Source organism: Equus quagga, chromosome 10 (genome assembly GCF_021613505.1).
Source record: "Equus quagga isolate Etosha38 chromosome 10, UCLA_HA_Equagga_1.0, whole genome shotgun sequence".
In the NCBI taxonomy this organism is placed as follows: Eukaryota; Metazoa; Chordata; class Mammalia; order Perissodactyla; family Equidae; genus Equus; species Equus quagga.
The window spans coordinates 3,307,912-3,379,663 of record NC_060276.1 but is presented as its reverse complement, the minus strand read 5'-3'; the positions used below and the strand labels follow the sequence as shown (position 1 = coordinate 3,379,663).

Here is a 71,752-nt window from a genome sequence, read left to right as displayed (position 1 = left end):
CTGGCTCTTGGTGTAAGAATAGACCCTCCAGGCAGGGGGCTAAGGGTAAAAAGCGAGCAGAATGTTTGAAACTCTGATGAGTGAAGCTTTTCATTTAAAGGGGCTAAGCAGCAACTGTTAGCTATATGTGTCATTCCTCGCATCAATTATGAAAGCATTCACAGAAGTCTAGGCAAGAGATAATGGTGGCCTGGAATGGGGTGGTGTCAGTGGGCAGGGTGAGAAGTGGGTAGATCAGAAAGATGTTTAAGAGGTACAATGTTTCAGAGGACTTGGAGATCTATTAGATGCTGTAAGCGAGTGAGAGAATGCAGTCTAGAATAACTGCCAGGTTTCTGGCTTGGGAGACTGGGTGGAAGGTGGTGCACCTTACTGAGATGGAGAAAACTTGGGAAGGGGGGTTGCTGAATTGTTTGGGATATTGGGAACTTATTTACAACTAATCCAAATCCTTCATGCTTGCCATATCATCAACGATGAAGATGTGTTCAGTGCTCATGTAAAATAACTTTCTAAAGTCACTTTGAAACATTTCCTTTGAGTCTGTTCTTACCAAAAACAGCAAAGCTATTTTCTTCAAGTGGAGCCCACCTTATCTAAAGATTGTTCCTAAGTTCTTCTTTTTTTTTTTTTAAAGATTGGCACCTGCGCTAACATCTGGTGCCAATCTTCTTTTTTTCTTTCTCCCCAAACCCCCCAGTACATAGTTGTATATTCTAGTTGTGAGAGCCTCTGGTTGTGCTATGTGAGACGCCGCTGCAGCATGGCCTGTTGAGCGGTGCCATGTCCGTGCCCAGGATCCGAACTGGTGAAACCCTGGGCCACGGAAGCAGAGTGCACGAACTTAACCATTTGGCCACGGGGCTGGCCCCCTCTTCCTAAGTTCTTGTTCTGTATTCCTTTATGAGAGATGTGGATGTTCTCTCTAACCTAAAGTTTATAATTCCTTCATCACTAAATCCAGAGGATCCATGATTGCTCATTCTGGAGACAAACTGACTTATTTATCATATCATTCATTCATCCATTCAGTCAATATTTATTGAGGATCTGCTTTGTGTCAAGGATCTCTGCTGGGCATTGGGGACATAGAAGGATGACATGGGCCATCACAAATATCCATCCAACCCCTCCTTCCTTCAGACACCCCTATTCCTCCATTCTATCATGTTCTACTGCCCAGAACTTCCAATAAAGAATTCTGGCTCACTTTCAGGACTGGGTAATGAACAGGGTGAGAGGAAATTGGATAGTGAAGCAGAAGGATGGAAGAGAAGCTACATAAAATCAATTGTTTAACAGAGGCATGACCCAAGGGGTTCATTTAATTCCAGTGACCAATAACATCTTGTGTTTGGATCACTGTGGCAGCCGCTCCGCATCCATTCCTGGCCCTTCCAGTCCGTTCTCCCCAGAGCAACCAGAGGGATCTTTTAAATAGCTAAATTGGCTCATCTTTTTTCAATACTTAAAAGCCTCCGGTGGTTTCCCATCACACTTCAAATAAAAGCCGTATAAAATACACATACCTTTCCATGGTCTTGCAGAGCCCTGCCTGCCTCTACAGTCTCACGCATCACCAGTATTCACTTAGATCACTCTGCTGAAGCCCTCATGTCCTTTTTTTTTCTTCTCAGAAGCCAGGCTTTTCCCAGTGTTTGTCCATGCTGTCTTCTCTGCTTGGAATCCGTTCCCCCTGATCTTTGCAGGGCTGGCTCTATCTCATCATGTAGATCTCAACTCGAATGCTACCTCCCTATGGAGGCCTTCTTTGATCACACCATTTGTTTATTGGCTTATTACATGGATCCTCTAACAGAAAGTCCAGGAAGGCAGGATAATGTCTACTCTTTTCACTAACGTATCCCGAGTTCCTCCACGTGACGTGACCCAGAGTGGGTACTCAATACATATTTGTTAAATGAAGAAGTGAATGAATGGACCCTCATATTTCCATTTGGGAGGTAGCTGTTAGCACCTCCACTGATGGAGGAATAAAGAGGTGAAATGACTTGCGCAGGATTGGAAGCCAAGTACAACAACTACCCAGGTCCATAGTTCTAATGGCAATCAGGAGATCTGCCTCTCTAGTCTCTCAGGCTTGACAGAAAATTTTTTAGTCAGGCTCCACCAAGTTCCTTTCTTTCCCCTTTCTCCTGCCACCTCTGCCATTCCCCAAGAGGCACAGTGGTTAGTAACCAAATTTCCTGGGCCACTATGCATGAATCATCCAGGCCCAGTAATGAATCCAGGGGATGCTACTTAGCATCCTCACAGTTGTTTAGGATGAGAGATTGGAAGCAGCAGCTCATTACATACCTGCTCGCTTCTTCTGTACATGTGGGATGGCTTCATTATGCCCAAAGAAATTGATCAACAATGGGAGACTTAATCAAGTCAGTTATTTAGCTCCATGCAGCCAGGGGAAAAATAAAAGGTGTGTGACCAATGCAACTAAATCCAATAAAATTAGTTTGTAAGTAAAGGCAGAGTCTTTTATCCTGGTGGGTAATTTTATTGTGGGAGTGAAACTGAATGCCAGTGTATAAATACTCAGAGCTGATGGCTGTGGCCATTTGGGCCAGTTCACCATCACACCTGCACTCATACATTTATGCTCCAGGTGGTAGAATTCACTAGAACAGGGCCTGATTATGAGCTTAAAAGGCCTTAAACTAGGAAAAGATTATGTCATCCTTCTATATACAATTAAAAATACGGATTAGCTATTGTATAAACCGTAAAATGAGTGTAACAATGTTCTACATAGTTCCGGTTTTGTCTGTGGTGGCAGCTACCTAGCTACTTTTTTAAAAAAATACCATTTCTTTTCTTTTTGTTTTTTCCTTCTTTCCTTCTTTCCTTTCCTTTCCTTCCTCTTTCTTTCTTCCTCCCTTCCTTCCTTCCTTCCATCCTTTCTTCTTTTCTTCCTCCCTTTCTTTCTTTCTTCTTTCCTCCCTTCTTCCTTCCCTCCCTCCCTTTCTCTCTTTCTCTCTCTCTCTCTCTTTCTTTCTTTCTCCATTTTGTCCTTACCCTGCTAAATCAAAGAAACTTAGCAGGTCCTGGCCCCTTCATTGTACAGATGGAATCTGGCTGTGACGTGGACGTGCATAGTGGGAAATGGAGGCTGGCTGTATAAATTGGTTAAAGACCTGATTATATACGGTCTTTAAAGAAAAACCGTCCATTTATTTCAATTACATAAAGCTCATGGATTCTCACAGCAAAGTAGTAGACTTGAAGTAGTAGCCTGGAGCTTTCGGGCTGGCTTTGATATGCAAATAAAACTCATTTGTAATTAGCACATTAATTTGGTACAAATGGTAGCTCTTGAAATGCTTTGCCCCTTTGCAGTATCCTCCTCTCTGTCATCCCTTTTCTCCCAGTGTAGGCCTAGTCAAGTCCAGGAGGAATGAGCATTTGTGGAAGGTAGAAGCAACAGGAAGTTACTATTATTCTGAGATATCTGCTTGTCCAACCTACCTGTCTGAGCTTTTGTCCAGATGGTAAGTGTAAACATGCAAAGATATTTGCTGACAAATTTCTTAGCAGGGTACACAAAGCCTTTGTGAGCTTGTATTTTACTCACAACCCATCTGTTCCCCAGGACTCTGGTGCCACAGGACTTCTCACCATTGCCCAACATGCTGTACATTTCTAGGTCTTTGCACGACTTTTCCCTTTGCTGGGACCATCTCTCCACCTCTCCATCTGGTTCCCTCCAACTCAGATTTCAAGATCCATCTTAATGTCACCTCCCCTGTGAATCCTTCCTGAAACCCCTGGCAGATTTAGTCTCTTCTCTGTATTCCCCCAATTCTCTATTCATCTCTCTGTATCACTGCCTGTTCTCTTATCGTGTTCCTTTATGTATCCCCTTTCTTTTCTTCTCACCTCACATCCCCTACCCCATTGATTGGTCCTTGGGAGATTTTCAGTAAATGCTCATGGAAAAGGGGGGAGGTGGTGAATGAGAGAATGTTCTTTTGGGGAAACCCCAGCTGAGAGCCTCACTATTCAAAGTGTGGCTCACAGACCAGCAGCATCAGGATACCTGGGAGCATCTCAGGCCTCACCCCAGACCTACTGAACCAGAATCTATGCTGAACAATTTACCCAGGTGTTTCCTATGGTGATTAAAGTTTGAGAAGCAGTATGAGAGTTCATAGGAGGAGAGTGAAAAAAAAAAAAACCCAGTACATTAATAATCTTCTGTCTGTCACAGGAACAAACTAAAGGTGAGAACAGGTTCAAATGCTCACAAACAAACAGGATGCTGGGACTGTTCAGAGCAGTCAGAGCCGGCTGACTATGATTCCCCATGGTCTGCCGACTCCTCCAGATCATGTTGGCCCCAGCAGGACCAAGGAAAGGTGTCAAAGCTGTGAGGTTCCGCAGCCAGTGCACAGCCAGATAGCTTCAGAGCTGGCTCCTGGCTGAAGATGGTCAGCCAGTGACCCAGGCCAGCTTGTTACATCACTAAGCTAGCATATTTCAGCACCCTGCATTTGAACCTCTGGTGATTTCTTTGGTCCAGCCTTGCTCCAAGTTGTTAAGTGTACAAATCATTTCCGCTGAACACTCAGGTTTCTGTTAATTTGGCTAATTTCCCTTTTTTATTATTATTTTTAGATAACAAAGCCAATTTTAGCCCAATTAATGCCATTGCACATAAGAAAAGCCCCATAGTGGTCCCATATCTTTCTAAGGAAATGAAAAAGTCACTATGCTCCAAATCATACACATCTCTCAACTGATCCAGGAGACAAAAAGTCTTCTTCTAATTAGTCATTTGTGACGTCATTTTCATTTGAAAATGTTCTTTCCAGGGGCCGACCCAGTGGTGCAGCAGTTAAGTTCACACGTTCCGCTTCTCGGTGGCCTGGGGTTCACAGGTTTGGATCCCAGGTGCAGACATGGCACTGCTTGGCAAAAAGCCATACTGTGGTAGGCGTCCCACGTATAAAGCAGAGGAAGATGGGCACGGATGTTAGCTCAGGGCCAGTCTTCCTCAGCAAAAAGAGGGGGATTGGTGGCAGATGTTAGCTCAGGGCTAATCTTCCTCAGAAAAAAAAAAAAAAAGAAAATGTTCTTTCCATATAATTCTCCCAGCTCCCAAGTTTATCATCCTTCCCCATCTCAAAAGGAGTTCGAATTTTCCAAGTCCACTCACACACTTTCTGCTGCCAAATTTTACCTGAGGCAGGATTCCAGGGAGCTGTCAGCCAATGGGCAAAGAGATGTGGAGCATCATCCAAAAGCTCAGATACTAAAAACCCAGCTAAGTTGCCAACAACAGCTCTCAGATCACATCCCCTGACCACGTGCCCTAGTCCTTTGAACTCTTTCATACCATCACTCTCAATGTACCTTCTCCTTGACTTCAGATAGGCATCCAGCCCCTGGATACATCCTTTTACTCTCAGCCCAGCAGCCTCCTCCAAGCCTCTCTTCCTTCCTCCCAAGCCAGGCCCCCATACATAGTGGATCAGTGGAACAATTCTGTTTCCATTACTCTTGATATCTTTGCATTCATTTCTTTCCCTTGCACCCACTCAACAAAACCCCAACCCTGGACAGACTAATAATCTACAATCCAACTTTGCTTTTAGACCCAGCCCTGAGTCCAGCTGGAAAACATCACACAACTATGATTAGCCTCATAAATCAGAGTCTATCCTTAGTTGAGCAATCATCATTGCAGGCAATCCTTTCCTTGGCTATAGTGAGCTTCACCCCCATTTTTAATCCAGCAGATAAGGCTGGATCACTAGGCTATGAGTGAGAGGCAAGCTCAAAAAGCCCTTGTATGTCTGCTAATAACCTGGCCAGCAAAACTCTTTGAATGTTTACATTTACCAGTCACTACTCTCAACCTTTTTTGCTATCTTAAAGATTCCTAGTCAATTGTCATCCTTCTTGCCTACAGAAAGCAACCTTGCTCTTCCCTGACAAAACTGAGGCCATCAGAAATTACATCTCTCAAATTCCTGACTCTTCCTCTTTATCACTTTATGATACTCTTCTATGACCACTTTACCTCCAGTCTCAGAGATGGCTCTTCCTTCTGTTCAAAGCACTTCTCTCATGCTCGCACTCCTAAGTCTTTAATCTTTCCCCTTCTGTCACCTCATCACTGTTTCCCTCTCTTTTCTGCTCCTTCATACTCTTTTTCTCTAATATCTTCTTCTCCAAACCTGAAAACATATTCAAGTTGCTGCAGTCTAAAGAAAAATTCCTCTCTTGATTCTTTATCCTCCAGCTACCACCATATCATTCCTCCACCCCCTCCACTGCCAAACTCTTGGAAAGAGATGTGTGTGCTCAACCTTTCCACCACTTGCCCACTTCCCACTTACAATCTACTGTACTCTGACCTCTGTCTACCACTCCACAGAAACTGCTCTTGTCAAGGTCATCAGTGACTTCCAGGTTGCTAAGTCCATTGTCAAGTCTCAATTCTCTTTTTACTTGACCCCTTGGAAGGATTGAATACTGTTGACCACTCCCTCCTTGAAACACTGTACTCCTTAGTCACACTATTTCTCTTCCCATTCTCTTTGGGGTCACCATTTACTTGATCATCCATCAAATATTAGACACCCCAAGTTTCCTTCCTCAAGTCCATGACTTTTTACCTGGACATTCTCCTCTACTATGGTTACAACTGCCACCTTTAAGCTCATGACGTCCTCCACCCACACTAAAACATATCTGCAACTTATAACTCTCCTGAGCTCCCAATTCATATAACAAACTATCTGCCTGACATCACCAACTGGACACCGCTCAGGCAATAAGTCCAAATGCAATAAGTCCAAAATGATCTTGTCATCTCCCCATCACCCTACCTCATGCAAATTAACTCCTTCCCTGTATTCCTGTTTCAGAGAATAATTACCTCATCCTCACAGTCACCAACGACATGAATCTGGGAGGTATCCAACTAGTCACTACATCCTGATAATTTCCCTTTGATCAACATTTCTCAAGTCTGTCCCTCACTTCTCCTCCTCACTGCCACTATCTCAGTCTGGGTCCTCATTATTTCTCCCCTTGACTATTACAAAAACCTACACAAGAGGTATGGGTTACTGATCCTAGTATACTCATTTTAGCATCAATGGCACTTTGGAGTCTTTAGGTAACTTAAAACTAAACAAACACAACTCTGACTCACAGATTTGTTGGCTGTGTTATTGATTTCACACTGTCTGGCTGGATGTCATGGGAGCTCGGGCAAAGGATATCACCAGCTTATCTCCAAAAGAGATATTCCATAAATACCTCATATAAGAAAGGGAAAGCTTCCTCTCTCTATCAAATCATTTCATAGTCCCCTTTCAGGTTTAGGCTCATCCTGGAGCCGTCAGAACTGGCATCATGTTTCTGGGAGAGATGGAGAAATCAGCTGCGTGAATGACTACCTTTACACTGAATATGTGATTCCTGGGTGGTCCCCTCTATCTTCTTATGAGTTCTTGACACCTTGCAACACTCTTCCCAGAAGCACTGAAGGGATAGAACTTTACTGGATACCTTTGCACCCAAGATGTCTCTTGGGTCCCCTTCTCTTCTCCAGCATCAGTATTAACTCATTCAACAAATATTAATTGAATCCCTACTCCATATCAGGCAGAGTTCTAAGTGCTGGAGACTCAGCAGTGAAAAAAGAATACAGGCAACTACTCTGCCCTCACAGAGCTTATCTTCTACAAGGTTCAGGCCCCAAAGTTCATGCTCCCGTTCACAGCAAAGCTACTTCAAAGAATTATTTCCTTGGCTGTGTCTACTTTCTCACCTCATATTCTTTCCTCAACCCTCTCTAATCAAATTTCTATCTCCAAAACTCCTCTAAAATGTGTCTTGTAAAGATCAAGAATGACCCATATGTTGCCTAGTCCAAGTCACATTTCTGTCCTTATCTTTCTTGATCTCTCTGCAGTATTCAACTCCCATATATACTTCCTTCTTCCTGAAACACTTTCTTCTCTTAACTTCCATGATGCTACAATCTGTTGATTGTCCTTTTTACTCTAAATAATGGAATATTCCAGGCCATAGTCCTTGAAGCTCCTTACTTTTCTCTCTGTTCTTGCAACCCTCTAAGTGTCCATCCTTCCCAATGTCCAAACCATTCTAATGACCTTAACGGACTCCAATATTCAGCCAACGGACATCCATTAGACAATAGATTCCAATGTCCATCCATTCCAATGGCCTTAAATGTCATCTATAAACCTACAACTCCCAAATGTCAATTTCCAGCTCAGACCTCTCTAGACTCATAAATCCAACTGCTTCCCCAATATTTCCTCTTAAATGTCCTACTAGAATTTCAAATTAAACACATCTGTATTGGACACCAGTTGATTGCCTCTCTAGCATCCAGTCCCTCCCTCCTGCTTCGCAATAGCTTCCTCAGCTCCCATGATTTTCTGAGGGTATCCATATGCTTCTAGAAAACCTAATTCCACCCACTCAGATCTAGATGACGAATGCATGACCTAACTTAAGTCAGTTAGCCAACACATTCCATTCTCTAGGTCATAGTGATTGCTTCCAGGGCAGGTGTGTGACCCAAGCTAACCCAAGTGGACTTACAAAACTTTTTCCTGCCAGGGAATTTTACATATGTTCTTTCTTGCTCTACAGATGTGATGTATGGATGTGAGGCCTGCAAGTACTGCGGCAAATTTGCCACCACGAAGTAAGTCAGACTGATGCCCAGAGAAAGACAGTGCTGAATGATTAAAAACAACTAAGCCAGAGCTCTCATCATATCATGCCTGAAACCTTGCTGCTGTGGACTTTTTTGCGTTCCATGAGCCATCACAGTTCCTAAACTGTTGAAGCAATTTTGATTTGGATTTTGTTATTTTGTCCAGGGAAGAACACTTGATTCTCCTCTTCCCAAACTTATTGTTCCTGAAGTCTTCCCCATCTCAGTGAACTAGCTGTTGATGCCAAATGTTTAAGCATCATCCTTGATTCCTCTCTTTCCCTCATCCCACATATCTAACTTTCATCACTACTTCTCTTCATCTCCCAGCCACCATGTTCCCTCTCCTGTACCACTGTAACAGCATCCTATTTCATTGTCTTCCTGTTTCCACTATTCCCCACTTTCAATCCATTCTCCACATAGCAGAGTAAACTTTTAAAAACATAATCAGGTCATGCCACTCTCCCGTTGAAATCTTTCAGTGGCTTCCCATTACACATGGAATAAAACCCCATATTCTTTTCTATGACATGCAAGGTCCTACATGACCTGGCCCCTGCCTACCTCTCCACGTGCATCTTTTACCACTCTCCTCCTGGCTTACTCCTTTCCAGATACATTGACCTTCTTCCTGTTCCTTGAATAAGCTGCTTTCAACTTCAAAGCATTTGTACTTATCATTCCCTTTGTTTAATCACTTTCCCCCAAGAACTTTGTATGCCTGCTTCCTTTTCTTCATTCAAATCTGAACTCCAATATTACCTCCTGTAAGGCCTTCCCTGACCATCTTATACAAATTAGCTAGCATCTCTCAGACCATCCTAAACATTATCCCATTCTTCTGTTTTATTTTTGACAAGACATCATAATTATCTGAAATTATTTTATTTTTATCAACTTATTTATCTCGTGTCTCTCCACACTAAATTTTCAATTTCATATTGGCAGAAACTAAGTCAATCTTCTTCACCACGGAATTATGAGAACCCAGTAGGTTATCCATAAGTCATTGCTGGATGAACACACAAATGCCCAAATGACATAAACCTGACACGTCAACCAAGGGAGAGGCGAATGCAAAAGGGTTTCAGATAATCACAAGTGTAGTAAGTATGATAACGCAGGAGTCTCAGAGAACAATGGCAAAAAATACTAACCAGAGAAACTATAACTCCAGGACATACACATACATACACACATACACACACACTCTGCTAACATACACATTTAAGTCATGAATCCAGGAAAACCTTCTCTAATTCTGATAGAACCCTTTCTTAAAACACTTACTGCTATATGTTTTGGAGGATATTGCTCACTATGGTCCATCTTGTCCCCTCCATGAAGACACCTAGAAGCAATTCTTTTCTCACATCATTGAAAATAGTTTGGCTTCTGTGAGCAACTGGTCGGTTTTTATCTTTTGAATACTGAGGATCACGTAATAGAGCTCTTTTCTTCTAGCACGAGCTGCTGAAAGGTATCAAGCTTAACTGAAAGTTCAGGATCCCACAGCATGCATTGTATGTACAAACTTACTCCTGGCTCCATCTTTTTTTTAATTAATTTCTATTTTCCTTTAGCCCTGATATCCCAATCCTTTAAAAATACAATTGTATTTCAAGTACTTTTGAACATTTTCCTAATTCCATTTTCAAGCAAGGGGAAGTATAAAATTAAAAGAAAAGAAATTTCTAACCTTATTTTATAGGTACACCATGGTCCTCTGTTGTTGGGACAGGAATCTCTTGAGAATGTAGCAAGTGGATAAATCAGGAGCTTCCAATCAATTGGTCTATATTTATCAGGGGATCTTGAAACCTTTATTACTCACCAAGGCTGTTTCTGAGAGCTGTCTTTCTTTTCTGTGGGGAGCAAATCTGAAACTGAGCCAGCAGCTAAGGGATATTTCTAGCTTGCTGCCCTGGTCCCCATCTTGTAACCTAACACCGGCAATGTGGACAGGGAAGAGAGGATGGAGTCAGAAGAAATTTAGGAGTAAAATTGACAGGAGTGTTGAGCTTTGGTTTCCGTGCTGACTGTGGGATTAATCATGGTGCTCTTATATAGGAGATGAGGCTGTTTGTGGACTTGTTGAAATTAAGACGCTTGTTAGACCTCCAGGGGGAGGGGCCTGGGGGATAACTATATACTCAGCTCTGAGGCTCAGGAGAGAGGTCAGGCCAGAGACAAAAAATGGATGATATTAGACAAGGAGTGTGTGGTGACAGAGATGAGAGTTCCGGAAGGCTGGGGGCACAGTCTTGAAGAGCACATACGCTTAATGGTTAGACGGAGAAACCTGAGAGGGATCATCCAGTGATGAGGAGAAAGGCGGGAGAAAGTATTGTGTAAGAGCAAAGAAGGAAGAAAGCTCTAGGTCTTCTATCCCAGTGGCTTTGGACAAACCCAGCCCTCTGCTCCTGCATTCCCTTCCTCCGTCCCACGAGCCTCTGCTTGGCTCTACTCTAGCAATGCAGGGCATTGCAGAGCCATCAGTTTGAGAGCTAGCAAGCCCTGCTGCCACTGTTGACAGTGCCATGCAGCATAACCTGAGTGCCTCCTCTCCCCTATGACAAGTAGTGTGCTGGGTAATATTGGGTCCATCAAAGGGCTCAGAAGCAGTCACGGCCCTCTGAGATCTTATCTGGTAGGCTAAGTGAAATACCCACATGCAGAGAGCTACTCTTACAGAAGCACACCCTATGGAGCTAGAGCATGAGAAGACAGATGTGTGAGTCCTGAGACGGGGCTACAGAGGGGCAGGTTTCTTCTAGAAGCTTAATCTCAGCCGGAGCTAAAGAAAGATGAATCTCAGACAGGAGGACAAGATTGTTAAGAATAAGGTCCCAAAGGCATGAAGGGTGGGGAGCAATAGGGCCCGGAGCCAGAGCAATGATTCAAGCTGGGGATAGTGGGAGACCAGGAGGGTGAGATATGAGATTCTGATGGTAAAAAGCAAATTGACCTGACCCCTCACATCATAGTCTTCACTGCTCACCCCCGCTGGCCTGGTTTGCTGAGCACTTCTACATGTGGATTCCACTAGAGCTACATGCCAACCCTAACACCCTACCACCCTAGCTAAAGCCGCCTCCAACCACTTTTCACTATATTTCTCTATTAAATTTTCTTTGTAGAAACTAGCAGGCCTGACATAATCTAATATGGTTATTTATTTATGTATTCTAACTGCCCTCCTTCAATAGACTGTAAGCTCCCTAAGACTTTGTTTGGCTGTAACTGTAATGCTTAGCACAATATGGCACAACATCGGTGTCCAGTAAGCATTTGTGGACTGACCAAAGGTTAGAAAGGGTTGGCAATGTGGTCCACACTATACTGCTGGGGAAATTGAGGCTCACAAAGATGAAGTGGCTGTGTAACAGCTGCATAGCCAGGAGGGGGCCAAGCTGGAACTGGAATTCAGGCATCTTGTTTTCATTATACCACAGCTGCCTCCTAGCTCCTAGTGAGAGATTCCAGGTCAGCCAGTGAAGGAGGATCATGTGCAGTTAGTTCCAATCCTGGCTTTGCCCCTGAGTGGCTATGTGATTTCTAGCAAGTGACTTCACTTTTCTGAGCCTCCATTTCTTTTCTTCTCTTTCTTTCTTTATTTCTTTCTTTTTTTTTTTGGTGAGGAAGATTGGCCCAGAGCTAACATCTGTTGCCAATCCTTCTCTTTTTCTTGAGGAAGATTGTTGCTGAGATAACATCTGTGCCAATCTTCTTCTATTTTGTATGTGGGAAGCTGCCACAGCATGGCTTGATGAGCAATGTGTAGGCCCGCACGTGGGACCTGAACCCACAAACCCTGGCTTATCAAAATGGAGCATGCGAACTTAACCACTATGCCACCAGGCTGGCCCCAGAGCCTCCATTTCTGAGGGTGACAAGCAGGACCTCTCAAGGTTGTTGGGAAGACGTGCTGAGTCCACAGACGCATCCTGAGGAAGGGACCCAGCCTCCCAGACTGCGGCCTTTGGTGGGTGAGGCTCCCTGCTAGGAGGACAAAGTCTTGTCTTGGATCTCTCTGGACATTCTACTCTCAGTCATCTGGGGGTCTGTGAATGGCTGTGAACCTCTGCCTGGCTACTGAATTGTGGGGACCATTGGGATTGACCCTGGAGGGGTGGAGAGAGGCTGGCAGGACAAATCACATGGCCTATTCAGATGGAGGGTAGGTAGTACCCTCTCTGGGACTCACATGGGCAGGTAAAACTGCAGGGAATGATGGCACTTTAGGAAGATCTCAGGTCTGGTAGGCATTAGCAGCTGAGCTCTGCCACTGATGGACTTGCTGGTGACCTTGGGCAAGTCCCTGCTGTCTCTGGTCCCCAGATTCTTCTTTCATACAATGAGGACCTCAAAGGTCACTGATGGATCTGCCAGCCTACCTCCTTGGCAATCACAGCTCCCCCTTGATCTGTAGAGTACTCTCTTTAAAGGAGGCAAAGGGACCTGCAGCTGCTCAGGAGCAGAGCTCTGGCTGTCTTAGCTGGGCCACTATGCCAATTATGGAAAAGGTCCCACAGGGAAGCCCCTAATTAACATTTATAGAACCCTGAACCCGACAATAGTAGAATACACATTTTTCTCAAGTATGCATGCAATATTTATCAAGAGAGATGATATTCTTGGCTGTTACACAAACCTTAACAAATTGGAAAGAAGAGAAGAAACAAAAAAGTGTGTTCTCAGACCATAATGTAATTAAACTGAAAATCAAAAAAGGAAAGCTATCTAGAAGATGTACAAAAATTGTAAATTTAAAGACATACTTCTAAATAATCCATAGGTCAAAGAGGGAGTCTCAAGAGAAATTTAAAAATATGTTAAATTGAATGAAAATAAATATACACATCCAAAATTTGTGGGATCCAGCTAAAGTCATCCTTGAGGGAAATTTATAACATATTTTAAATGTTTATGTTGTAAAATACAAAAGATCTAAAAATCAATAACCTAAACTTCTGACCTAGGAGACTAAAGAAAGAAAAAGAAATTAAAGTCAAAGTAAGTTGAAGAGATGAAATAATAAAAATTAGAGGATAAATCAATGAATTTAAAACAGGAAAATAATAAAGAAAATAAATAAAACAAAAAACAAGTTCTTTGAAAATATCAATAAAGTTGATCAAACTCTAACCAGGCTAACCAAGAAAAAAGAAAGAAGGCGCAAATTACCAATATCAGGAATGAAAGAGGGAATATCACTACAGATGTTAGAGATATTAAATCGATAAAAACAGAATGCTACAAACAGCTCTAGGGCCATAAATTCAATAATTTAGATGAAGTAGATCAATTCATGGAAAGGTACAAACTATCAAAACTCACCCAAGGAGAAATAGATGACCTCTCTGGTCTTGTATCTATTAAACTGATACACAGCTATAATGCACTTCCTGTCAAAATATCAGCAAGACCTTTGTGGATATAGATGAGTTTATTCTAAAATTTATATGGAAAGACAAAGGAACTAGAACAGCTAAGACATTTTTGAAAAAGAAGAATTAATTGGGATGGATCAGTCTAACCTATTTCAAGACTTACTCTATAGCTACAGCAATCAAAATTATGTTAGATTGGTGGAGAAATAGACACATAGATCAATGGAATAAAAGAATACAGAAATAGAACCATACAAATATGCCCAATTGACTTTTGATAAAGACACAAAAGCAATTCAATGGAGGAAATGGATATTTGTAGGCGAAAGCAAACAAACAAAAACAATAATTGATTCCAACCTCACACCTTACACAAAAATTAACATAAAAAGAATAACTGACTTAATTGTAAAACACCAAACTATAAAACTTTTAGAAAAAAACAAAGGAAATCTTTAGGATAGGGGGCCAGGCAAAGAGTTCTTACAACTTGACACCAAAAGCAAGATCCACAAAAGTAAAAAATTAATAAATTAGACTTTATAATTATTAAAAGCTTTTTCTCTATCTGTTAAGAGGTTGATAACACAAGATACAGACTGAGAGAAAATATTTGCAAACCACATATTCAATAAAGCACCAGGCACTAGGATAATGAACTCTCAAAACTTAACAGTGAAAAACTTCCAAACAATACAATTAGAAAACAGGCAAAAGACAAGAGAGACATTTCACCAAAGAAGATGTACACATGGCAAATAAGCACATGAAAAGATGTTCAACATTGTTAGCCATTAGGGAAATGCAAATCAAAACCAGAATGAAATACCATTATACACCTACCAGAATGGCTAAAATAAAAAATAGTGCCAACAAATGCTGGTGAGGATGCAGAGAAACTGCACCACTCATACATTGCTGGTGGGGATATAAATGGTACAGCCACTCTGAAAATCAGTTTGGCTGTTTCTTATAAAACTAAATATGCAACTACTGTATGATCTATACATTCCTGGACATTTGCCCAGAGAAGTGAAAACTTTTTTTCACCCAGAGCCCATACACGAACATTCAGAACAGTTTTAATCATAATAGACACACACCAGAAACAATCCAGATGTTCTTCAATGCGGTAATAGTCAAACAAACTGTAGTACATACACACCATGGAATACTACTCAGCAATAAAAAAAGACAAGAACTGTTGATATATACAACAATGACTTGGATGAATCTTCAGAAAATAATGCTGAATGAAAGAAAGCTAATCTCCAAAACGTACACACTATATGATTCAATTTATATAATACTCTTCAAATAACAATATAGAAATTGAGAACAAATGAATAGTTACCGGGTTTAAGGAGAGGGTGGAGGTAGGAGGGAAGTGGATGTGCCCATAATTGGGCAACATGAGGGATTATTGAAATGAGGGAATTGTTCTGTATCTTGACTGTGTCCATGCCAATATCCCAGTTGTGATGTTGTACCACTACAGTTTTACAACATGGTACCATTAGGGGGAGTTGGCTAAAGGCTGCAAAGGTGCTCTTTTTACTATTTCTTATAACTGCATCTGAGCCTACAATTATCTCAAAATTAAAATTTTAATTTAAAAAGTTGTCTGCAATTTATTGCCTGCACTGGGGGTGAACCACTCCCACTGCCCCACCTTTGGGAAGCCACTACTCCACCTCAAGTTTCTTAAGAAGAAAGTGGCCTAACCGGTATGGTATTTGGGTGTCCAAACACCGTTATTTCAATGTTGGGGAGTGCTGATATTGACTTTTAGTAGCATGAGATTTTTGGTCATTTTGAGGACCTTCAGTTGCTTATAGCATAGGATGGGACACAACAAACATGACTATGAGGTAAGTGGCCTAGAAGTGATGTATTTGTCTGCCCTTTGGTGGGGCACTACCAGTCATGCACATCACTCACTCCACATAGGTTCTTGCAATCTACACCTTGACATCGTGCCCTGCTCCCCTAAAAAACACACAGTCAGAAACACCGAGCCATTTTCCTCCTTGTCTATGGGATAAAGTATAATCTTTTTGTTGTTGTCTGTCTTCAGTGCTGAGACCTCACCCAGTCCTTATTGTTCATGTCTGGCTATCTGTGGCCCTTCTGGTCTGATGCCCAATCTTCTTCCTTTCTCATGTACCTGCCTCTTTCCCTCCTTCCTCCTCCCCACATTCGGAGAACTCACAAACACACACAAATTTTTTCAATAACTTGTTGATTTTATTTTAATCATCACTATTGGCGTACCCTGTAGGTATAAGATTTAGACTCTACGCTGTTGGCGATTTTTCAGGGGCCAGATCTCAGAGACTTTGAAGATAGTTCTGAGGTCTCTGGCCTCGCTCTGAAGTTGCTGGCTGACCAGGTCATCACTTGAAGCGGTGGACTTCCCCACGCTCTCTGGGCCCTGCTCTGGCTCACTTGATTCAGTTCTGCATTCAGCCTGTGATAGTAACCAAATAGTGTTGGTTTTCCAGCTTTCTTAAGTTTCCTTGAAAGGGTGGTAGTTTTTGGAGAGGTTTTGTTTTTCTTGAACTCACTTGAAGGAGTCTTTTTACTCCTGTGGTTGTCTTGGACACCTGCAAGGACAACAGGGTGAGCAAAGAAGGACATTGGTTTGGGGGAGGATGATGAGGGATGGATGGGAACAAGGGCTTCATAAGAAGGAGTGTGACTGAGGAGGGGCTCTGCCAGGCAAGAACAGGAAAGGAGCCTTGTGGGGAGTGTTACCAGGGAAGAGAAGGAGGAGCTTGGGTGAGGTCGTCTCACCTTGACTCTGCCTCTGGATGTGGGTTGACAGGGCATCTTCCTCTTCTTCCACCTTTTGCTGCTTGGGGTCAGTTGTTCCATAACTGTGCTAGAAACTTTTGGCTTCCTGGTCACCTTTGCCATGTCAGCACCTCCCAGTGGTGGTCTACCCCATGCCACCTGACCTGCATATATATACCCATTCCCAGGATAATGAGGAGCCACACACTTAGGCTTTGATTGGTTAGCAAAGCTTTTCTACAGCCAATGGTAGCCCTGGGGGAGGGGCTTAGACATCACAAAGCACTATACTGATGTGTCCTTGTCTGGGGTGATGCTGGGGAGGCCAAGTGCTGTTTGGATATCACAAAGCACCATCCTGACACCTCCATGTAGAGTCGGGGAGGTGAGGAGACCAAAATACTTTAGTTTGAGAAAGGGAACATTTCTTTAGCACCCCGAAAGAGTCTTCTCAAACTGACTGAACACTGTTCCTCACCACCCTATGTTCAATTCTGGTGGGTTGCATGGCAGAGAAAGGATGTTTTCTCCAAACATTTCCCCATGACCACCCATTTCGGTGGTTCATTCTGTTCTTTCTCATCCTTCACCATGAACACTATAGTTTTTGTATGTCTTACCTAAAGTCCTTCTAAGGTAATGTGGATATATTTAAGTTTCTGTGGAGATGTGAATTAGCTCACTCTCCTAAAAATTTCTCTTATGCACCTTGAAACTCACTTCCTGGCTACTGCCAGGGAAATTTTCCATCCCACTTCCTTTTCCCAGTGTCCACATAGCTCTCCTCAGTTTTCTGTTTTCAAGATTGAAATCACCGCCTTCAATCTGTCTTCAGTGAATAGATTTTCTCGAATTTCTATCTTAGTCTTGTTTCAAATCTGGGGGTCATGTTCATCTCAGTAGAGATAGTACATAGGCTTGGGTTTTAACACCGTAGGGAGATGAGGCAGGTATTTACCTGACAAAAATTGGGCTTGATGTTTGCATGTGGGAAACTGTACTTCTCTGTCCTCCAACCTGCTCAGGGGACTCAGGGAGTCAGAGCCTTGGTCTGAGGGACACTGACTCAGGTCCAGAGAAGGCAGGGGGCCCAGCACTGCCAGAGTCACAGTGTAGAATAGGCGGAAGGCTTCAAGACACCACAGATGCCCTCTCTGCCCCTACCTTGGGCCCTGGGAGGCCCCTGGCCATGGTATCCAGATGTCACCTCTTCTGGCTTCACCCTCTGGAGTCTGAAGGAGGCGACGGCCTCGCTGATGCAGGCCGGATTCAGGGTGGCAGAGCGAAGGAGCCCAGGCCCAGCCAGGTGCCCAGTGAGCCCTGGGAGGGTGAACTCCGGGCGCAGGGTGTCCAGGTCTGACCCTGCCGTCGGCCCTGAGAGACCCCGAGGGACTAGGAGCAGATAGGTTTAGCCTCCACCCCACACCTTAGAGGAGCCTGCTGGAGAGGGCCTGGGGGTGGGACAAGAGTCAGGGGCAAAGGCGGAGCCAGGCACTTCTGGGGGTCGAGGAAGGAGCAGATGGCAGCCTAGAACCCCAGGGAGTCCCTCCTGGCCTCTACCCTCAGCCTTGGGAGTCCCTGGGCTTAGTGGCCTGAGGTGACCTCCACAGACTTCCCCACGGGTCTCAGGGGAGTGAGGGCCTCAGCTCCACAGAGGGAGGGTCCAGGGACCTGCCAGGGCTCAAGCTGAGGACCCTGAAGGAGGATGAAGGGGACCCCGCAGGAATATGCCCCTGCGGTCAGCGCTGGGAGCCCCGGGGCGCCATCACCAGAGGTGGCCTTTCCCGCCTTCTGCATCCAGGTCTCATAGAGACGGGGGACTTGGTCAGAGGAGCAGCGCCTGAGGGGCCGGAGGGGGCGCCAACGGCCTGCTGGAGTCCCGGGGAGACGCTGAGGGAGGGTTGAGGACCGTGGACCCCAGGACAGAGAGGGAGTATGTGGCCCTGCGCTCGGGCTTGGGAGACCCCAGAGAGGGCCACCTGAGGAGGCGTGTCCAGCCTTCTGCCTCAGGAGTCTTCAGGGGGTGAGGACTGTGACTTCAGGTCAGCCGAGGGTGGGGTCCCCGGACCCCGAGGGAGGACTGAGCAGACCCCCGGCCCAGGCATAGGCGACCCCAGCAGAAATCTGCCCCTGTGGTCAGTCCTGCGAGGCCAGGCAGGATGTCAGGAGGGGTGGCCCGTCCACTTCCTGCTCGGGGTCTCAGTGGCGTCGTGGCCTTGGCCTGCAGGATGCTACTTCGGGTTAGCAGAAGGGAAGGGTCCAGGCCTGGCCAGGAGTAACTAGGAATACCTTGAGGACACTGAGGGGACTCCCACCCCAGGCAGAGGGGGCCCCACTGAAATCGGCCCTGCCCCTGTCTCCCCTGAAGACCCCAGGCAGGGGTGGCGGCAGGTGGTGCAGCCCACTCACCTCTGCCTCAGGCTCTGCCAGGTGAGGCCTTGTTCTGTGGGGCGACCGCAGGTCAGCAGAGGGAGTCACATCTGGTCAGCAGAGGAAGGAAGGGGTCCTGGATCTGCCAGGACTCCAGACAAGGAGCCTTTGGGAGGAACAGAGGGCATGGAGGTTCCCCCCACCCCAGAAGAGAAGGGACCTCACAGAGGCCAGCTTCCCCTGTTCTCGGCCCAGGGAGGCCCCGGGCATCGAGGGCTGGATGTGGTCTGCTCCAACTCCTGACACATGGTTGGGGATGGGGGATCTCAGGGAGGTGAGGTCTTGGTCTGAGAGGCACGACAGGTCAGCCGAGGGCAGAGTCCCAGGACCTGCCTGGTGTCGGGGTGAGGACCCTTCCTGAGAACTGAAGGTACCCCCCACCTCAGCAAAGAAAGGATGGCACAGAGTCCAGCTGTCCCCTGTTCTCAGCCCTGGAAGGAACAGTCAGCGGTGGTCCCACATGGCATGCTCACTTCTAGCCTGGGCGGGAAGGTGAGGGTCCTCAGGAGGAGAGGGCCTGGTCTAAGGGGGAGATGTCAGCTGTCCCAGGTGGGGGACTGGGAGGAAGGGCAGGCCCCAGCAGGAGGAAAGACGAATAACCTACAGGAGGTCTGGGGGAACCCCCACCCCAGGACACGGGGGCTGGTCCCCGCTGCCAGCCTTTTGGGATGTCAGCGGTGGGTGCAGGCGGGTGGGTGTGGATGTGCAGCCTCCTCCCGTTTCTCTCAGAGGCTCAGGGAGGTGAGGACCTTGGTCTGCGAGGACAACGTCAGGTCATCTGAGGAAGCACATCTGGTCAGCTGACACATTCCAAGAGTCAAGGACCCCGAGGGAGGAGTGAGTGTACCCCCATTGCCAGGACAAAGAGGGGACCCCATGGAAATCTGGCCTGGCCCTATTGTCAGCCCTGGCACCCTGGCAGGGCCTGTCTGGCTGAGCCCCTCCTCATTTCCAGGTCGGTGGTCTGGGGAAGGGGGCAAGGGCCCTGGTCTGAGGGTCTGGACTCAGGTCAGGGGAGGCAGGATCCCAGGCCCTGGCCGGGGTCACGGTGAGGACTGAGGGGACCCCCACACCCCAGGACGCATGCAGCCCAGGTCAGCACCACCCTGCTGTCTGCCATGGGGACACCCGGGATCGGGGGGTGGATTCAGTCCCCCTCACTTCCTCTTCCGGTGTCTCCAGGAAACCAGGCCTTGGCCGAAGGAGGGTGGCCTCAGGTCAACAGAGGGAGTTGACGCAGGCCCTGCAGGGTGTCAGGGTGATGACAGCGGACCACCCATCCCAGGACAGATGGAACCCGCAGAGTTTGGCTATCCCTTCTTGTCCCTTGGTGACTCCTGTTAGCCCCTGGGCAGATGTGGCCAGATGTGGGCCCCCTCACTTCCTTCTGCTGAGTCTCAGGGGTGTGTGGTCTTGTTCTGAGAGGTTTGCCTCAGGCCAGCATAGGGATGGTGTCCCAGCCCTGCCAGGGGAACAGTGAGGATCCTGAGTCAGCTCAGAGGGGACCACCCACCCCAGAACAGTGGGGACCTCACAGAGTCTGGCCCACCCCTCCTGTTAGCCCTGGGGGCCCAGGGCTGTGCTTACAGTCTGCACCCTGAGGTGCCCCATGTTTCCTCTTACAAGGGATCAAGGAACCTGGAAGCAAAGGCATGGGCTGAGGTTCGTGTCCTCAGGTCGCAGAGCAGAGGAGGCCCAGGCAGTGCAAGGAGTCAAGGCGAGGGACACACCCAGAATGTGCATCCAGGGGCTCCCCCACACCAGAACCGAAGGGACCCTGCAGAGCCTGAGCTCATCCCACCCCAGCCCACCACCAGCCCCAGAACCTCCGGCTGTGCTTGGTGCTCCCTTAGGAGCCAAGTCACTTCTTTCCTCAGAGCCCTAGAGCACAGGCTGCCCTGGAGGACAGAGCCCTGTGAAGCCAAGAGCACCCCTAAGAGGAGACCTCTAATTTGCCTTTGTCAGAGCCACCAAGGGTGCATTTCTCAGCTGAGGCCACTCACACTCCCTCTCTCCCCCAAGCTTCAAGGTCCCCATCAGTCACCTTGAGCCCACACTCCTGCTGGCTGCCTAAGACCAGTCATCATGCGTTTCTGTGAGATAAGAGATCTCTGCAAGCATGAGGAAGACCATCAGGACCCAAGAGAGGCCCAGGGCCTGGTGGATGCACAGCTATCCAGGTCTGAGGAGGAGGAGGCCACATCCCCCCCTCGGTAGCCGGGATCCCAGTTCCTTCCTCCACCTGTGGGAGGAGGCTGTGAGCCATGAAGAAGAGGCGCCTGAGCCTGGGTACAGCCAGGTATAGTCCACGCCCACGTCCAGGGCATGAAGTGAGACCACTTCTTCACTGTGTGTTTCAAGAGAGAGAAGACAGTGTCCTAAGTAGTGGAGGGCCGAGGTGGGAGGACACGGTGGGTAGTGTCTGTGGGTTCTTGTCCTCTGTGGTGGATCCTGGAGATGGATCTTGGTTTCCCTTAGGAATTTTTCAAATGTTGTTCCTTTTAATAGAAGGTTTAATTAGTTTTAGCATCTGAGTTTGTGAATGACATTGATCACATATGAATTTGTACTTATCCTGTCCAAGAGTAAGAGTTTTGCTGTTTTGTAAAAGAAATTGGGACACCTTCCATTGTGGTCTGTGATCCGAACTAGGTGACATGGTACTGGAACAGGAATTTCCTTAGAAATGTGAAAGAACTTAGCAGTCAAAACGATGGGGTCAAGAAATAGAGAAATAAAAGTAGAAGGCACTTGATTCTTGGCTTCTTATCCCTTCTCGTCTGTCGTTCTATCAAACTAAAAAATATATGTATACTCAGATTTGCAGGGTTATTCAAGAAAGTCTGAGAAATTTAATCTGAATAAATAAGAACCCTGCTCACTGGCTCATTTCTTACCCAGACTTTTGCTGAGCCTCCGCCCTCTGGAAGGCCCTGTGCCAGCAGTGGGGACGTGAGGATAAGCAGGACACCCCCACCCATAGAATGAGAGTCTAGGAGCCTCAGTCCTAGAAGGAAGGTGGTGAGGTGTCCCCTCCAGGACAAGTCAAAGAAGATGGGTGGTGGTGCGGCCCCAGGGGAGCACGCTCACATGTAAACGCCCCGAGCCAGGGCAGTGTGGGGCTTCGGGAAACTGCGATTCCTTCTGTGGGAGTTGATTGCCATGAAGCTCTGTGGTGACAATGGCCAGACCCTCAGTGTGTCTTAGGGCTGAGGGGCAAGTCTGAAAGGGAAAATTGCTCTGAAGAGTTTCTTATGGATCACGGGTAACCAGAGAGAAATCTCCACCTGGGCAGGAAGGGAAGGTGTCCTGGGCTCTTGTCGCATTGCTGTTGAACACAGTGAAGAACGAGGAGTTTGACATCCATCACCTGCAAGAATTTCCTGAGAAATACGGTGACATTCCTTTGAAGTGTTTCCCAGAAGTCAGTGGCCTGGCACTCCTCTTCCAGGCCTGGGAGAGCCAGAGCCCACAGCATAAATTAGGTGTTAATCTTAATTCCTTTGAGTTTAATTTGCTCAGTTGTAATCAAGGGCTAGGATTTTGGTGGGGATGAAATGAATGGAGATAGTGGTCTGGGTGAAGAGCAGCTTGGAGGGAAGGAAAGAGTTGGGCCTTGATTCTAATTCTAAGAGCTCTGTGTTCCATCCATCTGGGAAGAATCCTCCACACCCGAATGTTCACCTATATGCTCTAATTGAGAAGATTTAGTGAGTTTTATTTGTGAAACATCCTTTTTGGCTGATTAGCCATTGTGTGTCCTGTTGAGCTGCATATTCTCTCATATGACATGGATAACAAACAAACAAAATCCCAGAGGAGAGAGTGGAAGGTCTGGGATCAAAACAATCCTAGAAATAACTGCCAGTCCTCAAAGTTCCCACGTATACCAGGCGCTGTGCCGGGTGTTTTCCACACATCCCATCTGTTCCTGCAGTCCTACAAGACAGGGCTCACCAACCTACTGCCTTTGCAGAGGAAGAGCCCGAGGGTCATAGCGCTTGCTAACTTTCCCAGGATCACATGGCTAGTACGTGACAGACAGACTAGACTCTGGTCCAGATTCATCTAGAGCCCACACTGTTGCCACCCATCCCAGCCTGCAGCCCACCTTCTGACTCCTCATTCATTTCTCTTCCCAGTTCTCCATGATGTCTCTCAGGTGACAAAATTAGGACCCTGAGGCCCAGCTAGTGAAAGCAGGCCTAAAGAGGGAAGGCAACAATGAGATTCAAATGCAATTTGGGGATGGTCCGAGGCTTGTTGAGAGCTGACTCCTCCGGGTGTCCCCATTTCTGTCCAGTCTCAGCACTTTTCCACATGACAGCACCCTTCCCCTGGTCTTTCCTCGTGTGTCCTCCTGTCCAACTCTGGAACCTGGCTGGCTGACAGGGTCTTTGCTGCCGCCCTCTCTGAAGGCTACACAGGACCTCCTGCCCTCCCCGTGACACAGAGCATTCCTACTCCCTGCAGGGGACCACGGGCCCTCCCATAGCTCACCCTCAATCCCGGAGAGCCACAGCCACTCTCATGGGAAAGGTTACTCTGGACTGTGACGTTTAGACAACTGGTCATCCCTCCCTGGGAGCCTTCGACACACTTGCTGTTTGCCAAATGCACTGTGAGTAGAGTCTGATGGCGCCTATAATCTACTGGGACCTGGGATACAACCCTGAAGTTACATAAGGATTTGTGAAGCCATCCTGGTCTTTGCAGCAGGACTTTAATGGGCTCCTTATTTGATGCTGGGAACTGAACACATACACAGATGAAAGAGCTGGTTTAGGTGGTCAGAAGTTAACGCCTCATCACAAGCGGTAGATGAGGAACAATCATCCGCTGAAGCCGAATTCCTACGAACCCTGGAATCCTCCTAGGAGGTGAGAAATGGTTCCCTGGTGGACACGTTAGGTCAAATTTACAAAGAAAAAACAACCATTCTCCCACTGTCTCTTGTCTGGTACCTGCTGCAGAGGAAAGTCCTGGTTTCAGTGAGCCTGGGGGCACCTGTGCTGCTGTTCAGGGAAGTTCAGTCATGTGGAGGGTAGCTGAGACCCACAGGCTAAGATTTCACCCCTGCATCAGAAGGAAGTCTACTGAGATTATAGATAGTATCGCAAAGGGAGTGCAGAAAAGTGCCATAGAGCGAAGAAGGCGACCCTACCTGCTGAGATTGACAGGATCCTCTTAGAGTGAGATGTGGTTCTGCATTTGAGAGCATCTGTTGCATAGTAGGCACTCAACACTTCAGAGACTTTCAAGGCAAACCTGACCTCAGAAACTCCTCCACACCATGAGCACGGTTATCGTGATAACAAGTTATAATGGTTGCTTTGTGTTGGGCACCTACTATGTAACGGGGCATGGGAGAAACTTCAATGCTCATCCATATCTTGTCTTCCTGTCCTTCCTGGACACAGGGGACACTACATTGCCAATCCACTTATAGTTGGGAAGGGTCATGTGACAGCCCCTTGACACGGAGAACTGAGCAGAAGTGTTGTTTGTCACATCCAGGCATTTGAGAGCCAGTATGCCAGTTCCATTGTCTCTCTCTCACTTCACCAGTAAACATGGTAACCCCGTGTTGAGACGGTGGAACCACAAGATGGAAGCAGCCTGGATCCCTGAGTGGCCTAGAGCAGAAGGTCCCTGGCAAACCGCCTCAGAATTTATATGAACAAAAAATACACCTTTGTTGTCTTAACCTTTCAAATGTCAGGGTTTGTCTGTTGCATCAACTAGAAGTTAGTTTGACACAGCTACTTTTCTATTGCTAGGTTTATGTAAATATTTTATAATATGAAGGTTGCAGTATATTTCATGTATTATATATTACATATATTGCCTTTTTTCTTGTTGCAAAAAATTCTAAAATTAGGCTTAAATCACAACTTCTCTCTTTACAAAATTCTTCCCAAATTCAGCCCCCTCCGCTAAGGTCACCACAAATAGCATATTGCTGTACATTATTTCAAAGCTTATTCTAGGATTTTTCATACATATATACATTATGAAATGTGTGGTGTTTTTAAAGTACATAGGTAATAACATACATGATGATCTGTCATATGCCTTTGCCACTTAATAAGATGGATGCAGGATATTGCCATGACAGCACATAAAGATCTACCTCACTTGAAAAAAAACAACTAGTGGCCAGACTCGTGGCACAGCAGTTATGTTCGCACGTTCCGCTTTGGTGGCCTGGTGTTCGCCGGTTCAGATTCCAGCTGGGAACCTATGCACCACGTGTCAAGCCATGCTGTGACAGGTGTCCCACCTATAAAGTAGAGGAAGATGGGCATGGATGTTAGCTCAGGGCCAGTCTTCCTCAGCAACAAAAAAGAGGAGAATTGGCAGCAGATGTTAGCTCAGGGCTAATCTGCTTCAAAAAAATATTAATTAAAAAAACCCAACTAATATCCCTATTCAACAATGGACAAATGACTTGAATAGACACTTCTCTAAAGAAGAGATACATGTGGCCAATAAGCAAATGAAAAGATGCTCAACCTCACTAATCATTAGGGAAATGCAAATCAAAACCATGATGATATATGACCTCATACCCATTCGGATGGCTGCTATCAAAAAAACCCCAAAAACCTAGCTAATGTTATGTGTGGGCAAGGATATGGAGAAATTGGAACCCTTGTGCAGTGTTGGTGGGAATGTATGAGGATACAGCGACTGTGGAGAACAGTATGGTGGTTCCTCAAAAAATTAAAAATTGAACTACCATATGACCCAGCAATCCCACTTCTGAGTATATACCCAAAAGAGTTGAAAGCTGAATCTCAAGAAGATATTTGTACACCCACATTCATAGCAGCATTATTCATAATAGCTAAATGTGGGTGCTATATTGTGATTTATAAGAAAAATATATATTTTTCAAATATATTTGGTCTTTGTCCATGGTTCCTGACTCACAGCTCCCAAATCACTTGGAATTTCCTAAGTGTTGAGAGTGACAGAGGTGTCTCTGGTTATGTTATTGAGGTGACTTTTGGACTCTACCCAAGGATGGGGGCTGGTTGCCATGAGAACCAACCATGTGATTAGAGGTTTGGAACTTTCAGTCCCACCCCACCACTCCCCCACGACCCCTGAACTCTCTGGAGGGGACAGGGCCTAGAGGTTGATTTAATGACCAGTGGCCAATGATTGAATCAACATGACAAAGTAATGAAGTCTCCATAAAAACCAAAGAGGACAGGGTTCAGAGAGCTTCCAGGTTGGTGAACAAGTGGAGGTGTGGGGAGAGTGGTCTGTCTGGAGAAGCCATGGAAGCTTCATGCCCCTTCCTACGTGCCTTAGTGCCTATCAGTTCTACATCTGGCTGTTCCTGAGTTATATCCTCTCACAATAAATCAGTGATCTAGTAAGTGACGTGTTTCTCAAAGCTGTGTGAGCTGCTCCAGCAAATTAATTTAACTGAAGGAGGGGGTCATGGGAACCTCTGATTTCTAGCCAGTTAGTCAGAAGTACCTGCTCTTGCGATTGGCACCCTGAGTTGGAGGGGGTCGTTGGAACCTCAAATCTGTAGCTGGTCAGTTAGAAGCACAGGTAACAACCTGAGCTTGTGACTGGCATCTGAAGTGGGGGGTGGGGCAATCTTGTAGGACTGAACCATTAACTTATAGAATCTGACACTGTCTCTGGGTAGATAGTATCAGAATTGACTTGAATTCTTGGACACCCTGTTGGTGTCCGAGAAGTGCTTTTTGTACGTATGGGAATTGCCTCCCACCCCAATGTGGAAATTGAGTCTAAGAACACTAAAAGAGCAGGAGTAAACCAACAGGTGACTGGATAAGCAAAATGTAGTACAAACATACAATAGAATACTATTCAGCCTTAAAAAGGAAGGAAATTCTGACATATGCTTGTTAAAATTAGTAAGAAGAAACCTCATTTTAAATGGAGTCAGGAGGCAACAAGAGAGAACACTCATGCCCGAGCCTCTCATTGAACACTATAGACCCCAACAGGAAGAGACAAACCTTGCATCTCCCACAGGAAGTGATATACTTTACTACCCCAGCAGAAGGAAGGAAGGAAGAAATTCCTCCTTGTCCAGCAACAGTTAGCCAACAAGAGACGGCCATAACTCACCAAAGAAAACTCACTAGACTTCGAACTTCCAAGTTTCTCCAATGGACTCTGTGTACATAATAGCCCCACCCAACTTCATAAGAGGATGTTTTCCTCCTTTGTTTCTCTGGACATGCCTGTGGTTTGCCACAGACCACATGTCCCCAATTGCAATTCTTTGTTGTTCCCAAAAGAACCCATTTTTCTGGTAAAATAACCAGCTGTTTATTTGTTTATGTCAACGTGCTACAACACAAATGAAACTTGAGGACATTATGCTAAGTAAAATAAGCCAGACACAAAAAGACAAATGCTGTACAATTCCACTTATATGGGGTACTTGGAGTAGTTAAATTCATAGAGCGAGAAAGTAGAATGATAGGTGTCAGGGACTGGGAAAAAGTGGAATGAGGAGTTATTGTTTAATGGGCGTAGAGTTTCAGTTTTGCAAGATAAAAAGAATTCTGGAGATGGATGATGGTGATGATTGCACAAGAATAAGATTGTACTTGATACCATTGAACTGGGACCGGCCCAGTGGCGCAGTGGTTAAGTTTGCACGTTCCGATTCGGCGGCCCTGGGTTCACCAGTTTGGATCCAGGGTTCGAACATGAAACCACTTGGCACGCCATGCTGCGGTAGGCGTCCCACATATAAAGTGGAGAAAGATGGGCATGGATGTTAGCTCAGGCCCAGTCTTCCTCAGCGAAAAGAGGAGGATTGGCAGCAGTTAGCTCAGGGCTAATCTTCCTCAAAAAAAAAAAAAATACCACTGAACTGTATTTTTAAAAATATGATGGTAAATTTTATGTTATGTGTATTTTACCACAATAACAAATGTATTTTATTAAAAAAAGACACTATAACGGGAATGAAGAATGCCTTGGATGGGCTCATCAATAGACTGGACCCAGCAGAGGACAGAATGAGTGAGCTTGAAGAAATGTCAACAGAAACTTCCAGAACAGAAATTTAAAGAGAAAAAAGAATGAAGAAAATGAAAGACAATATCCAAGAAATGTGGGACAAGTGCAAAAGGTGTAACATATGTATAATTGGAATACAAAATGAGAAGAAAGAGAGAAAGGAACAGAAGAAATATTTGAAGTGATGATGCCTGAGAATTTCCCAAAAGGAATGATAGACATGAGACTCCAGATTCAGGAAGTTCAGAGAACATCAAGTAGGATAAATAACCGAAAAACTCTATATCTAGGCATACCATATTCAACCTGAGGAAAATCAAAGAGAAAGACAACTTCTTGAAAGAAGCCAGAGGGAACAAAAAGTGTGAGAGGAATGCTTTCTGTTGTTTATCTCTCTAAGCTCCTGCCATTTGGCCAGGCAGTCAGACCCATTCAGGGGAAGTGCACAGTAGTGTCAGGAGACTGAAGACCTACTCTTTAGCTAGAGGACCACAACGGGGTCACCTGGGAGCCGGAGAGTGTGGTGAAGGAGTTTTGTTACAAACAGTTTTAGCTGTCAATGACCAGTGTCGACGACGTGTGGTGCAGCTGTTCTCAGTGGAAAGTGCCAGAGCTGGGCCCACCCCGGGCTGTGTCACAGTCAGTGCTGTCAGGTGTGCTCCCAGGCTCAGCAGTCAGTTTGGATTCCATCACTTGCGGCAGCTTGCAAAGGCAGCATGGTGAGTTTTCCTTCAGGAGGAGAGCAAAGCTTCCAGGAGCAGTTCTGGGAACCAAGATCAAAAAGCTCTCCCCTGCACCACATATCCCCCAGTGCCCAGTTTTATTTTTCCTCCATCGTTACAAAATCAATGTGCCCCATTCAGTGGTCAAACTTTACATTGTTTCCATCATCCCCTCTTCTCCCCCAGACCCTTTTGTCTGGAAGGATTGTATGCAAGAGGGGCAAAGGCATTTTCCCAGACGAACGTTGTCATACAAGTGAACCAGAAAGACACATCATATTCAGGAAGTGGTCAGGATGAAATCCTGACTTTTCAACAATTTTCAAAATGGACTTACATAATCCTTTTCGTCCTGATCGCTTATCCAGTGAGGGGTGGAGAAGAAGACAAGGCCTTTCTGGGGACAGCTGTGTTAACACTCACACTGCCTGATGCGTGCACCAGGAGAAAGGTGAGGCAAACAGTCAGACAGTCAGTCCTTGTTGCAAACTGCAACCAACCCGCCTAGTCAATGGCAGAGGAACGTCCCAAGAGGGGGTCTAAGTGGGATGTGTCTGGAGTGCTTGGAGGGATCCCAGTCCCCGTGATGGGCCTGCCCCCAATGTACAACTTCCACAGGCATTCCAAGTTAGGAGTGCAACCGTCCGCCTCGGAAATGCAGTGCCCATGAGCAGCTCCATCTCACTTGGTCCCATCCGATATCGAGCCCTTCATCGTGGGCATCTGCAAAAGACCCAGACGGTGCAGAACAGCTCTCAAGATGCTTTGACAGATTCATACCCACAGAAGGGTGTCCCAAATCTGCAACAGTCCCCGAATCCAAGACCTGTTCATTGAGCTTGGCCGGCTTTCCGTTCAGCAGGGCTCATGCTGAGGCCGAAACAGCCCGTCATGGACAGTTTCAGGTTTGAGCTGAGAGGTAAAGCCCGCCAATTAGGATTTGTGGGTTTGGGGTACTGAAGAAAGTCAGTGGCTTTTCTGCAGCAGCAGGAAAGCTGAGACGCTGCAAGGCCAGACAGCAGGGGTCCAAGTCCAAGTGACAAGCAACGCTTCCCTAAGCCCTTTCTGCCTTGTCAGCCTTAGAGCCCCTCCCAATAGACCCCTGAAAACAACACACCTCAGGTTGGATAATCATCAGCCTCTAAGGGTCAGACACGTGATTTCATAAGAGCTCAACCAACCGTAGGGGGTTCGAGGGATTGGAGGCTGACCCAGGAGGAAGAGATGACCAGGGGAGGCAGCAACACACCACAAGCTTTACTGGGTGGTGCCTCAACAGGTTTGCATTAGAAGGGAGTCCCTCACAGCATGAGATCGTCCAGGGGTTTATGGGTCAGGAGGGCACTATCAGAAGGGGAGCTCTATGCTCTGAATGTTTGTGTCCCCCCAAAAGCATCTGTTGAAACCCTAACCCCCAAAGATGATGGCATTAGGAGGCGAGGCCTGTGGGAGGTGCTTAAGTCATGAGGGTAGAGGCCCCATGGATGGGAGTCACCTCGTATAAGAGGCCCCAGAGAGATCCCCAGCCGCTTCCATCGTGTGAGGACACAGCGAGAAGGTGGCGGCTAGGGACCAGGAGGAGGGCCCTCACCCCACCATGCTGGCGCCTTGATCTTGGACTTCCAGCCTCCAGAATGGTGAGAAATAAATTTCTGTTGTTTATAAGCTACCCAGTCTGTGGTATTTTGTTACAGCAGCCGGAGCAGGTTAAGGGGGGAAGGCAAGGGAGCTGCTGGGAGAGAGGCATTGGAGAGGGGGCCCAAGTGTCTAAGAGATGTCACTCAGCAGGAGGCAGCCTTGGAGCAAGATCCCGACAAGCTGAGTGGCCCCCGGACAGAGAAACAAATTGTCATATGAGGGGTCAGCAGGAGGACCATTCCCTGTCAAAGAATAGCGCCAAGGGCCAAGTGGGGCTGGCCCAGGGCTGGAGACCAGCAGATGGTGAGTGAAAGAGGCTGGAGGGCCTCTGGGCTGGCAGACACCTGAGTGGATAAGAGGAGCACAGTGGCCGGGAGGCTAGAAAAGTCAGGTCCCCAATGTCATGAGGGACTGTGTCTGTGCCATGGCTGAGAAGAATCCCTTGGGTGCAAAGCAAACCAACTGCAACGGCACAACTGATACCCGGGAGGGAGGGAGACCAGTAAGGACGCAGCTCCCACCTGGACCCATGCGGCAAGGGGGGCTGGAAGGAGGGGGAGGCAGAAAAGGCCACATAGCTAGGCACTTTCTCCATGGCTGCAGGCTGTGCAGAACCCACAGGGAGTCCAGACTGAAATTACTTTCCCTCCGGGGTGGCTGTCCCCAGAGCCCAATCAGCTGTGATCTGCTAGAGTGACCTGACTCTGGGGGTTTCATCCATAAGGCAGCGACACCTATGAGTCATCTCTGGGGCCTCTGGAAAATCGAAGAGCCAACCAGTCATTTCTCTCAAAGGGTCTTGAGTACGGCAGGTGCCTGATAAAGATCGTCTGACTGGCAGCCACAGGACCCAGGTTTCAAATTCTGGGACTGAGAAGGCTTAGTCGAGGGAAGCTGTTTCCATAACGCCTTTCATCAACTAGACTGAAGTCAGCACCCTGAGTAGTTCATCTTCAGAAGACAAGATGAGCCTCGTGTCCTAGATTCTTAACCCCAGAGGAAATTCGGTGACACCTGAAACAAAGAACATGAGTTAATGGTCCTACAGAACACTTAGGATGTAAGAGTGCCTAGATCACATCAAGTAAATACTGGTTCTCTGCAGGATGCCAGACTGTGGTATCCCAAGTCATTTTCTCCTCTCCCACCAAACGGCCCAATCCCTTTGTGTAAGTCATCAGCCGAGTTCATGAGCTAGCACAGGCCACAAGGAAATTTCATTCTCAGTCTTTACAGAACTCACTGAGGCAAAAATACTCTGGTGTGCAACTCAAGGAAGCTGGCTGTTCATCCAAAGACTCCAGGAGCCCCCTTCTGAGAAGCCACCAATGGCCTCCATTTAAATTCTTAGCCTCTGAGGGCATGTCCCCACAGGATAAACTGACTTCTTGAATAAACGCTTTGGAAACCTGTTTAGATGCACAAAGACCACACACCAAGCCCAAATGTGGACCTTGTGGCCCCGTTAAGGATTACAGTCCCCAGACTGAAAGGCATCTTGGGAGATTCTCTTTCAAACCCTCTTTGCACTCCCCTTTTAGAAACAAAAGATTGACCCTCAGAGAGGGCAAAGGACCCTACTTAGTGGCAGAGCTGGGACAAGGACCTAGGATCCTTGCAGGCAAGGCCTTCCCATGGTACCATTCTATCTCTCTATGCAGAGTGAATATTAAGAACAAAGTTGCCCACAACAGCCAGAGAACACGGACCACCAAAATCACTGTCGTATCCTCTCCTCTGTGGTAAGGATGACTTTCATTTGAGTTCTGTCCCATCCCACACCCAGATTCTCATCTATTTTCAAACACGCATTGATGGGTACCTTCATATTGGCTTCCTTTACTCATGGCTAGCCAAACGAAAACTCCTGTCTCTGTAAAGTAAGCCCTTTGAAAAGTATCTAACCCAAGACCAAAAAAATTATTCAGTGGACCTAACCAACCAGGTAATGGCGGGGGAGGGACACACGGGTCAGGGGTGGGGGGGGGGTTGGGGCCAGGAGAAGCAGGCTGGGCTAAGGGGAATGGGTCAGTGAAATGCTTTGTCTCAACAGAACAGAATAGATGCTGAACTCCCCAAATCAAGTAATTAAAAGGGGAAGTAGTACGAAAAGAGATCCAATTTGGAAGTGGGAGGCCAGAAATCTGGGAGAGCAGAAGCCAAACCACTCTATTAAAGAAAGGACTTTAAATTAAAGAAGGGCTGTAGAGACAGCCTCAAAGGAGGTTGAATCAGGGCATCTGGGGAAGGTGACTTGAAAAGGGCAAACACAGGTGTTCCCAAAGTGAGCACGTCTTGGGCAAGAAGAAGAGTTTCCATGGGGAGGTAACGGAAACTCAAGACAATCCCACTGTGATCTGGAGAAGGATGAGATTTGGAGGCAAGCAGAGTTCAAGAGGAGACTCCCTCCCAAGCACCGTGGAGGATGCAGCTATCCACTCACATGCTGGTCCTGTGTGTAAAACTGTGTTTGAGGTGCTTTGGGTGACACCGAGGTTGAAGAACCCGAGGAGCACTCCCGCTATTCTCCAGTACAGCCTTAATCTGGAGACAACTTGACCCGGGGCAAGAAAACAGGACTCTATGTTTGGGCCCATCTGAGCAGGACCAATCAACCAGCAGGAGGAGCCAGAAGAGACAAAAGCAGGCAGTAGGGGTAGGAGGAAGAAGGAGGGGGCTACCAACCTAGACCCTGCCAATCAGCCTGCTAGGTACCACCGTCTTCTGGGAGGCACGGTCCCCCAGGGGCCCATCTGACCCGCCTAGTCTTGGTGGGAGCCAAGCTAGGACTAACCAGGGCCTGGCCTTTGAGTACATCAGAGGGGTCAGAAACAGGCCCCCTCCCCGTCTTTAGGGGTGGGAGTGGAGATAGGATCGTGCTTTCTCAACCCATCCAGGGCCTGGCCCCAGGAAACAATGTGCCTGGCGACTGACGGGAGCCTTTTCTGGGAACTTGAACCATGCGTTTCTCTCCTTTTAGAAAAGAGAGAAACTGGGACCCTGTACCCCTCCCCTCCCCCACACTTGGCCAGAACTTCCTCTCCAGACCAGCTGTGAGCCACCTTTGTGACATCATGTGACAACTAAAGGGAACGATGACTTAAGCAGCCGGTTGCCGCACTACCGAGACTCTAGAATTTTGTGGACAGTATTTACTGGGCATCCCCACCCTGACCGAAGGCATTTCTGACCTGAGAGTTCAGGGATATGATCTCAGATAGAAAGTGCTCCTGACCTAGACTAGCTCCATGGCTAGTCAGAGTACCGACCAGACGGATGAAGTCAAGCAGGCCCCATCAGGTGACCGAGAGCCAGCAACAGGGGTCCCAACTAATTCATCCCTGGATCCAAAGTTGGATTCAAGGGAGATTTTGGGGACCCGCAGTGACCAAGCCATAAGCCAAGATCCAGGCCCCCAAGACAACCCGCGACCACAGGACCCAAACCAAGGCATCGTCCACGTGGAAGAAAACCACCACCTTCTCGGGCTCTCCTTCCCAAGAAAGCTTTGGATGGTAGCTGAGGACGACGCCTTCACGTCCGTGCGCTGGAATGACGAGGGAGACACCGTGATCATTGAAGAGGATCTTTTCCAGAGGGAGATTCTTCAACGGAGAGGCCCAGGGAGAATTTTTGAAACAGACAGCTTGAAGAGTTTTATCCGCCAACTGAATCTCTACGGCTTCAGCAAAATACGTCCAAACGACCCTTCGGTTCACTCTCCAGGGAACAAGAGAATGATGGTAAAGTAGAACGTCCTTCTGTTTCCCATGTTCTCCGTCCCTCGAACATCTTCCTAGCAGACCAAGATGAATGATGCACTGAAAGGGCTTAATTTCTGAGGATAACTTTTTTCACATGAGGCTTTATTTATGGAAAGATGAGAAGGTATATTTGCTCCTTTGAAAGGACAGCCCCCTCAGAGGTAATCTGCAGGTGTGACGAAAGACTCTGAGAGGTCAGTTAATGTCAAGGAGATAGATGCACCTTAACCTAGGCATTATGTATGTTGAGTGAGCTCAGGCTCTAGGGCAAAAGGAAACTTGCCAGCAAGTTAAAAAGATCTTTTCTCCCTAGGAAAACAAGACCATTATGATTAGGAATGGGGGGAATGAATATTTGCTCCCAGGATGACTAACAGGATTGATTTCATTTCAGATGTACCGTAACTCCAACTTTCAGAGAAATAAGCCTCTGCTCATTGAGAACATTCGGAGAAGAGGCAACCTGAGAATTACCACTCAGCCGGGGGCCAGCGCAACAACTCCAAAGAGAAAGAAGCAGGTAGAAGCTACGAGGCGCTCCCCACGAATCCATCGCAATGAACCCACCAAAGAAGGTGACAGAAAGGCCCAGAAGGAAAGCCCTAAAGCTCAGGGACCCAGTGACACCTGGTCGTTCGTGTGCTCTGAAAACCAATCTGTGAGCAGTGTAGCTGGACATGCCACAGAAAATCGTCACCCAAGTGAGCCAGGCAGCCCAAGTGGGGAGGGCACATCCGGGAATGTTATGTTTGTGCCCCTGGCTACTGCCGGGGGAGACGGTGCAGAGGAACCACCCACCAGCCCCCCAGATTGCCCCGATTATGATTCGGTGATGTCCTTATACAACACCTGTTATTCCATCCTGCTGGCTTCCCTCTCAGTGATGGCTCCACATGAGGTCCCTGATGAGGACGAGCAGCAGGAAGGCTCCTCAGATTACAAGTGTGCACTTTGTGAGCGCTTCAAGGACAATCCAGGTCCCTAAGCTCACAGGTCACTGGTGATAGATAAAAACTACCATTTTATGACCATGATGCAAAACTCTGATGGAGTAAATAAACAATCTTATGAGAATTGTGAGTCAGTGTTCTTTCTAACTTGCGATCCTATACACACCTCACCAGATAAGCCTGAGGAGGCTGGAAATCCAGGCCCCAAACAGGCTTTGGTGCCCGTTGTCCTCTTTCATTTGAAGAACCAGCATTTTCACACATTCAGCCAATGACTGGGGAGCCCAGGAATATCTCCTTCCCTGAGCCTGGCCTGGTGGTCAGGACACAGAACAGCCCGGTTCTTGATTAGGGGTATCACCTTACACTATTCCACTATTGACATATCTCGAAACTGGAGGGTCTTTCCTCATGGGTCCCCCTATGATGCCAGGAAGTTTCTGATCAGCAGCTGAATGTTTCTTGCCCAAGAGCCAGGGGTCTTCCAAGAGGTCCACCTAAAAGTAGGGCCACTTCATTTGCCGAGGGATGTCCGACCACTGCCTGGGGGAAAGCCCATCATGCTCATAGGTAACAACCATTAGAAATTTTCCTAATAAATGACCAAAAAAAGAGAATGAAAGAAAAAAGACTTCCCACAAAATAAACAACACTACCTAGCAATTTTCTGAAAGAGCTGTATTTAGGCTCCTTTCTTTGCACATGAAGTAGCTGTGCGACATGTCTAACACGCATGCTCCATGCGCCAAGGGACTCTTTTACAACAGAGAAAGAGTCATTTGCAAGGACAGACAGGTGATCTGTTTCCAAGTCTGAGGTCCTCTTCATCAGGAATGAGGCCATCCAGGACTGGTCACTCTCCAGCAATCACTCAGCGCCCGCTCCCAGCCTCTACACAACGTCCCCTGGGTGCTGTGCAAACACTCTGAGTTTGACTAGAACAAAGAGAGGGGAGAACACTAATGAGTCCTCTTAAAACGTATTTCTTTGGTCAATCCAGAAATCAGCTGGAGCAAAATGAGTGGCAATGCCAAGAACTCCCTGGCAGCTTTCCCTTTTTCCTGAAGGTCAAAGTCCTTGAGACTGTCACTGAGCCCAGAGAGGCATCTTGCAAGGAAAGTCCCGCTCCCCGTCCCTGCATCTGAGTGGAGAATCTGTTTATGTGAACAGCACATAGTGGGTAGCGCGCTCCCCTGCGGTGCCAATCCACACCGAACCCGATTTCCACGTCCACCATGTGACGACGAGCTGCTGGGTCACAATTTAGCTGGTCTCTCGGTGACCTTCCTCTGAGGAGCCCACGCTCGTCAGGCCTCCTGCCCCAAGGGGATCAGGTGCTCTGGGAGGTCTACCTGGAAGACATCCTTTCCGCCTTTCCTGGGGATGGGCTCCAGCAGCCACCTGGGGTTTGAAAGCACCGTCAGGAACTTCTGCTTCAGGTTGGTCAGCACGGCTTGATTTTCCAGTTCCACCACCTCATCGGGAGCTAAGTTTTCTGGACCCTGCAAAGTTTCCCCAATGTCAACGAGCCCTGTGCACAAAGGGAGGAGCACAGAGATGTTTTTCCTTCCATAAACCAAGGCCTGCCTGTCAGACAACATGGGTATTCAAAGTTACAGCCACCGGAGACTAAGATGATATCGCCCAATGGACACGGAGTGAAGTGGGTCACTCTGAGTGAGCACTTCTGACGTGCCAAACTCTGTCCAAGGGATTCTGGGAGAAGCTGAGTGAGGGACAATGAGGAGGAGAGGGTCTTGTCCTTAACAACCCCACCAAAATAACGGGCAGATCCCAGCCAGACTGCTGAGGGCAGCAGGTACAGATCACAAGGGCCCCAGCCCCTGCAGGTAACTTACAGGCCATCAGGCCCCCAAGCACTTCACCAGGGGACAGGAGCTGATATGGGTCCTCAACCATTGAGGGATCAGGGGACTTGCCCAGTATGCAGCGGGCACTGGGGGTGGGACAGGCACGTGAAGCCAGGCAGGCAGCCTGAGTCCAGAGGTCGGTCCAACCTGCTCTGTGTGCTGTGCTCTCAGGGTCTCTCCTACTCGCATGCACGCACAAGCACATACACACAGGCAAACCCCACATGCAGACTTGGACCTGACCCTGCCTCTTGGACCACAAATGGGAACTGAGGCCCAGGATGGAGAAAAGATTCACCCCGGGTCGTGGAACCTCGGCCGGCAGACCCCCAGCCCAGGACCCCTTGCGCCCCCTCTGAAGGTGTGTTGCTGAAAGAAACCACACACCCCACACACAGCAGTTCAAAAGAAAACAAGTCCTGGGGGCGGCCCTGGGAGGTGTCTGAGCGGTGCTCAGCACAGCAGCACTTGCCGGCTATCACTCCACGGCCACACTTTTCCCCTTGCCGGAGCAAGGCCCGAATCTGAGCGGGGGTCCTCCCCAGCCTCTCCACCAGCAGCTCCTTCCAGGCTGCGTCTTCACAGTCCCTGTGAGCAATGTGGATGGCGATGGTTCAGTCCCGGGGGCTGTGCAGCAGGGGATGCCAACGCGTCTCCATGGTCTTGACCCCATTTAAGACAAAACCTGCATAGGGCTGCCGGAAGGAGAGGCAGCTGAACTTCATCTCCCCAGAGCTCCTTGGGCCTCACGTGGCCTGTGGAAATGCAGAACAATGAACATCAACAAACATTGCAGATCAGCACTCCAAGCTCACTGCTACCTGGAGTTTATTTTGGCCAATTGTAAGTAAGGGCTCGATTTTAAAGGGATGAAAATAGGCAGTTTGAATGGAAGGGCAGCTGCAAAAGAGGAAAGGAGGCCGTCTTTGATGGGAATTCTGGGAGCTTTGAGTTAGATGCCCCTGGCTGGGGAAGACCCCACACTGAAATGGAATAATACAGCCTCAGGGAGGGAACCATGCAGAGCAGCAACTGGGGCTGAGTTTCTAGTCAGTTTCCAATTAAGCTGCAAATTCTCTGAGATGTCACGGAAACCAAAAATTTCCAGAGGAGAGAGTGGTAGGAGCCGGGGTCAAAATCATCCTGGAAATGACTACTGACCAGTAAAGATCCAGTATGCGCCCGTGTCCACGTGTTCAGGCCCGTACAGCAATGTGGACGGTAGCAGAGACTCCCAGGCTAAGACTGTGCTGTGGAGTGAAGAGGGCAGTCTCTCCCTGCTGAGACCTGGAGGATAATGTGAAAATTAGACGTGACCTTGGATTTGAAGCACCTGCCACATAGTAGGTGGGCACATGCAAAAAGTGGAGAATTTCGGGGCAAATTTGACTTTCTCAGAAACCCCTCCCACAAATGAAGTGGATTTTGTCGTAATAAATTATAACAGCTGCTTTTTGTTGAGCATCTATTACGCGACGGTAGTACGTGTTGGAGAGACGTCAAGGGCTCCCCCACACCTCGTCTTCCTCTCCTCCCTGGACTAATGGGGAAACTGCACTGCCAGTCCTCTTGTGCTCAGGAAGGGTCCTATGAGGACGCTTTGCTGCCGATAGCAGCAGGTGCGTTGTCTGCCACAGCCTTCTCTATAGAAGGCACCACAGGGGTTGTGGATTAATTCTCAAGCTGTGACAACACAGGACACTGACCACGCTGTTTCTCCACCCAGGGACTTAAGCCATGCACATTAGACCCTTAGAGGTGAGATGCCAGATTCCGTGCCTTCGGGGCCCTGGGCAGGGGTGAAGATGTTCAAAACAGGATCTGCCCCACAGGAGGCTGGCTTCAGGAATTCCTCCTGCCACCTGCTCCCTTAGGCCCCTGTGCTACACCCCTCAGTCCCCTCAGGACTGTGATGCATCTCTCTTAGGAGGCCAGCAGCCTGCTGCCGAATGACCCTGTAGGGATTGAGGGTGTCCTCCTCCTGGGGCTCAGCCTTGTGCCTCCATCAGCCCTGCTGTCCACTCTGCCCACTCTCTCCCCAACCTGGCCTCCTGGGTCTGCCCAGCGTGGGGCTTTGTCCCGCCTGTCCCCCTATTGACAACCGCTCAGTCCCCGGTGCCGATGTTCTTGTGCACATATCTGACTTTGGAGGTCCCCAGATAAGAATCCTCTTTCAGCGCAGCTGAAGTTCAGGGAGAGCTGGCAGGACATGATGTAGCCTTTTGCTGAGTCTCCTAATGGCTGGTAAGTAATAATCACTGCCATGTGGGTGTGAGCCAAATCACTATGATTATAAGTCATTTTCAAATAATTCCCTATGTAATGCCAAAGGTTTGATTAAGATGATGGCCTGGTCAGGGTCACTATGAGGTTTTGCTTTCTGAGGCTGAGCCAGAGGGAGGAGTGTCTTCTCAGACACTCACAGAGCCAGCTAGGACCTTGGTGTCCCCAAACAGAGAGTTTGAGCAGACGAAAGTTTCTAGCAGATGGCAGGCATGGTCACCAGGATGCTCCCCAGGACCCAGACACCCCTAGACTCAAAGGTGTATTTGGAAAGGAGCCAGGCAGGAGAGGGCTTTGGGTTCCCAGGAGGCAGGCTGTGAAGAGGGTCAGCTCCCAGGAGAGGTGGAAGGAGGAGGACCCTCCAGATCACATCTGAACTCCCCCAGGGGAGGGACGTGGCAGCAGATGCGGCTACAGGTGAGCTGGATCCCCGGACCACATCATGAAGTGGGTGCTCATGGGACAAGTCCCAGGACCAGACCCCTGTGGGGCACTCCAGAATGGAAGCAGGGACCCCGCCTGTCCGTTCTTGGAGGGAACTGACTGGTGTGGGACAGCGCTCGCCCAGGGCAGCCATGGACCACAGGGCTGCAGCAGCCGGGATGCACCAAGTGCCTCACAGGGTGCGTCAGGGAGGCATTTCCAGGGTGCAGCGTCCTCCACAGCAGGCTCTGTGTGGGCACATGACACCGGGTCCCCAGCCAGTCCAGAATAGGGCAGGGCAGAGCACACAGCAGCTCCCCTGCCCATCAGCAGGAAGGTTCTGACATCCTCTCTGATGCCCTGAGCCTGCCCCCTGAGGGGCTTGTGTGAGGCATCTCAGCCATGGTCCTGCTTCTCTAAGAAGCCCCCATTCCCCAGCCGTGGCTGAAGCCTGCTCAGAACTCCAGCCTCCTTGGCAAGTGGCTGACCTCCTCCCTGGCTCTCACCTGCCCTCCTCTGTGGCAAATATCACTGGCCGCTGCCCCAGGGCCCTTCGTGAGCAAGTACGGCATCCCAGGCCTCTGCCTGTTCTCGGTCCCTGAGCCGGGGCTGGGCACAGGAATAGGGCTGGTCTGATGGCAGATGAAGGGTGTGATGCCAAGGGACATCCACAAGACAGCATCAGGGGGCAAAGCCATGTCTGCCCAGTACTCAGACGAAGGGGCTGTTCAAAGGGCTCCACAGACACTTAACCAGTGTGCATGCATGAGAGTCTCCAGCCCCGTGGACTCTGTGCATTGGACTGCTGCCCTGCCACGTGCCTGACGTCCAGCCTGCCCGCAGGAGTGAGCCTTCAGGAAAATATCGAGCCCCAAACCAGCTGGGAGAGAAGGGGAGCAGACTGGGCAGGTGACTCGGAGAGCATGGCCCATGCCTGAAAATAGGAGCAGCCTTCAAAGGGCCGCACTTCCAACACCCACGTCCAAGTATAACCTTCTCTATCCTCACACCCTCCGTCCTAGACCCCGCCTCTCTCCAAGGCCCCCATCTCCATGTCAGGAGAAATGGCAACCCGATGAGGCTAGGAGAGGCCCTGTAGGCAGGGTCCAGTGTCAGGCTCTCCTTGCCACCACTGCTTGGCCTCCTTGCAGTCCCTAAATTATGTGGCATGAAGCGTCACACATGAGGTCGCCAGGGAGGACCGCTGGAACCCCTTTGATTGTGGGGGAGACAGCTCAGGCCAGTGCAGGGACAGGGCTTTGCACCCGTGGAAAGCTCAGCTTGAATATGAGCTCTGCTGCTCATAAGCCGAGCGAATCACGTAAACTCTCTGCGCCTCAATTTCTTGATCTGTAGGATGGGCGCAGCACCAGCTCAAGCTCAAAGCGTTGGTGTGAGTTTATACACGATGTGACCTTCTTGTAAGATGCCCAAGTTAGCTGGTCAGTAGACGTAGGTCTTGTCACTGTGTGTCTAAGATGTACCTTCCCCCCACCTTGTGACAACTCTCAACCAGGATATGTCTTCTGACCCCTGTGTACACTGATCGAGGTGGCCTTCCTTTCTGGCTGAAAATCTGCTATTGAGGATGGTCCATCTGACATGTCAGAACCGGGCAAACATGCTATAACTTGCTCTAGAGGCGGCCGGGGGGATGGTCAGCACTCCTGGCTGGGACAGAGAGAAGACACTGGGCTGTGGGAGTTGGCCCTGGGGGAGGCATCAAGACCTCCTCCAGGCCCACCTCCTGCTCGAAACTCTGCACCCCAAAGTTCTGCGAGGGAGGGTCCTCCTGGTGGATGGATGCCCTGAATGCTGAAAGGAACGCATTACCTCGGGCCTGCCCCCAGCTCCCATCTGCACGGTTTCTTGGAGCCCTGGAGCCACCTTCCCAATTCTCCCCCAAAGCACAGCACGAACTTGGAGGGTCTGCCCTCCACATGGTCATTTTGAAACCATTGTGCTCACACAAGCTCTTTCAAGGTGTGAAACATTTTGAGCTCCTAATTGCCAGCCCTAAACTTCCTTTTGCTGTGATGTTTCCAATTTCCTTTTCTGTGTTTCCTCCTAGAAAGCAGCCAGAAAAGGGACGACGTCCCCAGGACAGGAGTATGTGCACATGATGCTCTGGAAGCTGCCGCCAATGCTTTGGGTAAGACCCTCAAAAGTTAGTCAGCCTGGCTGTGCCTTTTCCCCGCTTGACCCAAGTGATCTGCAGGCTTGCAATGTCGCTTGAAAGACCTAAAAACCCTCAGCATGTCAATGACCTCTGAGAATCTGGGAGGAAAATGGGCGGAAGACCGGTGACACTGGGTGTCAGGTAGACGGGTGCAAGACACGATTATCTACTGTTTACATGTTTGAGATTTTCTGGAATACAAAGCTTTTATCATAAATATGCCATTCCATTTGATATCCTAGCTAAAATGGACCATTAAAAATGACCAAATGGATCCACAGAAAAAATGGAAAACCAAAGTAGTATGATAGAAACTGAAACTGTATTTAAGCTCAAGCCGCCCTCAAGCATTCCAGGACGGGGCAGTTTTGGAGGCCAGTTCTACCAAACGGTCAGGGAGAACTCGTTATCATTTATGTCAACTCTTTCAAACCATAGAAAATACGAGCAATTGTTCAACTCATTTTCCCAAGCAAATTCCCCTTGATTTAAACACTGGAGGAGGACCCCACCATGAAAAGAACACTTAGGACAAAATCACTCACATAGCAGCAGCTATTCTAAATAAATGAATAGCATATTCAACATAGTGGAGAATTAAATGGACAAACAGGCTGTGTCCAATGAATGAAAATATGATTTAACAGTAGAAAACACTTTCAACTGTAATTCCCTACAAATTAGCAGGGATAAGAAGGAGAAAACCTTTGATCCCATCAATGGGTACAGAAAAATCCTTTGAATGAAATTCAACACAAGTGCATGGAAAAAAACTTCCAGCAGAAGATTAGAAGGGGAATTCGCTTTCCTGAAAGCAACAGAAAACACGCTGAAGTGTGCAATGCTGGAAGCACTCTTGTCAGAGACAAGTCACAGATACATGATATCACCTCTCCTTTCTGAAGCTACGCTGGAACACAAAGCCAGAGCCATGGGTGTCCAAATAAGTGTCAGGTATGAGCATCGAAAAGAAAGAGTTTCTATTGGGTGTGAGAAGATCATCACCTTTCTAGAAAATTGAGAGGAATGGGTACATTGAATATTCAAGCGAAAAACAGACTTCAGAAAAAGAGTGGATGGCAGATCACGACTATAGGAAAATCAAGAGCCTTGCCACAACACAGCAAAAACTATTTAGAATGTGCAGTAACAGAAAAACTCCATTCACGACAGCAACAAAATCCAAAATTTAACTAAGAAGCCAAACGAAAACACACAAGATCTTTATGAACTCAGTGATACAAGTTTACTGATCAATTCAGGTAGACGAAGTCCTCCCAGAGGGAGCAGTATGCTATGTTCCTCGAGGACAGAACAGCGCAAAGTTGTCAGTTCTGCTTGAAAGGCTGTAGGGACCAAGATGACAATCAAGCTCGGACTTCTGTCTTCCACTCCCAAAATCAACCCTGGGAAGCCACAGAATGGAGAATGAAAGTAAACACACACACACACACACACACACAAAATAACTACACACCTGTTAGAATAGTGAGAATCTGCTACACCGACAACACCAAATGCTGTCGAGGAAGTGGGGCAGCAGGAACTCTTATCCATTGCTCAGGGGAATGTAAAATGGTACAGCCACTTTGGGAGATGGTTTGGCAGTTACAAAACCCAACATACGTATTCTCACTATATGATCCAGCAATCATATGCGTATTTACCCAAAAGAGGTGAAAATGTATGTCCACACAAAACCCTGCACACAGATATTTAGGGAAGCTTTGCCAATAGTTGTCAAAACTTGGAAGCAACCAAGATGTCCTTCAGTAGGTGAATGGGTAAATAATTTGTGGTACATCCAGAGAATGGAATATGATTCAGTGCAAAAAAGAAATGAGCTGCCAAGCCATGGAAAGACATGGAAGAACCTTAAGGGCATAGCGCCAAGTGGACAAAGCCAATCTGAAAAGGCTCCATACTGTGTGAGTCCAACTATACGAACATCCTGGAAAAGGCAATCAATGAAGACGGTCAAAAGAACAGCAGTTGCCAGAGGTTGTGAGGGGAGGGCGCAACAGGCAGAGCACAGGGGACTTTTAGGCCCGTGAAACTTCTCTGGATGACACTCTAACGATGGACACATGTCATTACACATTTGCCCAAACTCACAGAATGCACAACACCAAGTGTGAACCCTAATGTAACTGATGGGCATTGGGGGATACGATGTGTCAATGTAGGTTCATCGATGATAACAAACGTCCCAGTCTGGTGGGAGATGTCGATAATGGGGGAGGTGATGCATGTGAGGGGGCAGGGTGTAAGTAAGTGGGAAATCTCTGTACCTTCCTTCTTATTTGTCTGGGCACCTAAGAGGCTCTAAAAAAGAATAAAGCCTTCAAAAACAACACACAATATGAATGACATCTAAACAACAGAACAGGAGAAAGCCCTGGGGGAGACTGAAGACTGTGGTGAGCTGGTGCTTGTGTTTGGGTGGGGGCGTGGGCAGTGGCAGTCAAGTTGGGAAGGGCTGTAGGCTGGAAAGATGCAGATGACGGGATGGGTAGGAGGAAAGGTTTCAAACTTCTGCTCCTGCTTCACTGCACACATCTGAAGCAGGCCCTCAGGACACACAGGCCAGTGGCCCTGGGGCAAAACCAGGACGGCGGGAAAGACGGGTTGATTAAGGCATTTGAGGCCGGAGTCTGTGCTAATAACGACCTGAAACCATCTTAGCACGTGAGGACTGGCCTTTCAAAAGATTCTCATTTTAATAGAATTTAAAGAATAGACAAGAAACGGAATAGGCAGTATCAGAGCGAATCACATAAAGAGAAGGTTTTCTTTCACGAAATAAGTATACACACGTATAGTCTACATATAGCTATAAAGACCTAACAGGAACATACGTGCATATACATGTGCATAGCTGCATACTCCTGTGATATGTACAAACAGGTGTCTAGAAGCACATACCAGCTACAAATGTGTTCTAGATGTAAATACAGGGCTCCCGCAGTGGGCAGACATGTACAATGTATTTCTTACTAGGAAGGAGGATAAACGAGTGAAAATCCCCGCACTGAGCACGCAATAGGAGGTCACCATAAACCCGGAGGAGCATCCCCAAGCCCCCGCAGCTGCTCAACCTGGACAGGACAAACGCAATCCCGAAAAGAAATGGTTCGCAGAGTCCGGCCGGCTGGTGTCGAGACCCCACGGGAAGGGGGCTTCTCCCGTGAACCCCTCGGCCCTGGGCGCCGCAGCCCCCATCCAGCCCTTCCCCAGGATGGCAGCCCTTCTCAGCCAGGGTGGACGAGGACCCTCCCGAGGGAGGCCGGAGAGCTGCCCCCGCCCCAGAGCACAGGCCCACAGAAGCCCCGCGCCCCTCCTGTGCACTCTGGGGGACCCCAGGCAGGGCTGTCAGCCGAGGGCTCCCCGCCCCCTCTGCAGACAACCACGGGTCAGAGCCTGGGGGTGAGGGGTGCAGACACACGGGGCAGGGCGGGGCTGCGGCCCAGGGCGGGCGAGAGTCAAGGAGAGCAGCAGAAGGCTGGCCAAGAGATCCCCAGACGCCGCTCTGCCCCTGCCATCAGCCCTGGGAGACCCCTGGCCACGGTGTTCGGATGTGACGTGTACCCCGGCTTCCGCCTCGGATCGGGGGTCGCTGAGAGCCTCACTGAGGGAGGCCAGATCCGGGGAAGCAGAAGGAAGGAGCCGAGGCTCAGCCAGGTGCCCAGGGAGCCCCGGGAGGGAGGACTCCGGGCCCACGGCGTCCACCTCTGCCCCTGCTGTCAGCCCTGAGGGACGCTGGGGGACGGGAGGTGGTCCTGCTGAGCCCCCGTCCCCCTCCTCAGAGGAGCCTGCTGGGGAGGGCCCGGGGGAGGGAGCGGACTTGGGGCAGAGGCGGAGCCAGGCCCTGCTGGGGGTTGAGGAAGGAGCAGAGGGTGGCCAAGGACCCCAGGGACTCCCTCCCAGCCCCTGCCCTCAGCATTGGGCGTCCCCTGGCTTAGTGGCCTGAGGTGACCCCCACAGATTCCCCGGGGGTCTCAGAGCAGTGAGGGCTTTGGGTCCACAGAGGGAGGATCCAGGGACCTGCCAGGGCTCAGGCTGAAGACCCTGAGGGAAGACAGAAGGGATGCCGCAGAAAGACGCCCCTGCCGTCAGCACCAGGAGGCCCCGGGGCGCCATTACCAGAGGCGGCCTTTCCCGCCTTCCGCATCCGGGTCTCAGAGTGACTGGGGACTGGGTCAGAGAGCAGCGCCTGAGGGGCCAGAGGGGGGCGCCCAGGGCCTGCTGGAGTCCCGGGGAGACGCCAAGAGAGGGCTGAGGACCCTGGACCCCAGGACGGAGAGGGAGCCTGTGGACCTGCGCCCAGGCTTGGGAGGCCCCAGAGAGGGCCACCTGAGGAGGCGTTTACAGCCTTCTGCCTCAGGGGTCTTCGGGAGGTGAGGACTGTGACTTCAGGTCAGCCGAGGGTGGGGTCCCCGGACCCCGAGAGACGACTGAGCACACCCCCGGCCCAGGCATAGGCGACCCCAGCAGAAATCTGCCCCTGTGGTCAGTCCTGCGAGGCCAGGCAGGATGTCAGGAGGGGTGGCCCGTCCACTTCCTGCTCGGGGTCTCAGTGGCGTCGTGGCCTTGGCCTGCAGGATGCTACTTCGGGTTAGCAGAAGGGAAGGGTCCAGGCCTGGAGGAAAGACGAATAACCTACAGGAGTACTGGGGGAAGTCCCACCCCAGGCTACAGGGCTGGTCCCTGCTGCCAGCCTTTTGGGATGGCGGCGGTGGGGGCAGGCGGGTGGGCGTGGATGTGCAATCTCCTCCGGTTTCTCTCAGAGGTTCAGGGAGGTGAGGACCTTGGTCTGCGAGGACGACATCAGGTCATCTGAGGAAGCACATCTGCTCAGCTGACACACATTCCAGGAGTCAAGGTGAGGACCCCGAGGGAGGAGTGAGGGTACCCCCATCGCCAGGACAAAGTGGGACCCCATGGAAATCTGGCCTGGCCCTACTGTCAGCCCTGGCACCCCCGGCAGGGCCTGTCTGGCTGAGCCCCTCCTCATTTCCAGGTCGGTGTCTCGGGAAGGGGGCAAGGGCCCTGGTCTGAGGGTCTGGACTCAGGTCAGCAGAGGCAGGATCCCAGGCCCTGGCCGGGGTCACGGTGAGGACTGAGGGGACCCCACACCCCAGGACGCATGCAGCCCAGGCCAGCCCTACCCTGCTGTCTGCCGTGGGGACACCCGGGATCGGTGGGTGGATTCAGTCCCCCTCACTTCCCCTTCCGGTGTCTTCGGGAATCCAGGCCTTGGCCGAAGGAGGGTGGCCTCAGGTCAACAGAGGAGTTGACCCAGGCCCTGCAGGGTGTCGAGGTGAAGACTGAGTGGACCACCCGTCCCAGGACAGATGGAACCCACAGAGTTGGGTCTCACTTCTTGTCCCTTGGTGCCTCCTGTTAGCCCCTCTGCAACTGTGGCCAGATGTGGGCCCCCTCGCTTCCTTCTACTCAGTCTTAGTGGTGCATGGTCTTGTTCTGAGAGGTCTGCCTCAGGGCAGCAGCACGGTGGGGCCCAGGACCAGCCAGGGGAAAGGTGAGGACCCTGAGTGAGCTCAGAGGGGACCGCCCACCCCAGAACACTGGCGACCTCACAGAGTCCAGCCCAGCCCTCCTGTCAGACCCCACAGATCTGGAGCCCACCCCACCCCAGCCCACAGTCAGCCCCAGAACCTCGGGCTGTGCTGGGTGCTCCCTGAGGGGCCGACTCACTTCTTCCTTCAGATCCCTAGGACACAGGCCGCCCTGGACAACAGAGCCCTGTGAAGCCGAGAGCGCCCCTAAGAGGAGGCCCGTAAGTCACCTCTGTCAGAGCCGCCAAGGGTGCGTTTCTCACCTAAGGCTGCTCACACTCCCTCTCCCCCCAGGCCCGTGGGTCCCCATTGGTCGCCTCCTGCCCACGCTCCTGTCGGCTGCCCTGACAGGAGTCATCATGCCTCGTGCTCCAAAGCGACGGCGCTACATGCTTGAGGAAGGCCTTCAGTCCCAAAGCGAGACGCAGGGCCCAGTGGGTGCACTGCTTCCTGTGGCTGTGGAAGAGGATACTTCTTCGTCCTCCACCTGCTCCTCCTCTTTTCCCTCCTCTTTCCCCTCCTCCTCCTCTTCCTCTTGCTATCCTCTCTTGTCGAGCACACCAGAGGAGGTTGATGATGTCGCTGGGGCCCCGAGTCCTCCCCAGAGCCCTCAGAGTGCCCGCCCCTCCCCCACTGCCATGGCCTCCCCTCCACTGAGCCAGTCTGAAGACGACAGCTCCAGCAGCCGAGGAGAGGAGGGTCCGAGCACCTCACAGGCCCTGCCATACACTGCGTCCTTTCCCAGAAATGTGATTGATGGCAAGGTGGCTGAGCTGGTGGAGTTCCTGCTTGTCAAGTATCGCACAAAGGAGCCGACCACAAAGGCGGAGATGCTGAATACGGTCCTCAGAGATTACCAGGACCACTTCCCTGTGATCTTCAGACAAGCCTCTGAGCACATGCAGCTTGTCTTTGGCATTGACGTGAAGGAAGTGGACCCCAGCGACCACGCCTATGTCCTGGTCACCACCCTGGGCCTCACCTACGATGGGATGCTGAGCGATGAGCAGAGCATGCCCAATACCGGCCTCCTGGTGATGCTCCTGGGCGTCATCCTCCTGCAGGGCGACTGTGCCCCTGAGGAGGACGTCTGGGAAGCACTGAGTGTCCTGGGGGTGTGTGCCGGGAGGGAGCACTTCATCTACGGGGAGCCCAGGGAGCTTATCACTAAAGTTTGGGTGCAGGAGCAGTACGTGGAGTACCGGCAGGTGCCCAACAGCGATCCTGCTCGCTACGAGTTCCTGTGGGGTCCCAGGGCCCACGCTGAAACCAGCAAGATGAGTCTCCTGGAGTTTTTGGCCAGTGCCATTGGGAGTGACCCAAGGTCCTTCCCAGTGTCGTATGAGGAAGCTTTGAGAGATCAGGAAGAGAGAGTTCAGGCCAGAATTGCCAGCACGGATAATGCTACTGACACGGCCAGTGCAAGTTGTAGTACCGTGCCCAGTAGCTCCTCCTGCCCTGAGTGAAGTCTAAAGCAGATTCTTCACTCTGTGTTTTAGGAAGGCAGTCAATGATCTAAGCAGTGGAGGGCCAGGCTGGGGCTGAGGGTATTATAGGGCATAACAGCTTTGTGTTCCTGTTCCATAGGGGTGACTTTGAAATGTATCATCTTCTTTTTCTTTCTGTTTTTCTTCTTCTTTGTGGTGAGGAAGATTGGCCCTGAACTAACATCTGTTGGCAATCTTCCTCTTTTTGCTTGAGGAAGATTCTCCCTTAGCTAAGATCTATGCCAGTCTTCCTCTATCTTTTGTACATGGGACGCCACCACAGCATGGCTTGATTAGCAGCACATAGGTCTGTGCCAGGGATCCAAACCCATGAAAACTGGGCCACCAAAGTGGAGGGCACTAACTGAACCGCTACACCACCCGGCGGGCCCCTCTTCTTTTATTTTTTACATTTTAAAATGTTGTTACTTTTAATTGAACATGTGTTAGCTTCCAAATCTAAGTTTATGAATGACATTGGTCACACATTTATTGCTATTTATCCAGTTTAAAAGAAAGTTTTGCCATTTTGTGAAAAAATAAAAGAGGAATACCTTCTGTTTTATTTCTTCTGTAACAAGATAACTTGACATTGGAATAGGAATTTCACTGGAAATGTGAAAGAACTTAGCAGTAAAAGAGAAAAAATTTAAATGGTTCATTTTTGAATTATCATTTTTAGACTATCATTGTGTAAAATGAAGAGATATATACCAAGATTTTCTTAACTTATCCAAGAATGTAGAAGAAATTAAATAGCAGCAAATCAACTCTCTGCTCACTGGCTCATTTCGTCCCCAGACATTTGCTGAGCCTCTGCTCTCTGGTGGCGCTGTGTCAGCTGTGGGGACACGAGGGTAAGCAGGGCCCCCTCACAACCATAGAATGAGAGTCTAGGAGCCGCAGTCCTAGAAGGAAAATGGTGAGGTGTCCCCTCCAGGACAAGTCAAAGAAGGTGGGAGGTGGTGTGGCCCGAGGAGAGCGCGCTCACGTGTAAACGCCCCGAGCCAGGGCAGTGTGGGGCTTCGGGAAACTGTGATTCCTTCTGTGGGAGTTGGTTGTCATGAAGCTTGGTGGTGGCAATGGCCAGACTCACAGTGTGTCTTAGGGCTGAGGGGCAAGTCTGAACTGGAAAATTTCTCTGAAGAGTTTCTTAGGGATCACAGGTAACCAGAGAGAAATCTCCACCTGGGCAGGAAGGGAAGGTGTCCTGGGCTCTTGTCGCATTGCCGTTGAACACAGTGAAGAACGTGGTGTTTGACAGCCATCATCTCCAAGGATTTCCTGAGAAATACGGTGACATTCCTTTGAAGTGTTTCCCAGAAGTCAGTGGCCTGGCACTCCTCTCCCAGGCCTGGGAGAACCAGAGCCCACAGCATAAATTAGGTGTTAATCTTAATTGAGTTTAGTTGGCCATTTGTAATCAAGGGCTAGATTTTGGTGGGGTGAAATGAAAGGAAGTAGTGGTCTGGATGCAGAGCAGCTTGGAGGGAGGCAAGGAGTCGGTCCTTGACTCTGTTTCTAGGAGCTCTGTGTTCCATCCAGCTGGGAAGACTCCCCCACCCCCGAATTTTCACATATATCCTCTAGCTGGGAAGATTTACTGAGTTTTATTTATGAAACATCCTTTTTGGCTGATTAGCTCTTCCATGTCCTCTTAAGCTACATATTCTCTGATATGACCTGGATAACAAACAAGCAAAATTCCAGAGGAGAGAGTGGAAAATCTGGGATCAAAACAATGCTAGAGGGGCTGGCCTGGTGGCATAGTGGTTAAGCTCGCACACTCTGCTTCCGCGGCCCAGGATTCCCAGCTTTGGATCCTGGGTGCGGACCTATGGACCACTCATCAAGCTATGCTGTGGCAGCATCCCACATACAACATAGAGGAAGATGGGCACAGATGTTAGCTCAGGGCCAATCTTCCTCAGCAAAAAGAAAAATAATCCTAGAAATAAGTGCCAGTCCTCAAAGATCCCATATATACCAGGCACTGTGCCAGATGTTTTCCACACATCCCATCCATTCCTGCAGTCCTACAAGACAGGGCTCACCAACCCACTGCCTTCAAGGGGAAGAGCCAGAGACTCACAGCACTTGCTAACTTTCCCAGGATCACATGGCTAGTAAGCGACAGACAGATTAGACCCCTGTCCAGATTCATCTAGAGCCCATGCTGTTCCCACCCATCCCAGCCTCTGGCCCACCTTCTGACTCCTCATTCATTTCTCTTCTCAGTTATCCATGATGTCTCTCAGGTGACAAAATTAGGACCCTGAGGCCCGGTTAGTGAAAACAGGCCTAAAGAAGGAAGGCAACAATGAGAATCAAATACAATTTGCGGATGGTCCGAGGCTTGTTGAGAGCTGACTCCAGGTCTTGCCATTTCTGTCCAGTCCCAGCTCTTTCTGGTGTGACAGCACCCTTCCCCTGGTCTTCCCCCGTGTGTCCTCCCATCCAACTCTGGAACCTGTTGGCTGACATACTCGTCACTGCTGCCTCCTCTGGAGGCTACACAGGACCTCCTGCCCTCCCCCTGACACAGAGCATTCCTACTCCCTGCAGGGGTCCCCGCGCCCTCCCATAGCTCACCCTCGATCCTGTTGGAGAGCCACAGCCGCTTTCATGGAAAAGGTTACTCTGGACTGTGACATTTAGACACCTGGTCATCCCTCCCTGGGAGCCTTCGACACACTTGCTGTTTGCCAAATGGGCTGTGAGTAGAGTCTGATGGTGCCTATAATCTACTGGGACCTGAGATACAACCCTGAATCTACACAGAGGGTTTGTGAAGCCATCCTGGTGTTTGCAGTAGGACTTTAACAGGCTCCTTATTTGATGCTGGGAACTGAACACATACACAGATGAAAGAGCTGATTAAAGTGGTCAGAAACTAACGCCTCATCACAAGCAGTAGATGAGGAGGAATCATCCACTGAAGCCAAATTCCTGTGAACCCTGGAATCCTCCTAGGAGGTGAGAAATGGTTCCCTTGTGAACGTGTTAGGTCAAATTTACAAAGAAAAAACAACCATTCTCCCACTGTCTCTGGTCTGGTACCTGCCACACAGGAAAGTCCTGGCTTTCAGTGAGCCTGAGGTCACGCTGTTCAGGGAAGTTCAGTCCTGTGGAGGGTAGCCGAGACTCACAGGCTAAGATTTCACCCCTGCATCAGAAGGAAGCCTACTGAGATTATAGACGATATTGCAAAGGGAGTGCAGAAAAGTGCCATAGAGCGAAGAAGGCGACCCTACCTGCTGAGATTGACAGGATCCTCTTACAATGAGATGTGGTTCTGCATTTGAGAGCATCTGTTGCATAGTAGGCACTTAACACTTCAGAGAATTTGAAGGCAAATGTAACCTCAGAAACTCCTCCACACAATGAGCATGGTTGTTGTCATAACAAGTTATAATGGTTGCTTTATGTTGGGCACCTACTATGTAACATGGCATCCTGTAGAGTGCTCACCCATATCTTGTCTAGCTGCCTTTCCTGGACACAGCAGACACTACATTGCCAGGCCACTTGTAGTTACAGAGGGTCATGTGACGACCCTTTGCCAGGGAGACCTGAGCAGAAACATTGTTTGTCACATCCAGGCATTTGAGAGCCAGTATGCCGGTTCCATGCTCTCTCCCTCGAATCACCAGTAAACATAGTGACCCCGTACTGAGATGGTGGAACCACAAGATGGAAGCAGCCTGGATCCCTGGGTCACCTAGAGGGGAAGGCCCCTCGCAAACCATGTCAGAATTTATGTGCACAACAAATACACTTTCCTGTGTTAGCCTTTCAAATGTCAGGGTTGGTCTGTTGTATCAACTAGCAGTTGCTTTGACACAGCTACTTTTCTATTGTGAGCTTTATATAAATCTTTTAATTGCAAAGGTAGTAGTGAATGTGTTCCTATTGCTAAAAATTCTAAAAATACAGATAAATCACAGCATTCCCTTTTCAAAGTTTCTCCACAATCCAGCCTCCTGCTCAGAGGTCACCACAGTTAAAAGTCTAGTGTGTGTTATTTTAAAGCCATCCGTGGTCTTTTCCATAGATAGATAGATATGCTATGAAAACGTATTGTTTTATTCCACGTCCATAGGGTCTGATATGCATATTGATCTGCCTCTCGCCTCTGTCACTTGATAGAAAGGATGGAGGGTCTTCCCCTGGCAGCACATGCAGATCAACTTCACTTTTGAAACTGCTCCCTGGAAGCTAAAGTATGTATGTACCAGAACCAATTACATAATTTCTTCCTGACAGAGGGCTGTTTTCCCTTTGTTGTATGATCAATGAAATGAAATCAACAACTTTGAATAGGAATTCTTGGGTAGACGTGAATGTTTGCTAAGAAGATAAGCATACTAACATAGACATTGCTTAGAGTGGAAAGGGCGTGACTAGTTTAATATTTTACCAAAACTTCTCAAATTTTACTCCCAAAATGCTGTACTGATTTGTATTCTCATAAAAATCACAAGTGATTTAACATTCTGAAATGTCAATAAGCCATTTTCCCTTTACTTTGAGAAGGAAGGATTTGGTCAGAATGACCAGGAGCCAGGGAGGGGGACCAGACAGGACACCCTCAGCTAGTGAGGGGCATTGAGAGCATCCCATGGAGAGCGAGTGCCAGAGTCCAGGAGAGAGACCAAGTACAAAACCAAGTCCAGGGAGCCCCAGTCAGGCTGGCAGTCAGGGCCCTGTGTCCAGAGTTCCGTGTAGGGAGAAAGGGACCTGAAGGAGAGAAGGTGGGGAGAGGGAGGGGTTCAGGACAAGGAACACGAGTAGGCTGGGGAAGTCTCTGAATCATCCTCATCAGCTGGAGGTTACAGAGTGGTCTGAGTGGGCAGGTCTACTGGATGAATGGGCCAGCGGCACCCAGACCCCCCACTAACTTAGAGTCCCCCTACCTCTCTCAGGAAGAGTACCCCTGGCTCCCTGCATCATTCGGGTGAGCTTCATCTCTTGACTACTCGAGTGGTCCAGAGCACTCTTGCCAGGGTCCCAGGGCAGGGAGCTGTCATGAAGTCTGCTGGGGGCTGGGGACTTTCCCCGTGGGTGCAGTGCAGCCATACATAGAGGTTGGCGCTTTGTGAGTGAGTGGGGTTGGTGACTGAGGACCGAAAGCTGAGAGAGGCCAGGAATAACCATGAGCAGTAGAAGGGAGTGTGCAGCTGCAAGGAGGGTGAAATTGGAAAGGGCAAGCGGGGGACTCATCACCTCAGACTCTGCAGATGAAGGGCTGGGTGTGGACAGGCGTTAAAAAACTGTCCAGATGGTGCCCCTGGCTCAGACTGCCTCCTGGGGTTTCTGAGTTCTCGGCACACCAGGGGCAGGTGTCCTGTGGCTATGACTGCGGCCCTACATTGCCACCAGGTACTGTCTGTGATGGAGGACTGGCCCCAGGTGCAGACGTTTGCAGGGTGGATGGAAAACCCGTGGAGGTGGCACCCTTCCTCGTTAAACTGATGGGGACGTGTGCAGGGCAATGCAGGAAGCACTGTGGACCATCCTGTTGAGAGCATCCCCACCTCTAAGATGGTGTTTGGGCCTGGGGAGGACACGTCCATAAGGACACTCCCAGTAAGCATTTCCCGTGGGAATTCTGAAGTTACGTGAGCAGTTGCACACTTTGTGCTCATTCCATGGAGGCAGGAGGCTCAGGCAAGGAGCAGGCTGCACGTTGTAAATCAGCAAATGGGACCCTCCAGTAATTATTCCTCTGGTTGGTGGGTTTCTGGTTGAGTACAGGCATATATGTACATGCCATCTCGAGTTACTTTTAACACTCTGCTCCTGGCATCCTTGTCAAGGCTGAGCATACATCCACCAACACGCAGACACGTACTTCCTCGAGCCTTGGTTTGGGCAGCTGGCAGCTCTGCAGGCACTAAAGTTGCTCAGGACAAATGGAGCAAGGGGCTGGAGGCAACCTTGGGCCCAGGGACCTGGAGGCTAGGATTCCATGAATCCATCCTATCCCTTTACATCTGACTGGAAAACCTCCATGATGCATCCCGGATCTAACTGGGAGACCTTGGTTGTCAAAATTTTAGAGGTGGAACCAACTCTTCCAGCTGAAGCCTCCCACACAAATCCACTCCATGAACAGGAGGAAAGCACAGTAGTCTGGTTGAGTTGAGGACTATGAACCCAGAGTCCTGTGCACTCAGCACCCTTTCTTCCCCCTTGGGGCAGTGGGTCCTGACACTCAACCACAGAACTCTAGGCTGCCCTGTGAGCACAGTTGGGAAAGTTCTTTGCTAGAAGAGTATCCTTTAGGCATGGACTTTGTTATGCTCCTGCACAGGTATACAGATGTAGACTCCTGGGTCCGGTGTTTTCTTGGTGAACATCTCTGCCATACGTGTCTTCACTGCAAGCATTTTCACCGCAAAACTAATTGGCCACAAGGCAATTTTGCTGTAAAATATTAAAAAAATAACTGGTTGACAGTTTCTTTGTTTGTTTTGGTTTCATTTCTCCATTGATCAATCAACTGCTGTAAAGATTAAAAAGATAACTGGTTGACAGTTTAGTGGGTTTTTTAAACATTATTTTATTCTTTTTCTTTTTGGTGACGGAGATTGGCCCTGAGCTAACATCCCTTTCCAATCGTCCTCTTTTTGCTTGAAGAAGATTGTCGCTGAGCTAGCATCTGTGCCAATCTTCATCTATTTTGTACGTGGGATGCTGCCACAGCATGGCTTGATGAGCGGTGTGTAGGTCTGCACCTGGGATCCAAACCTGCAAACCCCAGGCTGCTGAAGCAGAGCCTGTGAACTTAACCACTATTCCACAGGGCCGGCCCTTAGTTTTTTAAATTTGTTTGGTTTTTGGTTTTTTTCGTCAGTTGGGTTTTATTTCCCCATTGACAATGTTCTTGCAGTTACTCTCATTTTTATACGATATAAACCTTAGCTAGCCCTCATAATGGTCTATACAGTGAGGAGAAGATGTGGTGGCGGCAGTGGTCTGAAAATAGTGAGCATTTCTTCCAGTTAGCAGCATTTTATTGATGGCTTTACTGAGCTGACAGATGACAATGATTTGCCCCAAGAGTTGGTTTCTTATTTTGAAACACACTGCATTGGAGGAGAAAAAGAGGGCCGAGGGCCTCTTCTTTGAGGGCTCAGAGTCGAACCCACGTTTCCCATAGAAGGAAGACAAGTGCTTATTTGGGTACATTCCGCACAAAAAAATAAAGTCAGTTCTTTGTGCAGTATTGCCATGAATCTACATACACACATTGTAAATGTATTCAAATATTTTGTATTTCGCTGTGAAATCTTTTTAATTTTATTACTCATTTTATCATGTTTCATTATGCCCTTAAAAAGGGCATACCCATTATGCCCATTAAAATTAATGTCCCACTTTTATTTTTTGTGATTTTATCTTTTACGGGAACATTGCCGTGCGGCCACTTAGTTATGTGGCGAAAATGCTTGGGGCAAAGATGTCTGTGGCAAAGATGCTTGCGGTGTGAGCATCTAGGCCCGTGGACTTCCTTCTGTCCAATGCGCTGAATGCCAGTTTTGCTGCCTGACTTTCCAGCGCTGCCAACAACTTGTGGCCCCCAACTTCTGCATCCCAAGCATACTTTACCATCTCATTTCTTGTTTCCCCAAGTCCTCATTGCCCACCAGCCCTGAACTAGATACACGGTCACGCACTGTCCTCCTACGTACTCACCTGTTCTCTATTCTCTGCATGGGACTGCCTATTCTCCCTCCAATCCACCACCTCGCTTAGGATTTTGCACAGGCTCTTCCCTCCCGCTCACCCCAATCCCTGTCTCTATCCTCCTAGGCCTGGGCCTGCTTCAAACTTTCCTCTGGGAGAGAGGTCTCTCCCTTGACCTGCTAGCCTCTCAGCACCGAGTAACGTGTAGGCCCTCTCTGTCTTTCCACTCGTGCTCCCTTCTTGTGAAATTATTCACAGGTCACGTTCAGATGCCCTCAACAAGAACAGGAACTTGGCTCATTTTACTTTCTCCTGTTGCCTCTGCTCCCAACATGGCACGTAATCCCTTTGACTGATGTTCAGATTCCCTAATCATAACCAAAATCTATGCGGTAGGCTGAATAATACCCCGCTAAAGATATCCATCTCCTTATCTCTAGAACCTGTGGATGTTACCTTATATGGCAAAAGGGACTTTGCAGATGTAATGAAATTAAGGATCATGAGATATGGAGATTATTCTGGATTATGTGGATGGGCCTTACATGTAATCATAAGATTCCTTTTAAGAGGGAAACAAAAGGATATTTGAAAAAGAGGAGAAGAAGGCATTGTGACTACTAAAACAAAGATCGGAGTGATGTGGCTACAAGTTGAGGAATACTGGCAGGCTTCGAGATGGAAGGAACCAGTCCCGCAGATTTTAGTGCTGTGAGACTCAACTTGGACTTCTGAGCTCTAGAACTGTCAGAGAATAAATTTGTGTTCTTTTAAGCCATGATAATTTTGGTAATTTGTTACAGTGCCAGCAGGGAATAAATACAGTCTATTAAAGCTGTGTAGCTTAACCCTCTTTAAGAACACAGTTGAAGTGGTTCCTGTAAGAGTTAACTGGGACACAGTTAAGTTACTTGAAAACAGTATGATCCTTTTGGGTCTTGCTTTAAACTTTCTTAAGCGAGATGAGACCAGTGTTTAATATATGGTCAACATTTTTTTTTTTAAGATTGGCCCTGAGCTAACATCTGTTACCAATCTTCCTCATTTTTTTTTCTTCTTCTCCCCAAAGCCCCCCAGTACATAGTTGTATATTCTAGTCGTAGGTCCTTCCAGTTCTGCTATGTGGGACGCCGCCTCAGCATGGCCTGATGAGCGATACTAGGTCCGCGCCCAGGATACAACCAGTGAAACCCTGGGCTGCCGAAGCCGAGCACGCGAACTTGACCACTCAGCCATGGGGCCAGCCCCTGGCCATCATTTCTTAATTACTAAGGCAGAACCCTTCTGAGTACTCTAACCACTGTACTATGTACCGTGAATGATGAGGTTTCCCATTCTAACTATTGGGAACAGGAATGTGCTCAGCCCTCTGTGAGCTCTGCAGATCTCTCTATGCACCTTTCTCCTCTCCAGCATTCTGTACCGCAAGCTCTAGCCGCCTTGGCCTCCCTGCTCTTCCAGCTCCACCTCCTCCACACAAGGAGACAATCGGGCTCCCCCACTGTGCACTGTGGTATTCAATCTCTCTTCCGGAAGTAAGCTGGGGCAATTATAGGGCTCACCTCATTTGTTTTCCGTCTATCAGAAATCACTGCTTTTGTTGCCTAATTTCAATAAATTGAAAAGTTTTGTTTCATATATTTTGTCTGTTTTTCAGTTGTTTCAGGTAGTTATGTAAATTTGGTCCCTATTACTTCATCCAGGCCAGAAGCAGAAGCCCTGTACACAAAATTTAAAAGCTAACTTATCTATGCATAACAAATGTCTCAACATTTCACACATTCAAATTAAAACCAGAATTGAAAGACTGCAGAACACGCAAACACACACACATATTTATATGTTCACGTAGACACACATACAACTGGGAGAGCATACAGCAAAACAGCAACAATGTTTTTCTCTTGCTAGTGGAAATATAGCTTATTTACTTATTTATGCTTTCAATATTTTCTAACCTTTCTGAAACACATATGAATTCCCTTCATAATTATAAAATATTATAAATATTTTAAGTGTGATTTAAGCTACCAAAAATAAACATACAATCTCTGGATGGTTTGTTTCCCATGTTGATCAACCTCTTGCTGGATTCTATTCAGCCTTGGGTGTGCTTACCACTAGTTAACTAGAAAGAAACAGAAACCTTTGAATTGCAGTAAGAAGGCTACATGGAGTCACCCAACTTCTTTCAGACTTTCAGGTACAATGCTACACAGATAAGAATCTACCTCATCTATGAAGCTCTCCCTCCATAAAAACTATTAACAAATATTTTTAAAAGAATCATCTTTATATTTAGACCATATTCCACATGACACGATTAAATGCAATATTTATATAAAGGACTGTGTGTAGGCAATCTTGGCAAGAGGAATTATAATGATCACATTCATTTTTATGAATGTTATTTATATGTCTTTTTCCCAAGCTCATAATAAACAAATTAAGTTATTTTTTGAAAACGTGCTTCAGTCAATACTGCCATGAGTTCCCAGTATTGCCTGAAAACGCAGTGCTATTTGAATTCTCCTTGATTTTCATTGGAACAGTGCAAGATTTTCATAAGACTGATTGGCAATTTCCTTGATAGGCAATTATACAACACATAGTTTTGTAAGTTAACACATGATTATCTTTCACAAAGTAAATACTATGTACAAAGAACTGTAATTCATGATTTTTTTAAAGTTTCCTCTCTACTGTAGGTGTTATGTGCTTGATTCTTTGCTATATCTCACATACTTATCTTCTGCAGTCAAAATTCCTCCATCTTAAAATTTTAATGCTCACACCATCCTAACAAAGTCATTAATAGTCTCTCATACTGATAAGATTCTGTATTGTTTGAGCCTCAGGAATTTTCTCACCACCGTATTATTAGTTCCTTTTTTAAAAAAAATATTTTATTGAGGTCATATTGGTTTATAACATTGTATAATTTCAGGTGTACATTATTATTCATCAGTTTCTGTATAGACTGCATCGTGCTCACCATCAATACTCTAGTTTTTATCTGTCACCATACATACATGCCCCTTTACCCCTTTCACCCACCCCCACACCCACTTCCCCTCTGGTAACCACTAATCTGTTCTCTTTGTCCATGTGTTTGTTTATCTTCCACATATGAGTGAAATCATATGGTGCTTGTCTTTCTCTGTCTGGCTTATTTTGCTTAACATAATACCCTCAAGGTCCATCCATGTTGTTGCAAATGGGAAGATTTTGGTTTTTTATGGCTGAGCAGTATTCCATTGCATATACACCACATCTTCTTTATCTATTCATCAAGTGATGGACACTTGGGTTGCTTCCACATCTTGGCTGTTGTGAATAATGCTGCAATGAACATAGGGGTGCATAAGTCTCTTTGTGTTGTTGATTTCATGTTCCTTGGATAAATACCCAGTAGTGGGATGGCTGGATCATATGGTACTTCTATTTTTAATTTTTTTGAAAAATCTCCATACTGTTTTCTGTAGTGGTTGCACCAGTTTGTATTTCCATCAGCAGTATACGAGGGTTTCCTTTTCTTCACATCCTCTCCAACATTTATTATTTTACATCTTGTTAATTATAGCCATTCTGACAGGTGTAAGGTGATATCTCATTGTAGTTTTGATTTTCATTTCCCTAATAACTAATGATGTCGAACATATTTTCACGTGCCTGTTGACCATCTGTATATTTTCTTTGGAAAAATGTCTGTTCATATCCTCTGCCCTTTTTTGATTGGGTTGTCTGTTTTCTTGTTGTTGAGTTGTATGAGTTCTTTATATATTTTGGAAATTAACCCCTTGTTGGATATGTGATTTGCAAATATTTTCTCCCAGTTGGTGGGTTGACTTTTCGTTTTGTTCAGGGTTTCCTTTGCCTTGCAGAAGCTGTTTAGTCTGATGAAGTCCTACTTGTTTATTTTTCTTTTGTTTCACTTACCTGGGTAGACATGGTGTTTGAAAAGATGCTGCTAAGACCGATGTCAAAAAGTGTACTGCCTCTATTGTCTTCTAGGAGTTTTATGATTTCACGTTCTACCTTCAAGTCTTTAATCCGTTTTGAGTTAATTTTTGTGTATAGTGTAAGATAATGGTCTATTTTCATTCTTTTGCACGTGGCTGTCCAGTTTTCCCAAAAAGCATTTATTGAAGAGACTTTCCTTTCTCCATTGTATGCTCTTGGCTCCTTTGTCAAAGATTGGCTTTGAATAGATGTGTGGTTTTATTTCTGGGCTCTTGATTCTGCTCCATTGATCTGTGTGTGTTTTTGTGCCAGTACCATGCTGTTTTGATTACTATAGCTTTGTAGTGTATTTTGAAGTCAGTGATTGTGATGCCTTCAGATTAGCTTTTTTTTCCCCTCAAGATTGCTTTGGATATTCGGGGTCTTTTGTTGTTCCATATAAATTTTAGTATTCTTTTTTCTATTTCTGTGAAAAAATGTCATTGGGATTGCATTGAATCTGTAGATTGCTTTAGGTAATATGGACATTTTAACTATGTTTATTCTTCTAATCCATGAGCATGGAATATCTTTCCATTTCTTTATATACTCTGGTTTCTCTTCAGATCGTATAAATCTTTTGCTTTTTTCCTTCCTTTTTAGAAAAACTACACATCCGCTTTCCTGTTGTGAGCACTTTCTTTAATTTTTGTTTTATAGCTTTTTTCTGGTAAAACTCATACATAACTGAGTTTTACTAAATTATTTTGATCCAAAAGTGGTGCTTCTAAAGATTTTCAGTTATAAAGTATATGAACATAATTTATTTCTTTACAATGGGATAATCTTGAGATATTTTTATTGTTTCCCATTTTACAATATGTATTCACACTCTCAAAAAAATAATCAAATGAAATTAGTAAGCACTAGTATCTTTGCTAATACCCTTTTCTTCCCAAAACCATTTTATACTCAACCAGCATTTTCCCCTTGCAAAATAAACAATGTTCCTTAGTTTTCCATATTCTCACTTTGTTTCCTCTATATGCGTTTTCTGTATATCTAAATGATTTGCTGGCTATTCCACACTTTAAAAAATTACACATTGCTATTAGTCCATAAGATATCTACTGATTTTATGATTATATTATGTGTTCTGTCATTTTTACCCTTTCTCAAAGCTCCTGTACCATATAGACCTTGCTCTCTTTATACAGTTTCCCATAATTATATCTGTACCAAAGCCATCGCTTCTCAACAACCCTCTGTTTAAAATTTTTCTGGCTGACATCAAATATTTCAGTTTATCTGATCTTTTCAAAGAACAAATTTTTCGTTATATTACTCATTGTTTTTCTAAATTTAGTTTCACTAATTCTGCTCTCTTCTATATTCTGCCCATCCTTTTCACTGCCTTGGTTTTAATTTCCTTTTTATATTTTCTTATGGAGGAAGCTTAGATTATTGATTTGAGTCCTTTCTTTCTTTCTCGTATAAGCATTTATTGACATAAATTTCCCTCTAAAGCATGACTCTGGATAAACCCCCAAAATCCTGATATATTTTCATTTTCATTAAATTTAAAGTATTTTCTAATTTATCTGAATAATTTCTTTTGAAACGTGGGTTAGTAAATATGTGTTGTATAGTTTGAAAATAATTGGAGACTTTGCAGATACCTCTTTTGTTACGTTCTTTCATTAATTCCACTATGATGAGAGAATATACTTTATGTAATTTCAGTTTTTTAAAAAATTAATGGCTATTTTATGGCCCATCTTGATGACTATTCCATGTTCACTTGAAAATGATGTAAATTCTACTGCTGTTGTTTGGAGTGTTCTGTGAATGTTCCTTAGATCAAGTTAGTTAATCGTGTTGTTAGGAGGCTTTGATACTTCCAGATGTTCTGTCTCTTTTCTACTGTCATTTAGTCAGAGAGGAGTGTTGAGTCTCCAAAAATAATTGTAGATGTGACCATTTCTCCTTTCAATCCTATTAGTCTTTGTTTCATGTATTTTGAAGCTCTACTTTTAGGTGTATACACACTCAGGATTGTTATGTCTCGATGAATTGACTCTTCCATCATTATGTATTGTCCCTATTTATCCACATTAATTTTCCTTCTTATGTAGTCAAGTATTTCTGATATCGATATAGTTACTCCAGCTTTCTAGTTTTCTTGTTTTAATTTTTTTTCAAATTACCAAATGGTAACCCTTTTTCTTTTCTTTTAGTGTACAGTTCTATGGGCTTTAGCCTATGTATATGTAGATTTGTGTAACCACGACCGCAATCAAGACACAGAACTGTCTCATTATACCCTCCAAAGAAAAATTTCTACATGCTATTTATAGTCATCCCCTCCCCTCACAACTAACCTTGGCAACCATTCATTTTTTCTCTATCACTATAGTTTTGTCTTTTCAAGAAAGTCATATAAACGGAAGAATACAGAATGTAACTTGTTGAGACTGGTTTCTTTCACTCAGCGAGTTGCATTTGAAGTTCATCCAAGTTATTATGTATATCAATAGTTCACTCTTGATTGCTGAGTAGTATCCCATTGTATGGATGCACCACAGTTTGTCCAATAAGCCATGGAAAGACATTTGGGTAAATATAAATAGATTTTGGCAAATTTGAACAGAACTGCTATAAGCGTTCATGTAGGTTTTTACATGGACATAAGTTTTTTTTTTTTTTTGAGGAAGATTAGCCCTGAGCTAACACCTGCTGTCAATCCTCCTCTTTTTGCTGAGGAAGACTGGCCCTGAGCTAACATCCGTGCCCATCATCCTCTACTTTATATGTGGGACGCCTACCACAGCATGGCTTGCCAAGCAGTGCCTTGTCTGCACCGGGGATCCGAACTTGTGAACCCAGGGCTGCTGAATCGGAACGTGCGAACTTAACCGCTGCGCCACCGAGTCGGCCCCTGGACATAACTTTTTATTTCTCCTAGGAATGGCATTACTGCCTCATATGGTAAGTGTATATTTAGAAGAAATTACCAAGTGATTTTCCACAGTGGTTGTACCATTTTACATTCCCACCAGTAATGTATAAGAGCTTAAGTTGTTCTTCACCCTGGCTAGTACTTAGTAATGTTCTTCTAAAATAATTTTTTTCATTTTAATTTTAGCTTTTCTCAAACATGCACTGTAGTATCACATCATGGTTTAATTTGCATTTCTCTGCGGCTAATGGTATAGAAGAATTTTTCATGTGCTTATTAGCCATCCCCATATCCACTTTGGTGAAGTGTCTATTGACATCTTTTGCCATTTTAAAAACCATGTTGTTTCTTTTCTAATGTTGGAGCTTTGAGAGTTCTTTATATATTCCACATGTAAGACCTTTGTTAGATATATGATTTGCAAACATTTTCTTCCTGTTTGTAACTTGACTTTTTATTCTTTTTCTCAAAGCAAATATTTTTTTAATTTTGAGTAAGTCTAACTTATCATTTTTTGTTTCTTTTATGAATTAGGCTTTTGGCATCATGTTTAAAACCTCTTGCCTTACTCCAGGTCATTCAGATTTGACTCTAGATTTTTTTTTTAATGTTGTGTAGCTTTTCCTTTAACATTTAGATCTTAATTTTGGCATAAAGTGTAAGGTTTAAGTATGAGGGCTTTTTTTTAACATATGGATCTTTAATTGTCCCAATACCACTTATTGAAAAGGCTAATATTTAATATTTATCAATTGAATTGTCTTAATCCTTTGTAAAAACTTCATGGGCCATTTTTGTGGGGGTCTATTTCTGGACTCCCTGTTTGGTTCCATTGACCTATGTGTCTACCCCTTAGCCAATACCACACGGTTTTGATTACTATAGTTTTAAAGTAAATCTTAAAATCAGGTAGTGTGATGTGATTCCTGAAACTTTGTTATACTTTAAAGAAATTATTTGAGTTCTTCTAGTTCCTTTTCCCTTTGATAAATTGTTTGACTCAACCTGCCTATATCTACAAAAAACTCTGCTAGGTTTTGATTGGCATTGCTTTGAATTTATAGATATTTTGGTGAGAATTGACCACTTCACTATGTTGAGTCTTTCAGTTTACCTTTCTTCATTTATTCAGGTCTTTGATGTCTTTCATCAGCATTTTGCAGTTTTCAGCATACAGATACTATGCATGTTTCGTTAGGTTTATACGTGAGTATTGTATTTATACGAGCTACTGAAAAGGTATTTTTAAAAATTTCATGTTCCAGTGTTTATTGTTATATGGCAACACAATTTATGTTTGTGTGTTAACTTACTATCCTGGGATCTTGCTAGGCTCATTTATTAGTTCTATGAGTTTTTTGTAGTTTGCTTGAAATTTTCTACATAGACAATTATGTCTTCTGAGAGTAGGGACAGGGAATGTATTCCATTCCATTCTGTATACCTCTTATTTATATTTCTTGCTTTATTCCACAGGTAATAGTTCCACTACAACGTTGAATAGAAATAGTGGGAGTAGACATCCTTGCCTTGTTCCTGATCTTACGGGGACACATTCAGTCTTTCACTATAAAGTTTGGCATTAGCTCTAGGTTTTTGGTAGATGTCCTTTATCAGGTTGAGTAAGTTCCTTTATATTTTTTTTTTTTGTGCATTTTTATTATAAATGGTTGTTGTATGTTATTGTGAAATATTTTTTCTGATTCAGTTGAAATGATTATAAAACTTTTTAGTCTTTTGATTTGTATGTCTGTTTTTCTGCCAGTACCATGCTGTTTTGATTACTCTAGCTTTTGTAGTATGTTTTGAAATCAGAAAGTATGACACCTTCAGCTTTGTTCTTTTTCTCAGGCTTGCTTTGGCTATTTGGGGTCTTTTGTTGTTCCTTATAAATTTTAGAGTTCTTTGTTCCATTTCCCTGAAAAATGTTCTTGGGATTTTGATGGGGATTGCGTTGAATCTGTAGATTGCTATAGGTAATATGGACATTTTAACTATGTTAATTCTTCCAATCCATGAGCAAAGAATATCTTTCCATTTCTTTGTGTCTTCTTCAATTCCATTCAACAACGTCTTATATTTTTCAGCATACAGGTGTTTCACCTCCTTGGTTAAATTTATTCCTAGTTATTTCATTCTTTTTATTGCAGTTGTAACTGGGCTTGTTTTCCTGATTTCTCTTTCTGCTAGTTTATTGTTAGTGTATAGAAATGTAACTGATTTTTCTATGTTGATTTTGTCCCCTGTTTAGTTTGTTAATATGGTTTGTTACACTGATTAATTATGAAATACTGAGCCAGCTTTGCATTCCTCAGATAAACTCCATTTGGTCATGGTGTATTATTATTTTTATATATTGCTGGATTCTATTTGCTGTTATTTTGTTGGAGATTATTGCATCTGTTCATGAGGTATTGTTCTGTAGTTTCCCTCTTTTTGTGCCATCTTGTTTTGGTTTTAATATAAAGATAATGCTAACCTTATAAAATGAGTTGAAAAAAATCTTCCTCCTGTTCTATTTTGTAGAAGAGATTGTATAGAATTGGTGATAACTCGTTTTTCAATTTTTTTTTTTGAGGAAGATTAGCCCTGAGCTAACATCTGCTGCCAATCCTCCTCGTTTTGCTGAGAAAGCCTGGCCCTGAGCAAACATTCACGCCCATCTTCCTCTACTTTATATGTGGGATGCCTACCACAGCATGGCTTGCCAAGCGGTGCCATGTCCACAACCGGGCTCTGAACCGGCGAACTCCAGGCTGCCAAAGCAGAACGCGTGCATTTAACCACTGTGCCACCAGGCCGGCCCCTGGTGATAACTCTTTAAAAGTTTGGGAGAAATAGCCAGTGAAGCCATCTGGATATAAGCATTTCTTTTTCATAAAGTTTTAAAGTATTCCATCAATTGATTTAATAGTTACAGTACTAATCGGGTTATCCATTTTATTTAGGATGAGTTTTGCTGGTTCCTGATTTTTAAGGAATTGTTCAGTTCCATCTAAGTTCCTGAATTTATGTACATAAATTTTTCTTAGTATTTCTTTTTTTATCCTTCTAGTATCTTCAGGGCTTGTAGTGATAGCCCCTGTTTCATTCCTGATATTAGCCATTTATGTCTTCTTTCTCTTTTGCTTTGTCCATCTAGAGTTTTATGAATTTTATTGATCTTTTCAAACAAACAGCTTTGGTTTCTTTGGTTTTCTCTATTTATCTTCTCATTTTAATTTCACTGATTTCTGTTATCTTCTATTTCCTTTCTTCTACTTGCTTTGGTTTTTTCTTTTCCAAGTTAAGGTAGAAGCTTAGATTATTGAACTGAGACCTTTCTTCTTTCTTAATCTAAGCATTAAATGCTATAGTTTCCCCCCTTAACACTCCTTTAGCTGTATCCCACAAATTAAGACATGTTGCATTTTAATTTTAATTCACTTCAGTGTGGTTTTATTTCCTTGAGACTTTCTCATTGATGCATTGATTATTTAAGAATGTGTTGTTTAGTTTCCAAGTGTTTTGATATTTTTTCCATTGTACTTGTTATTGTTTGATTCCTAATTAGATTCCGTTATATTCAGATAATATACTCTGCATGAGTTCAGTTTTTGAAAATTTGTTGATGCTTGTTTTATGACCAGGGATATTGTCTGTTTTGGTGAATGTTCCATATGTGCTTGAAAAAATGTGTATTTTGCTATGCGGGGGGGGGGCGGGGGGTCAGTGATTATTTTTCCATATGTACTTGGTTCCTGCATGAGTAGTTTAGGTTGAGCCCAGGACTTCACACAGAACCTGATGGGATTCCTTTCTCACATTCCCTCTTCACAGTGACCTCCACCACACTTTCTGGCCCCCAAGGGACTCCCTTTTGGTTCTCTGGCTAGGAAGTGGGTCTGTAGTCTAGCCGTTCTGCTGTGCACTCCCCTTGAATGAGTCTTTCTGGGTGGCCAAGTGGTGGGAGGACAAAAAGTAGAAAAGGGGATTCTTTTCATATTGCACTTTTTGGATCAACATTCTTGTCAGAGAGATGAATTTCCTTCTGAGAATTTTGGGTGCCTACTCAGCTTTTGCTAATGCTCCCATTACAGGATTATAGCTGATTAATATTCCCTTTTTGCTTATTTTTAAGCTTTATATAATTGGAATCATAAAGCATATACTCTTTTGTGTCTGGCTTCCTTAAAGCAACCTTGTGTTTGCAATATTCATCCAGGGTGTTGTTACATCATTAGTTCATTCATTCCCATTGCTGTTTCATATTCCATTGTATAAATAACCCACAATTTTAACATCTATTTTACTAGTTATGGATATTTTGAGGTTTTTCCAGTTTGGGGCTATTATAAACAATTCTACTGTGAATATTATTATAAATGTCCCAGAAAAACTGCTGGGATATAGTATGAACATGTCTTCAGATATAGTAGATAATGCTTTCATATTTTCCCCAGAGATTACAGCAGTCGGCACTCTCCCCAGCACTGTTTAGGTTTTCCTGATGCTCTACATCATTGTCAGTACTTGTTCTTGACACCTATTTTAATTTTATCAGTCCTGCTTGCCATGTTATAGTATATTATGGTGGTTTAAGTTTTCATTCCTATGTTTACTAAATAGGTTGACCATTTTACGTGCTTATTGTCTTTTTGTACATCTTCTTTTATGAAGAGTCTGTTTTTGTCTCCAGCAAATTTTAATATTATGCTTTTTTTTGGTATATGAAGTTCTAGAATTTCATAAATTTTGTAGAATCTAGGTTGTGGCTATATGTGCACTCATTATACAATTGTTTCAACATTTTTGTGTATTTGAAAATTTTCATAATAAAATGTTGAAAAACATCTCCATTGTTACCCACCATTCTATGCTGGGTACATGATGCTATAAAGGAAGAAGTCAGAGCAAGAATAAATTTCTTCCTTCAGAGGTGAAATGTAGTTAACCACCCTACTTCACAGACATAGTCCTTATTACTCCTATACTGATAAAGTGGCAAAGATATGTGATTTTCCAAAACCTTACAACAGGCACTTTGTTCTAAGCAATATAGAAGATAATTTTAGTATAGATTATTGGTATTCTATGTTTCCACCTTCAAGGAGGTCCTTTCTGAATGTAAGCTCAAACAAGTGAGCAAGCCACTTCCAGAAACTCATTGTGAGGGCCTATACCCTGGGGACACTTCTAGTACCAAGAATTATATTAGGCAGTGCTTAGCCTGGAAAACAGAAAGAGGAATTAAGTACAAACACTTGTTACACAGCTGACGAACAAACTAAGCAAGGTAGCTCAGTGAAGAAGAGTAGGAAATTTCTACTACCTCCAGGCCTAGGGGGACAATTGAGGAAGTGGTGAAACCTGAGCCACAGTAGGGGCAGTCTAGTCTAGTCGGAGCTGGGACAAAGAAGAGACTTCAGCAGCTGGCCATTATGTTGCTCAAAGGCAAGTAAGAGAGAAAGAAACATCCTGTTTTCTCCCCTCCTCTTACCCTCCAGTCTTACGCACCAGTGCCTCTTTTTGACTGAACCTATATGAAAGTCATTTAGCAAAGTAACCTAAGAAATAGAGTTCTCTACAATGCAGAGCAGCGCGTGCAAGGACCAGAGAAAGCACATGAAAGCAAACAGGCTGATGATTGGCATAGGGAGTATTCTTTCTTTTTTCTTTTTTTTTTAGAAAGTTTTTGTGTAAGATTGATGTTATTTCTTCCTTAAATATTTGGTAAAATCTGCTGATGAAGATATCTGCAGTTCTTTCTGGGAAAATTTTTAATTACTGATTGAATTTCTTTAATAACTGTGTAACTACTGAGATTTAAAGATTCCTTCTAATGTAAATTTTGCCTAACTGTATTCATCAGGAATTTGACAATCTTATCTAAAATTTAAAATTTATTAGCAAAAGTTGTTCTTAGTATCTTTCATGTTCTTTTTATTTTCTCCTTTTTTAATTCTTGATATCAATTGTTTGTACTTTTTCTGATTTTTTCTTAATATGTCTTACTAGGAGTTTATTAATTTTACTATTTTTTCCGAAGAACCAACCTGGCTTTCTTCTCCTCTCTATGGTATGCTTATTTTCTTTTTCATTAATTTATGTTTTTATTGTTTTTCCACCTCCTTGTTTTCTTTGGGTTTAATTTTTATCCTTTCTTTAATTCCTTGAGATGAGTAATCAGCTAACTGATCTTCAGCCTTTCTTCTTTTCTAATGTATGCATTTAACTTGTGAATTTTTCCTTTCCAAATGACTTTTTTTTTGCTGCATCTCACAGGTTTTCATATGTAGCATTTTCATTTTCATTCCATTCAAAATATTATCTAATTTCCTTTGTGATTTGTTCTTTAACCTATGAGTTATCTAGATGTATGTTCCTTAATTTCCAAACCCATGGGTATTTTCCAGTCATCTTTCTGTTATTTTTTATACCTTAATTTTCATTGTAGTCAGAAAGCATACTTTATAAGAGTTCCATCCTTTGAAACATGAGGTTTGCCTTATCATCCAGCATGTGGACAACTTTTTAAGTGTTCCACAATCACTTGAAAAGAATGTGAATTCTGCACTTGCTGGATGCAGAGTTCTATAAATATCCATTAAATCAAGCTCACTATTTTTGTTGGTAAAATGTTCTTTATATTTACTAATTTTTTGTCAGTTTTTTTTTTTTTTTTTTTTTGCTGAGGAAGATTCACCTTGAGCTAACATCTGTGCCAGTCTTCCTCTGTTTTTTTTTCAGTGTGTGAGCTGCCAACACAGCATGGCTGCTAACAGAGTGTAGGTCCACACCCAAACCCGGGCTGCTGAAGTAGAGTGTGCTGCACTCAACCACTAGGCCTCAGGGGCTGGCCTCAGCTTGATCTTTTAGTAACTAAGAAAAGTGTGAAAAAATTTCATACTATGATTGTGAATTTGTCTATCTCTATTTTTAGGTTTATTGATTTTTAGTTTATAGGTTCATATTTTTATATTATGTTGTTAGCTCAATACAAAATTTGAAAAGTCATAGCTTCCTGGTGTATTGAAAGTTTAGCATTAATACCTGTCCCTCCTTATTTCAGGTAATGCTTTTCACCTTGGAGTCTACTTTGAAATTAATATAGCTATACTGACTTCTTTTTCATTTGTGGTTTTATGACATATTTTCCCATTTTTTTACTTTCAGCTTTCCTGTATCCTCACATGTTATATGTGTCTGTTGTAAATAGCATTACAGTCTTTCATAATTTAAGTTAATGTAATTACTTATTTAGATTTAAGTCAACCGTCTTATATTTTGCTTTATTTTCATCTCACCCATTCTATATTATTTTCCTCTCCTTCCTTGCATTCTTTTTGGATTGGTTGTTTTTTTCTCCTGACCTCTCTCTCAAGTAACTTGGAAGCTGTGCATCCTTGCACTGTTGTTTTTGTTGTTACCCAAGAGATTTAGTATACTTGCTTGAGTTAATAAATTCTTGTATAAATTAGTAGTTATAGCCTCTTCCCTAATAATGCAAGAGACTTAGAATACTTTGAATCTATTTAACTCTTCTTACTTCCAAGCATTTGTTGTTGTTTATCTTAATTATATTTTTTTCTTTTTCTTTTTTTGAGGAAGATTAGCCCTGAGGTAACTGCTGCCAATCCTTCTCCCCTTTCTGAGGAAGACTGGCCCTGAGCCAACATTGTGCCCATCTTCCTCTACTTTATACGTGGGACGCCTACCACAGCATGCCGTGCCAAGCAGTGCCATGTCCACACCTGGGATCCAGACCGACAAACCCCGGGCCGGCTAAGTGGAACGTGCACACTTAACCGCAGCGCCACTGGGTTGGCCCTGTTAATTATATTTTTATTATACACACACAGGCATACACGTACACACATATACATATATATGAACATCCATGAATAATTTTATTA

At 46.1% G+C, this 71,752-nt stretch overlaps 2 protein-coding genes and 1 pseudogene across 2 annotated transcripts; 2 read left to right on the top strand and 1 right to left on the bottom strand.

Moving 5' to 3' along the window:
• The first annotated feature begins 33,784 nt into the window (after nt 1-33,784).
• On the top strand, nt 33,785-35,480 carry LOC124245890 (heat shock transcription factor, X-linked member 3-like). The gene is made up of 2 exons (XM_046673709.1): nt 33,785-34,474; nt 34,890-35,480. Exons 1-2 carry the CDS (start codon nt 33,980-33,982, stop codon nt 35,478-35,480), a joined length of 1,086 nt encoding a protein of 361 aa, XP_046529665.1. The 5' UTR covers nt 33,785-33,979.
• Nucleotides 35,481-36,608: 1,128 nt separating this feature from the next.
• LOC124245855 (protein EOLA1-like) lies at nt 36,609-38,074 on the bottom strand (annotated as a pseudogene).
• A 9,877-nt stretch (nt 38,075-47,951) lies between these two features.
• On the top strand, nt 47,952-49,390 carry LOC124245854 (melanoma-associated antigen 10-like). The gene is made up of 2 exons (XM_046673636.1): nt 47,952-47,998; nt 48,072-49,390. The coding sequence occupies exon 2, from the start codon at nt 48,137-48,139 to the stop codon at nt 49,241-49,243; it is 1,107 nt and encodes a 368-aa protein (XP_046529592.1). The 5' UTR covers nt 47,952-47,998; nt 48,072-48,136; the 3' UTR covers nt 49,244-49,390.
• The last annotated feature ends 22,362 nt before the right edge of the window (nt 49,391-71,752 follow it).

Excerpts from the sequence above, each read along its gene's own strand:
- LOC124245890 (XM_046673709.1), top strand. The coding sequence starts at position 33,980 with ATGGCTAGTCAGAGTACCGACCAGACGGATGAAGTCAAGCAGGCCCCA. Across the intron at positions 34,475-34,889 it reads CAGGGAACAAGAGAATGATG|ATGTACCGTAACTCCAACTT; the intron begins GTAAAGTAGAAC and ends ATTTCATTTCAG.
- LOC124245854 (XM_046673636.1), top strand. The coding sequence starts at position 48,137 with ATGCCTCGTGCTCCAAAGCGACGGCGCTACATGCTTGAGGAAGGCCTT.